Source organism: Marmota monax, unplaced genomic scaffold (genome assembly GCF_021218885.2).
Source record: "Marmota monax isolate L192 unplaced genomic scaffold, Marmota_monax_Labrador192_F-V1.1 WCK01_AAM20220418_F8-fsc00028, whole genome shotgun sequence".
Lineage (NCBI taxonomy): Eukaryota > Metazoa > Chordata > Mammalia > Rodentia > Sciuridae > Marmota > Marmota monax.
The window spans coordinates 10,609,825-10,681,913 of NW_026694779.1; positions in this window are offsets into that span (position 1 = coordinate 10,609,825).

The following is a 72,089-nucleotide window of genomic DNA, read 5'->3' on the forward strand; positions in this document are numbered from 1 at the left end:
ATTGCTCACACCCTGAGAATAAGTGTTTCACCCGGGAAGTTTCTGTGTTACAACATCCTATCTGGACTGGAAAACTTTCTGCCTGAATGAATATGTTGCTGTGTCCTTTTTTCCCCCCTTTTCTCCTAAATTCCATTGGATTTCCCAGTTTCCATCTGGGATCCCCAGTTTTGAACTCACGATTACACTTTCAGTTGCATCTGAGGCTTCTGCCTACTTCCTGTGACATCTGCTCCAATTAGGCACCAGAATGAACTCTCTGGATACCTGCTGGGTTGCTACTCCCCTCTCACCCCTTTTTCCTAGTCTTTACTGCATGCACTAGCCACCAGATCTTTATCTTAAGCAAGCTCCATCTATGCACCGTATTCCCAAACCCTGGGAGAACTCTGCTCTGGAAGCCATCTGTGGAAGGACGGACAGCATTCCATGGCCCTAATGCACTCAACAGATGGAACAGAACGGGTGATTCAGAGCTGTGGTTCTGCACCCTGGTTTAGAATTGTAAATGGGACTAGGAAAAAAAATAAATTAAATAAGAAATTCATCAGTATCTCTGTCATGGGCATTTTTTATTCCGAACGTGGAACTTTGGTGGAGAAGGATTTCTTTAGAGTTAAACGTGTAACCGATTCCAAGTGCAGAGAGGTGCATTCCCTGTGTTTAAAGGGAATGGAATGACAGCCTTCTGACAGTCTCTGCAACTTCTGTTCCACCGTCTCTTTCTCCTTTCTGTTTTCCTTCCTGGATTGCTCATGGATAATGTTTATAGAAATCATTAAAAAAAATAGCAGTGAGGGACAGAACCAGGAAAGGGAAGGAGAGATGCTCACCTAAAGTCTGGTGTCGACTATAAAAGGTAAGCTCCCGAGCGGCAATACCCTCTATGAATAATACCCAGGAAAGAAATTTTAAATCTACCACTGGAAATAAAAGAGCCACACTAGACAGAAGTAATTTATGAGTGAGACACCCAGGGATACATACCATAACTTATTTTTATATCATGATCTTTGTTCAGACCCCTGCAAACTGCTCTTCAGAGAGAGTGCATCAATTATGAGCCAGAAAGAAAAGGGAGAGTCTAACACGGGAATATATATCTTTCCTACTTACTATATATGCTTATGCATACACGCTGATAATAGATACTTTGTTGGTTCGAATCATTACAAGCTGTGAACCATGAAGGGAAATGAGCAATAAATAAAGCTCCCTGCTTCTTCTAATAAAATGTCTCCATGTCACGGTTCAGGGAATGTCTGGAATCCACCATGAGCTCAAAGAGGCTCTACCCGGTTCTTCAAAGGGAAATACTGGGTGACTTCTCTAAATGAACTTTTGGAGCACTTTGAATAGTGCCTCCCATATCCGTGATCAGAGTAGTTGGAGAGTAATCATCTATGCCAAGGGTAGATATTTTGGATAAATAATTATATCAAGCCTCCGGCTCTTCCTAGATATCAGTCCTTTGAGTGTATATTAATCAAGACAGTGAACAGGTATTGAGTATTTTCTATCGTGAGTCACCTGAGTGTTTTAGACTTACTGACATGTTCACCACTAACAACAGCTCAATTGTACCAACTTGAGAAATTAGAAAACGGAGCAGACAGGGGTCAAGTGCCTTAACCAAAGCAGCGCCTTTCACAAGCAGTGGAACTGAGATTTTGATCAATCAATCGGAGCCCCAGTCTCCCTTTCTCTTATCTACTATATTACCCTGAACTTGATGTTCCCATAAAGGCAATTATTCTATTAGGAATATTTAGGCAAGATTGTCATTTCAGTTCTTTCCAATTCAGAGTCTCCACAGGAGAAGGAGCAGCAGGCATGGCTTATATATAATTTCCTTTACATTGTGGAAGCTTTGATGATCTCATGAGACAGCAGAAGATGACACCCAACAGAGGGTCATGACGTTGGAAAAGACATGAGGTTGACTGCAATAGCCAACACTCACGAAAAAGAGAATTCGATTTAATAACCAAAAAGGTAGGGTATCCCATGAGGAGTCAGTTACCCTGACCAAATGGATCTTGAGGTTGATTGGCAAAGCAGATTTAAACCCCAAATCGCATGCATGTTGAAATTACATTGTGATAAATGCCATTCGGAGAACGTCAACTAAGGTCTAGAACACATATTTGGGCACTTATCCTAGTCTGTGAAAGGAGGGCACGGGGTAAAAGATGGGCAGAAATTCCTCCTCCATCCAGGGCAAGAACATCCCAGGCAGAAGCAAAGAGCACACATAACCTTGAAGGCAGAGGCAAATTCACTTAGTTACCAGTCATCTCCAAAGTGGTGCACCCATTGCACATGGAAAGAAAATGTTAGAACTTCTATTTTCATTCACCTCCTTCCACCTTTTAAATGTTTATTTTTGTGTATTTTTATAAGACACATCTCATATTAGTTCATTTGGATTTGCACATGTTATAAAGCATTTATTAGGATTGTGCGCTCCAAAATGTTAACTGCTAGGTATTCAGGGTAAAGAAATGTTTGAAGACCAGGGGTTGAACGAATGGCAGAAGGAACAGTGAACATACACCTCGTCAGTAATGGCCAAGGGAAATAGGAAACTACCCCAGATGAGCCACGAGAGGTAACAGGCAACCAACCGTTCACCCAAGGCTGGATAGGTCAAGTATTTAGGGCTGAACAGAAAAGCAAGCAACCAAAGGGATTTGATTCCAGAAACGCACTTTTGCTCATCTGAGAACAACCTGTGATGGCGATCAATTCAAACTATTTAAATTGAAATGGAGTAATTATATACCATGCACATAGGAATGTGTCAAAATGAATGCTGCTCTCAGTGTAACCATAATGCACTAATAAAAAAAAAAGATTTTTAAAGCTATTAAGAAACAGCAAAGCTTCCAAGTAGCTTCTAAATCTGCCTTTGTAATATTAACTTATATGCATTTCTCTTTTCCTTCCAACTTGAAACCCATGCAAACCCTGAGCACCCCCTACCTGCTCCATTTGACAAACTGTTATATACCCCATGGAAGAGGCAGCAGAGTGCCTGGTCCCAGGAAGTGCTCACTGTTGCTAGCTGGTCCATAGGAAGTGTTCAGTGCCCTTGGCACATGAACGAGATGCTGATTTTAAGTTTAGCATGCTCCAAAGAGAATTTCTATCTTTCCCTAAACCATGCTGGTCGCCCTCAATAAACAGTACCCATCCATCAGGGCTCCAAGCTGGAATATAGGGTTCTCATAAAATGTTTGTCCCTTATGCCTTGTCAGATCTCATATCTTATAGATATATATATGGGGGGGGGGGGGCCTGAGCCCATGTGATTCGTGCCTTTCCAACGTCCTCATTGTAACTCTGTGTTTAGTTGGCCAAATTTACCAAAATTGCTTTCCCTTTATTAGCTTAAATATGTTGCATACTTAGTATGTACCAAATGCTAAACTTAGTGCTTTAAATGCATTAGCACCTTTAGGCCTCAACGGAATCCAATGAACAAGGCACTATTATGACTCTTAGGTCATTTATTAACTTTTTAAAATTAAAATCCATAGAGTTGAAGTGACCTATCCGACTTTGCCCAGCAACAAAGAGACAGGGCAGCTGCTCTCACTAGTTACTCTTCTCCGGAATTTACAGTCTTACCTTTCAAGCTGTTCTGGATTTCACCCCTGGACCCACAGTGTATTGCAACTCTGTTACGTTCCCCATGGTTGATTTATTGATTAGCTTGTTTTCTAATTTACTGATGCACCTATTCATTTACTCTCTACCCGTTCACTTAGGTGTACATTTATGGGTTGGGTGGTTATTCACTTTTACCCGTTTTACATGTTGCAGGACTGAGGTGGGATCTAGGCACTTAGGATGCATACAGCAAGAGGCAGGCATTAAGCCCAAACCACTCCCGTAATCACATAATTCCATAGCGGCAATAAATTATATGCCAGAATATGATCCTTTCAATAGAATGCCGAGGATGTCTCTTCATCTCCTTTCACTGAAAAAATGATTTCCTTTCCCTCTTCCCTACTGAAAAAAAAAACTCTTATGCCATTTAAAAAAACTCAGATGTATCACTTCCTGTCATTTCCCCGTGAGAATTCCTTTGTGTTCACATAGATGACGATTTATGAATCCCTCTAAGTAGTAATTACTGCACATTACAATTCCCCAGGTACCTGGCTAGGCATCCTTTGATTTACTCAGGTTTTTTAATGGGATTTCACATATGTTTGTGGTGAATGAAAACAAAAAAATGCCTAGTATACTGTAGGTTGCTAATAAATGCTCATGATACATGTATCGGTTTCACCCATTAATATATGTCTAAGCTCAAATGATCACTACTATCTTCATTTTACTAAACAAATTTTAAAAACATCATCTACTCTGCACAGAACATTACCCTCTGCAGGTGACCAATGCAGTACTCACTTTCGATGGCTTAACTCCATTGTATTATCTACTCTTTTCTCCGTCTGTCTTTTCTTCGGTGATAGGAGTATAAATGTAATAGCTTGAAAGTACCACAGTTACCACATAAACCAGAAGTTTGCCAACAATCCCTGATTCCTTAGTTTTATTCCCTCCCCTCTTAAACCCGTCACAAAATCTCAACAGCTTCTTCAAAACTGTATCTCACGTTATTGCTCTTGATGTCAAACAGCATCCTAAACAATCTGTTCAAAAGAAGGACGGCAGATCCTCAGAGATAAAAACAGGGCCGAGATACAGGATTCAGAACGTAGCCATCACCTCCCCTACCCTCATTTTTCTACTGAAGCCTCTTGTTACCTTCTTAGAATTCAGGACCATTGGAATATATGTCATTACGCCATTTTTGTTCCTTTTTAAAATCTTTGTTTACGTATGTTAGTTCAGGATCCTGAGTCAGAGATATAAATGCAAGTAGCTGATTTGGGATGCAAAGAATACCAGTAAAAAGCTAAATTAAAAAAAAAAAGAAGCTAAGTTTAAGATGATCCCTGAGCAGGCTATTGTGATAGACACCTGAGGTTCATTCCTAAAAGAAAAAGAAATCAGAGCGATCGTTTAGCAATGCCCAACTGGGGATAGGGAGCTGAAAAGTTTAGGTACCAAATGTTGTCTCCCTTACTGAAGGTTGATCTCCAGTGGTACATGGATCATTTGCTCTAGCAGATCGAAACAGCCAGAACAATTTCTGAAGCAAATCATTGCATGACTTAAGTCAGTGTGCTCAAGAAGAATGAGCACAGAGAGAATATGGGTAAGACATAAGTGGCCCTGGCCGCTCCATCTCTCTAGGGTCTAAGGTTCACGAAGAGAGAAGCAGAAGTCTGGTTTGAGATAGTTCAACCAGGCACATGGCACAGAGAAGGTACTCCACAGATTCCAATGACGGAGTGGATAATGGGGTTAATGGGTAGAGTGAGATTTTTGGAACAGAGACTGTAATGACATTAAAGAAGTGAGTTTGAATTGTTGGGTTATCTAGATCCTCCAGACTCCTAAGAGTTCCCAGAGAACAATCAGAAAATTGAAAATTGTAATGCAATGACGAAAGCTAACCCTAGCGATGACATTTGATGTGAGAGACCTGTATTTGTCTCCTAGGGTTGCCTTAGCTGACTGGGTGGCTTCAAATAATGGAAATTTCTTGTCTCACGCCACTGGACGCTAGGAAGTCTGAAACTGGGTTGTGGGCAGAGGCATTGGTCTCTCTGAAACCTATGAGGGAATCTTTCCTTGACTCTTCCGGGCTTCTTGTGGCTTTCTGGCCATCTTTGGTGTGCCTGGCTAGCTAACTCCAGTCTCAGGCTCTGTCCTCCCAGGGAACCATCTCTACCTTGGATGCTTTTATAGGGTCACCTATCATGTTGGATTAAGGGCTCACCTTCCTCCACTCTGTCATCCTAACTAATAACACCTGCAAGGACCTATTTCCAAATAAGGTCACCTCTGAGATACTGGAGGCTGTAACTTTAACATATCCTGGTGTGTTGTGGTTGTTGTTGTGTGAGGGGGGCAGATATAATTCAACCCATAGCATACATCCTTGTAGTCAAAATCTAGGGAAGAGTTGATTACAGAGTGCAGAATAATCATTGTGCTTAATTCTCAAATCAGCGTTCAATCAATCAAAAATGTATATGTTCCAGGAATAAAAAATACGGCATTCAGAGTTTTTTAGTGCTGACATATAACACAGGGAGATGTTGGGCACCGATCTGCTTGCTAGGAGGCAATTTGGTCTGTGCAGTGAGTTCTCATTCCAGAGGGACGATGCAGAGAGCATGTGGAAAGCAGGGCAAGATTCAAGGGTAACTCTGGCATCCCCCTATGATCTCATTAAGGAGATAACTCCAGGGCTTTTCCAGAAAAAAAAAAAAAATTCTAAATTCGCACATCTGAGCACCAGTCATGAAGTTTTCTGGAATCAAACATTGGAGCAATCGTTTTTTAAAAATCCATTTCTTCTGCTCGCAATAATATACAAATAATCGCTCAACACTCAGAACCTTGATCCCTGATGACTGTGAACCTTAGTATAGGAACAAATAGAAATATTTACTTTGGATCGACTAGGTACACTGGTTGATTTGTACCCTCACAACATTTCCATGAAATGCGAGAGGAAAAGACTATTTTGTACTTAGTTGTTAAGAATAATTGTGTCACTTTGTAGAAGAGCAAATTGTTTGATCACAGATCTCAGCATCTCTTAGAAATCAGCGTGACACTTCAGATAAGAGATTCTCCATGTAAAACAGACACACTTCTACTTAAAATGCCAAAATCCATTCTTGTTCCATAATGATGGTTGTAATGATGCTAATTTCCCATTTAACCCACAACTTTCAGGCAAATCACTCTTGTCTTTCCTTTTCTAAATTATTAACAGCAAGAAGCCCTATTAATGTGCAATCCATTGGCAGAATGTGATAATGAGCAAAACCAACTACAACTGAGAGCCAGGGTGTACTTATACCAAGTCTTATGTTGATCAGAAGGCTGCTAGGTTTTATTGGTTCCAAAGATTTATTAATCAACATTTTATAAATCCAAGCAGCAAAACTAGTTCCTAATCAGAAAAACTGGTTTCTAGGCTTAAAGATAAACCCTGCAATGTCTGACATAGTTTCATCTATTTTAATAGTTCAAAAATATTACTTCCATGAGTAATGAGTATTATTTTTTAAATCACATGCACTTTAACAAGTTTTAGATGTAAAATCTACTTGCATGCCTCTGAGATTTAAAGGTATAAAAGCCACAAATTTTTTTTTGGAAATGAAATCATCCTAAGAATGTTGCTTGACTATCACATTTAAAAAGAAACATTTTTCTCTATTATCCAAGAATTATAGACTGATGATCAACAGACAGATAGACAAACGACTCCTGTCTGATATTTACTGTTCTCTTATATCCCTTTCCCTATTCTTAATATAAATAAAATTTCCTCCAACCCTTAAATGAATGTATATCTTACAGAAATGTATAGTAGAAAAAGTGGAAAATCTCATTGCAACTTTGATCCCATACATATCCCTGGTAGTAGTTTGGTATATATATTCCTGGATTAGGTCCACACATGTGACTCTGTGTAATTTACTGAGCATTTTCTAGGACTATTCTTGTATATATTTTCCCAGATTTAAATAATAGTATACAGTCTGAAATCCTGTTTTTCTATATAACATCAATCCTGGCTCTCTTTCCATTTAGAGCCTGACAGGGACTTTGCAACTTTATCCTACAACTGAAAATATCACACGATATTCAGATTATTATTCTGAGAGTGTTATAATGCTTTACTATAGCTGAGCTTTCCACACTGTAGCAAGTGGACATGAAGGTTTTGTTTGCAATTGCATATTTGTTTCAAAATGGGAGTTGTTTTGTATCATTTTCAACGTTTCCTAAATTAGATAGGATTTGCAGAGAGGGCTGTGAAGGAGAGGTGACAGTCTTGGCTTTATTATCTCAATGTAGGTGTGTATTATTTCACTCATGAATGAAAGAACTCGTTCCCTATTAAAGAAGTTTGAAAAAAAAAAAGAAAATGTGTGAAATAAAATATCATCTATGTAAAACACTATATCACATCGACTGCAGTCAATAGTAACTGCTTTTATATTTGTATTTCCTTACGTACAGCAAAAGAAGTAATATTTCTACCAGATCTATGTAGAGTTGAAAGTTCCTGAGATCCCCCATCCCTGCCAGTTTTCAGATGTTTAGAAGCATTCTATTACACATCCAGGAGGAACCCAGAAGTGTTGTCTAATTAGTGCCTTGTGTTTGAAGAGGCATGGCCATGTATGTTTACTGCATGCAGCTGCTTTAAAGCCCTTTGGAGAAGCAGATTTTGTATCTTCCTGCTATGGTTTGCATATGTGTTAGAGTCTGTAAACAAGTCTGGATGGCGCCTGGCAAAATGCCAGAGGGAGTGGTTTGTGAAGTAACACCAGGGAGCCATTAAGTGTGGAGATTTCTTATTGGTTGACTGATGTATCTAGTTTATGCTAATTAAGATAAGCTGTGTGTGGAATGTATAAATACCTCTGTTGTCCTACAATAAACGGCTCCCACTCCTGCTGTATCAATCTACACAAGTCGTTCATCACCCTCCGGTTATTTTGCTGCAGCCGGACTGCGGCACATATGGAATGTCCCCCTAAGTCTCCTGCTGAAAGTGTGGTCCCCAATACAGTAGGAAATCAAAGTGGGGGCTTTTAGGCAATGATTGAATAATGAGGTCTCTGACTTCATCTGTGGATTAATTCATTGATTAATAGCCTAATGGACCACTGGAAGGTAAGACCTAATTGGATATATAGGTCACTGGGGGCATGCCCAAGAAGGATCTATATTGTCCCTAGCCTCTTTCCCTCTCTCTCCATCTCTGCTTCCTGGTGGCCATGAGTGGAGTGGCTTGCTTCTGCCACACCCTTCCACCATGACGTTTGGCCTCACCCCAGGTCCAAAGCAATGGTGCTGGTTGGCCACATCCTAAGTCTTTTGGAACCCATGAGCTAAAATAAGTCTTTCCTCCTCCAAGTTGTTCTTGTCACGTATTTTAGTCACAGCCCTGAAAAGCTGACCAAAACACTTCCATATCTCACCCTAGGATCTAAGAGACCAGTAAATCACCCAGCCTTCCTCCATCAAACTCAGATCCCTGGCCACTTGTAAAGTCATTCTGAAGGACCTAGAAAACCTCAGTCCGACTCTTTCAAAAACGAGCCTTCAGAATCAAACTGTTTCTATTTTCATCTTAATGCCATTTTCTTCTGCTCCTAGGACAATCTCTACTAAGAAAGGGGATTTCTTTGTACAAATTCAATCTAAATTCCTTCTGCCCCTCTGAGGTAGCGGAGAATCTTGCTTTGTTTCCTAGACATTCACATAATTGTCACCGTGACACTCTTGAAACTTGTTTTATCCCTGTACAAATTAAACAGAAACTAAATAAAGCTCCGCGAAGTACAACATTCCTTCAGAAATGTAAACACTTCCTGTGGGAATATTAAGAGATTTCCACCTTTTTTTTTTTTGCCCATGCAACATTACTTGAGATTACAATAAAAAATAAATGAGAAATGGGATTTCCTCTCCACTATCAGCCTTCCAAAGAAAGAAAGAAAAAGAGGGAGAGACCAAATCCAACTCAAATTCCTGTCCACGCTGTAAGCTTTCTTCACCTAGTCAAGGGTGAGGGAGACTCTACAAGAATGTTGTATTCCCAGGAAAGGACAATAGTCATACCTCTTGTCATGCAGAAGAAATTCTGAAGTACCCACAATACTGACCAGGTGGGCAGTACTCTTGGGAAGTTTCCCATGATCCCTAGGATGCTGCTCTAATTTGAATACAACCCCAAAGTTCATGGGCTGGAAACTTAATCCCCAAGCCCACAGTGTTGGGAGGTAGGGCCTAAGAACAGGTGTTTTTTTGAATGGTTGACGGTCGCCTCAGGAGTTGGTTAATGACCAAAGGATGGGGTTGCATTAGAAGAAAATGTCCTGCTCCTTCTTGTTCTTGTCTTCTCTGCCCTCCCACAGTCTTCCCCCGAGCCACAGTGCTGCGGGGTGGGACCTGTTACCAGGTGGTAAGGTCAGGAGCACTCTGCCCCACCCATAGATTCATGTGGCCACCATGGGACCGGGTTAGTTATCACAAGAGCAGGTGGCTGTAAAACTGAGGCTGGTCTCTTCCTCTTCACTTCCTCTCCCCCCTCTGCATTCTGCATTGGGTGGCTGGGGGCGTGAAAGCCCTTCAGACATGACAAAGCCATGCCAGAATCAGGAGCCACATCCTCCAGAATTAGGAGCCAAATCAATTTCTATTCATTCATTATAAACTACCCAGTTCTTGGGCATTTTGTTATAGCAACAACAACAACAACAACAACAACAACAACAAAAAACAGACTAAGACAGATGTTATGCCACAGAACAGGATGTGGCAGGGATTTGGTTAATGGTCACAAGAGTGGGTTGTTGTAAAAGTGAGGTGAGTCTCTTGCTTCAGGTTAGAGTAGAATGTGTCAAAAAGGTTGAATTTAATTATGAATAGAATAATGTTATGGGGCCCTGATGGGGTTGTCTCATAGTAAGTTTGGTTGCCTGGTCACATCAGAAATAAGAGAAAAATGACATAAAAAGGAAAAATGAATTTTTAGTTTAGGAATGCTATAATTTACAAGATCAAAAGCCAGGAAATAAACTTTTGTAGATTCAGTCTGGATGTCACAGAAATGTTACAATTCAGGGTTTTCAAACCTTGCTGGCACCTGGCCCCATTTGGGGGCCATTTCCCTAAGTGTCCAGTCTCAACAGGAGGGAGTTCAGCTGCAGAAAAACAATATATCTGGAAGTTGGGGAGACTGGATTTAATTTAATTTCAGATCATCTGTTAGAATGAGAAGAGTCACATGTACTACCTTTCTGATGCAAAGATTGCTTTCTCCATGACATTGATGCAGTCTTCTTTCATCCATTCTGTACCATCAAGGAAGGAAAATGTGGTTAGCCACCATGGAAATAGCTGAGTGGCCCTGCCTTCAAAGCCCTGCCATTAGGGAGTGACATATGTTGGTACAGTGGGCTGCTCCGCTAATGACTCCTATATGTAAAGCATATTTCTTTTATACTACAGGAAATACGTTCCATCGATCTCCTTTATCATTGATGTAGCATTGATCCTTGTAGCATTTTTATCTGAGGGATGAAACATTTCTCTGGGGGGAAAAAATGGTGGAGATTTGAAGAGGGGACCATAAAGCATACCACCGGACCTAAACGGTGTGATCTGTGCACCATCGATGTGGGTGATAACCAGAAATCCATGCTATTAGAAGCTGTTATTACTCACCACTTAAGAGCTTTTGTGTCAGTGTTGCTTTGTAGAAAAGCCTTCCTGCTAACCACAGATCTTAGGGAGGGCACTTGTTTCTACAAACTCCATCTCAGCTAACCTCAATCATCCAGTTTGGATGGCATCATCATCCATAATGACAGGAAGCCTCAAAATGCAGAGATGTGAAAAAATCTACCCATGATGGCTGTTTCACCAGCTGGGGGGTTGCTACTTCAAGATTGATTTTTTTCATTTTTGAACCTCATTATTTCATGAACGAACCGTGCCCAATAATAAAAAAGATGATGGTCATTTTGTAGTGCAAGGAACCACAAAGAAAGAGGAAACGTGGGTTCAAATACTGGATTGATCATTGGTTCAAGCATTCCTAGCCTTTGAGTAAATAATCTCAATTTTTCAGTTGAAAAAAAGTTGCAGTTCTGAAATTCCATGATTTCACGAGAGAATCAACTTCATGATTTCTATTATTAATAAGGGCTGTCGTGGGCTGAGCCCCTGAATGTTGTCTCTATTTCCTGAAGAAGCTCTAAGCCATTATCAAACTCTCTCCTCAGTAGAGTCAAGCACTCTCTCTGAGTGCAAGTCAAGTCACAAACACACCAAAGCAAACAAGACAAGTACTTCTCCAAAAAAAAAAAAAATCTTAGTTGTTTTTTTTTTTTTTTTAGCCACCTGCTAAAGACTCCCTTTCAATAACAGAAACTGTTATTTTTTTTTTTTTAAAACTACTTACAGGAGACATGTTTCCCAATGCAGACCAGTCAATAAAATTGCCACATAAACAAAATGGAAATAATTAGTTTAAAGGCCTGGTAATTATAGTAATTGCTCCCTCTTTTGTCCCACCAGGAGCAGGAGGAGGTACATTTTCCAAACAGGTACAAGGGACTCGGCCACATATCACTTGTTCTGATAAAAATAAATTGCCTCTCATCTTATTTATCATTCTGAACTTAAAGGCTGATTGATGACTGAATTCTCTTTTTCATCCAAATTGTCTTCAATAATGGCAGTAGATATGTGAGTCATGTTATAAATACACCCACATTAATATCATTTTGCCTGTCTTGATGAATACGATCATTATTTATTTTCAAATTTCTTACTTCAAACTGCATATTCAAACTACAATAGAGTTTAAAACTAAAGATATTATTTCAGCATAAAAGGCCAGACACTAGAATAATTTATAGCTCAGAATGCTGTAATGATCATGACTAACAGATCACATTTTAAATTTTAAAAAGTTTACGTCCTGACCCTCATTTTTAATGTTAATCATCTGATCCATCAATTTAAGAGAAATTTGAAGGGACCACGGATTGACTTTTTTGTAAAATGAGTTCATGAAGGACAGCAGCAAATAATGGTTGTGATGGTTTTCCATGTTTAAAACGAGAAAACATGACTAAGAAAATAAATTTAAAGAAAACGTTCTGTCAGAAGTCTCCCTGAGGGTTTTATGCATAAATAATAAGGACTATGTGATATGAATGAGAGAAAAGAAAACATCAGTCAAAGAGATTCTAGAATGTTGTTGATAAGAATGTCCAGGTCTCTGTGAAAAGAAACAATCAGGAAATAAACTACTGACCGCTCGACCACTTAGAAAAAGGATATGTATTGGCATCAACAGTACCCTCTAGAGATTCATTAAAATTTCCTAGTTCCAAAGGTGACTGAAAAACAGAAAAATGAAACTGAGACACTAATGAATGTCCATGATATCAAAAACCAACATGTAGCCAGGCACAGTGGCACATGCTTATAGTCACAGTAGCTCTGGAGGCTAAGGGAGGAGGATCACGAGTTTAAAGTCAGATTTAGCAACTTAGGGAAGCCCTAAGCAACTCATTGAGACCCTGCCTGTAAATAAAATATGAAATAGGGCTGGGGATGTGGCTCAGTAGTCGAGTGTCCTTGAGTTCAATCCCTGGTACAAAAAAAAAACAAAAACAAAAACCCAAGATGTATAGGTAGAATGTTCTCACTCCTTTGGAGGGAAAAGTGTATATTCACATACATGTTTTTTGTTTTTTTTTTTGTGTGTGTGTGTATTATATTACATAAGTTTCATATGTATGTTTCATGAATATAAAGATATATATGTAAAGGCATCCATAAATGAATATAATTTATGTATTTATTTATATTCAAAGTATAGCCACCACTATTATGGTTTGCATGGGGAATGTCCCCCAATGTCTCTTGAGTTCAGTGAGGGAACTTGTGGTTAGTGACTGGATCATGAGGGTTCTGTCCTGATCAGTGGATGAACCTGTTGATGGCTGAATGGATTCCTGGGAGCTGGGACCTACTTGGAGGAAGTCCACCACAGAAGGCATTCCCTGTGGGTAGGTTTCTCTCTAACCTCTTCCTGTGTGTCTCTCTTTCTGCTCCCTGGATGCCATCAGCTGAGCAGATTCTGCCACGCCCACCTGCCATGATGTTCTGCCTTATCTCAAGTCCATCAGAGCTATGGACTCCACCAACCACGGACTTCTGAGACTGTGAGCCAAAGTAAACCTTTTCTCTTCTTAAGCAGTTCTCATCCAATCATCAGGTCACAGCCATGAAAAACCGGCTAACACAACTACTGTTTTCCTGGTTAGACAACCACATTCACATACACACGATTTTCCACCTACAAACCACAAACACGGTCATGCTCTAAAACATCTGACAGGGTTGGATGATGAATTTGGTGCTTAAAAGAGGTCCAAAAAATTAACTTGAATATGTAACTTCTGGAGCCGTGAACCTCATCGAGCTTCTCATTTATTCTCTTGCTATTCCTGTTACGAAATGTAAAAGGAAAAGCCTCCAGAATCCCATTTTCATGAATAGTAAATAAGAATCAGTGCAAAAAAAAAAAAAAAAGATCGTGTAGCTTATTAAATTTGCGGTGTCTTTTATGAACCTATCTGTTCATTGTCTGTCTCAGATAGCTTTGCATTTCCTGGAAAGGATGATAAATAGAGCAATAGGTTCCTTTTAAATGTTTAAGTTGGAGACCAATAAATAGCTTCTCTGTTTCCTCCTGGAAATTACAAAAGTCATCATCATGCAGATATAAAATTGTCTCCATTTATTCCTCCGGATGGGTTCTGCTACATCAGCTACAGGAAGCTGAAGAAATGACAGCAAAATCGTGATTAAAATATATATACTTCTTTCCAGTCCAGCTCCAGACCGTAGAAGATAACTTTAAAATCTAGCGCGTTGGGAAGTTCTATACATATCACCAAGGATTTACATGTATTTCGGGGAAAAAGTGAAGCCATGATCATGATTTGACAGGTACAGTTCCGTGAGGGTTCCCTCAGGAGCAAAAGAAGGAAATCTGACAAGAATTCAAAGCCACTGAAGAAAACTTACTAAATCTCCACGGCGGGAGAGCAAATGAGGTTTTTAAAGCAGGGTTTCCACATACCAGGGGCTGCAGCTGGTGAATCCTAAACCAACACAGAAACCAACTGGAGATAATCAATACCTGGGTTTAGTGAGACACAGGATGCAAAACAGCCTGGGCCAAGAGGAGACAGTGCCACAAACCAGATGACCATAACACCACGTGCGACCCTGGGATAGGCATTTAATTTTTCCGCACCTTGATTTCCTTTTCTGCAGAATGGGAAGGAAAAGAGTACGTACCTCTGAGATGTTTTCTTAGCTTATCTCCTTATATGGAGATAAAAATTTATTCCATTTCTCAATTTCATTGCCCTGGCCACCGACTTCTTCTTTGATCTCGACATCTCTCCAAAGTGAATCGTGATCCAGCCCCCTGGCTTCCTCTTCTATTTATAACCTCTGCCTTCTCCGCTCTAACTATCCATCGCTTTGAGTCGTCTTTTGCAAGAATCAAGGCTCTTGGTATTTTAATCTCTGAATGTAAAAAATCAGAAGTTCGATGACCACCCGTCCATATAGGCCAATGCAGAAACAGAGCCACTGGCCAACAGAACTTGCTCATTAATAGCAGCCATGTTCACACCTAAGCCGGAAAACCTGTAGGGTACTCTCTGTGGACAGGAATCCAGAGTTGCCTGCCATCCTTGTCTTATGAGGGCACATTTGCAGTCCTTGTTTGAGCAGGAGAGATCTTTAACCTGTGTTTTAGCCGGCTTTTGCACGGTCGTGCCCAAAATACCCAACCAGAACAATTTAAGGAGGGGAGAGGTTGGACCGATTAGGTTGCAGCTCGAGTCCAATCTTTTCACCCCTGAATATTCTTGCACTAACAGAAGCTGCAGGGAGACACACCTCACATCCACACCATAACGACATGCTGATCCTAGTCTCTTTTTTACTTTACGATATAATACAGCCTGGGAAGTTCAAGTACTTGACGCATCGTGACCTTTCTGCCTTTATCCTCGTTGGGTTATTTCGACTCCTAATAAGCGCTACTCCTAATAACCTGCACTCAAACCTCCATTCAACACCAACCACTGTACTTTTCTTGGGCTGCCCATCATCCGGGTAGAAGAACGAAATAAAAGAAAACACGGCGAGCAAAGATCAATGGACAACTTAGTTTGTGCCATGCAAACCTTTCAACAGAGCTCTGCTGGTGGTTATCCCAGATTGCAAACGTGGAGATATCTTTTCACGCAAGAAGAACTGTGTGACTTCCTGAAAAACGTGATTTGCTGGTGTAAAAAAAAAAAAACAAAAAAACAAACAAACAAACAAACATAAAAACATTTTGCATTCAGTCTCCTTGAGAAAAGAAATGAGGTGCTTCAAACGGTGACCAGTGACATCTAAATTTATTTTAAAAAAAATATTCCCTGGATCAATCAAGTCCATTTTAGCGGATTGATTTTCAGAATGTGACTCTATGAACTGAGTTTTAATCGTCTCAATACTTATTTATTTTAGCCTTTATAAACGCCTTATGAAGTACTAAACTTGGGTTTGTTTATTCGTGAGTTTAGTGCCCTAATCATCATCTTCTTGCTTGTTTTGAAAGGTTTTTTTCTTCCAGCTACGTTTTAGTTGAAGCAGACAGCTATCAGAGTGTGTGGCTTAGACACCACACAGCACCTTATTTTGCAAGAAGGACCAGTAATATGCATATATATATAGTGATAGTGGACATCTTCATAAAGAACGTAAGGCAGGAACAGCCTTTCCAGCTTACTCATCTGCTAGAAGATCATAGATTTGCTCTTTTAGGTTAAAAAAAAAATCAGGTCTAAAAATTCCCTCACTGAAAAGTTCTATATTCTTGGTAGAAATATAATATCATTGTTGAACATTAGGCCTTGCTCTAAATTCATTTTATATACTACACAGTCACTGTTTGAGTTAGCTTTTTTTACATGGCTGACCAGAACAATCGTAGAGAAGGAAAGATTTCTGTGGGGGCTCAGTTTCAAAGATCTTAGTCCATAGACAGCAGGCTCCATTCCTTGGGGGATGGAGGTGAGGTAAGACATCATGGCGGAAGAGTGTGGTGGAGGGAAGCAGTTCACATGGTGATCAGGGAGCAGAGAGAGACTCCACTTGCCAGATACAAAATACGTACCCCATAGCTGTGCCCAAAATGCCCACCTCCTGCAGCCACACCCTAGCAGCCTTCAGTGACCACTCAGTTAATCCCTATCAGGGGATTAATTCACCGATTGGGTTAAGACTCTCACATCCCAATCATGTCTCCTCTGAACCTTCTTGCATTGTCTCACACGTGAGCTTTTGGGGGACACCTCACCTCCAAACCACAACAGTCCCTAGTGATATCCTAGCAAGAAAAATTAATAGGACCTAGAAAAACATTTCAGGACACAAAGCGAGGGTTGGGACCAAGATGGTAGACACAGGGAAGGTGTCATAGGGGAGGTGACTTTTTGCCTGAGTCTCAGAATATAGAGTTGCTAGCTGGGAGCTCATGGGAGGTGAATGAAGGTGCTGTCATATTTGTGATGACCTCTCAGTGTCTATCCACTGAACCTGTGAGAAGAATTGGGCTCCATCTCCCAGCCCTTTCCTCTTTGTTGGATTCTGGGTCACTTCTCTTCTTGTATCGGGCTTGCCACTGTGTGATCCGTTATCTGTTTCCTCCTGAATGTGGGACTACAGTCTAGATCTGAAACCCTGAACCCCATTCTACTAAATCAAAATGCACATAGAATTTCACCTCCATGTGGATGTTCTAACAGGCTCTCCAAGATGGATTTTCCCCACATGAACCAATGTCAACATTATTTTTGGGGGGTGCAGGATACTGGGGATTGAACTCAGGGACACTCAACCACTGAGCCACATCTCCAGACCTATTTTGGATTTTATTTGAAGACAGGGTCACGCTGAGTTACTCAACACCTTTGCCATTGTGAGGCTGACTTTGAACTTGGGATCCTCCTGCGTCAGCCTCCTGTCCCCCAAAACCAAACGCTGAATGTTCTCCTGAGCAGCCAGGATTACAGGCATGTGCCACCATGTCTGCCCCAATGTCAAGATTTAAGGCAGATAGTTCCATAACTTTGGTATTGTGAATTGAGCTGCTATAGACATTGATGTGGTTGCATCACTACAGTATGCTGAGTTTAAGTCCTTTGAGTATAGACCAAGGAGTGGGATAGCTGGGTCAAATGGTGGTTCCATTCCAAGTGTTCTGAGGAATCTCCATACCGCTTTCCAGATGGGTTGAACCAATTTGCAGTCCCACCAGCAAGTGTGAGTGTACCTTTTCCCCCACATCCTCACCAGTGTTCATTGTTTACTTATATTCTTGATAATTGCCATTTTGATTGGAAAGCGGTGGAACCACCCTAAGTGCCCTTGAAGAGATGAGTGGATAAAGAAAATGTGGTATATAAACACACAGAATATTATGGAGCCTTAAAGAAGAATGAAATTATGGTATTTGCTGGTAAATGGATGGAACTGGAAACTATCATGCTAAGTGAAAGAAGCCAGTCCCCCAAAACCAAAGGCCAAATGTTCTCTCTGATATGTGGAGGCTCACGCACAATGGTGGGGGGAATAGAAGTTCATTGGATTAGACAAAGAAGAAAGAAGAGAAGAACATGATGGGAATCAGAAAGACAATAAAATGAATCCGACATAACTTTTCTATGTTCATGATCAGTGAGTACAACTACATCATGTGCAAGCACAAGAATGGGATCCTCATTAGAAAAAGTTATGCTCCACATATGTTTAATATGTCTAAATACACTCTACTGTCATGTACATCTAAAAAGAACAAATAAAAACAATCTAAGGAGGAAAAATGCCCATTATGGCCCTCTATCCCTGTCGATTCCATTCAATAAACTCAATCAACCACTGATTAAAAATACTCCAAAAAAAAAGAGTGTCTGTATGGAATATGTTAATTTTTTCTTGTTATTATTATTCCTTAGACAATACAGTACCACAGCTAGTTACATAGCATTCACATTGTATTATGTACTGTTGATCGTGTAGAGATGTTTTACAGGATACCGGAGGACGTACCTAGGTAACAGACAAATGCTGTACTGTTTTCTATAAGGGATTCAAGTCTACACAGATATCAGTATCTGAAGGCATTCCTGGGACCAATCCCTACAGATGGTAGGAGAGAGATGTACTCTTAATCTTAAGCAAAGGTCAGTTCTGACTTCCACTTGCTTAAGGGAAAATAAGAAAAATTAATTGGACTTAGGAAAACATTTCAAAACATTCAGAGATATTTTTGATCTCCCAATTTCTCTCTCACCTTTACCATCTTGATCCGGGCACTAGTCTCCCCTCCCCTGGACCATTGCAATCACCTCCTAATCACTGGCCAAGCCTCTCTGGACTCCCCTGCACTCCACTTTACACAGGTGGAGAGATAAGATCATGTCACTATTCTATATAACACTGTGCAGTAAGTCTGGTTAAAAAACCAAAACTCTACATCCAGCAATCTAGGACCTATGTGACGTAGTCTTGGCTACCTCTCCAATCTTACTTCCTCCACTCTTCTCCTTAAATCCTTGGAAACCAAGGTCTCCTTGGCTTCAGTCCCCTTTGTCCAAATATCCCCTGACTTGGTTCCTCTCTGTTCCGGTGCACTCCACACCAGACAACACAACGCCTGCCCCTTTGTTCTTCATTCTCCTTACACTGCTTCATGCTCCCCTGGAGGACTGCATCTGTCTAAGATGCCCCTATGGTTATTTGCACAGCGACTGCAGTCCTATAATCTAGAAGCTCCTTTTCATCTTATAAGATCTGCAGGACACAGGTTCCTTGGTTCTCTGCCTCAAACAAGCTCTGGATCTTCGCCACGGTAATACCAGTTGCTTCAACACTATGTGCCAGGTACATCTTACCTTGGTGGGCATGGAGATATTCACGTGAGGCTATGGGAGCAAAGCTATGAAGTTGGAAAAGACAAGGAAGGTCATAAGGAGCACGTGGAGTCTGAGAAATGCAAAAGAACCCACACAGAATGGAGGTATGTTGGAAACACTGGTATGGCAAGAGGAGAATGTCCTAGAATTTAAAGGGCACATGTCTTTTCCGAGTATCAGCTTTTGCTCTTCTTATAAACAAATCTCACAGGTCCGTGATCATTGGCAAAGCAGACACTGCCTAATTTTCTTTTCGGTAAATTTCTATTCAGCAAAATGATCCCTTTATACTCCCGTGGAAGATGATGAATGGGAATACTTCCTAAACATGATTTTCATCCTAAGGAACTTAACTGAAGATTTACAATTGGCTTGCAATAAAATTAATAGAAGAGATTTATTGCAAAGCCCCTTTTCTGTATTACATTAGCCTGGTTATGACGGCTTTAAGGTCTTTGAGCAATTTACTCTAAGTACCTCTTATTTTCTTACGGCTCATTTATTTCTACTATATCTTGCTTATGTTAGGAATAATTTGGTTTTCTTCCTGGGTACCTGCTGATCCTTTCACAATTAAAGTACTTTCTTTCCTCTGTTACATTTTGGCCCAGGCTCCCTTCTCTTGGGTAGTTATTTCTGACATTCTTCCGAAATGCCCATAACGAAATTATGACCCTCATCCACACAATGGGTCAATTAATGTCAGGGAATTCTGTTGATTTGTTTTTCTTTGTCTCTATCCTCAAATTATCAATTCTCATTCGAGAGATCCGAATGAATGTCACTTTGAAAAGTGGCAGCGAGACCACAGGATCTCACTTTGGTTTTTTGTCATTTTTGACATACCTGAACACTTTGGGTGACATGCCAGCTATTAAGAACAAGACACCCCCTGCATGGCAGGCTGGAGTGAATGGCTAAAGTAAGAAGAGATCATTGAGACCATCCTTCTCCTTTGAGGAATGAGAGAATACATTAAGGTGTGATGTCCCCTCGCCTGGCTGTGTATTAGCAGAATTCTGGAAGAGAAATGGTAACTTGAAGCAGGATTGCAAAAATGACCTCTTTAGGAAACGAAGTGGCTCATAGTATTTCATATCACAATTAGAAAACCAATTTCATCAGAAATATGAAGCAAGACCCTGCCTCAAAATAAAAAAAAATAAAAAAATAAAAAGGGCTGGGATGTGGCTCAGTGGTTAAGTACCCCTGGGTCCAATCCTTGGTACCAGAAAAATAAATAGAAATAATGCAACAAATACACAATTTGCATGTAAAGTTAGAATGCTTGTCAATTTCTATGTTCATAATCCTTGTTTAAGGGGAGAAAAGCAGAGATACCTGTGCTATATCAACCTAGGCAGATAAAGAGGAAGTCGGATGCTGGACAGTTAAGAAATCACTTATGTAACTATGTCCCAAGTCAGATTTTTTCAGCCTGAGGGCCCACTCTGTCTCTGTCAATGTCTTCTGTACCATGTGAGGGTCAGTCTACAATGAATGACCCTCCACAGGTAAAATCTCATTAATTATATTTATACAGTTGAGCATTTTATAAAAGAAAGTAAGTTCACTTTTGCAAATTTGCATCTACTTAATTGTTTTTAGAGGTAATGAAACTGTTGAGTAGAAGTCAATCGAAATGTTGATTCATACATTCATTTGTGAATTGATCTTACATTCACTTGGTTTTTCTTCTTAAGTCTTAAGTTTTTAGGACCTATACGTCTGAACTTTATTTTCAAATTTACTGAGAAGTTTGCATTTCAAAATCAGAAAACACCAGGACATAAAATATGATAAATTTAGATTATATGCAAGTTTGGTTGCACTTTTATTTGAAGGTCAGATGGCATATGAAATGGTCTGCAATTTGTCAGATCATATGATGACATGATTGGGGAGTATGAACAAGCTCAATTCACAATAGCCAATCTATGGAACCAGCCTAGACTCCCCTCAACAGATTAATGGATAAAGGAAATGTGGTATATTTACACAATGGAATATCATTCAGCCTTAAAGAAGGATAAATTATGGTATTTGCAGGTAAATGGATGGAGCTGGAGACGTTCATGCTAAGTGAAATAAGCCAATCCCCCCAAAACTAAAGCTAAATGTTTTCTCTGATATGTGGATGCTAATTCACAATAAGGGGGAGAGGGCTAGGAAAAAATTAGAGATACTTTGGATTAGGCAGAGGGGAGTTAAGAGAGGGGAGGAAGGATAGTAGAATGAACTGGACATTGTTACCCTCTGTGCATATATGATTACATGACCGGTGGGATTCTACATCACGTACAACCAGAAGAATGAATAGTTATACTTGATTTATGTATGATGTGTCAAAATGCATCCTACTGTCATGCATAACTAATTAGAATTTAAAAACTTACAAAATTTGCATTTAATAAAAAATTTAAAAAGTACACAATTTGGGAAAATATGTGCATTTGTAATTACTTTCAAAACGAGTTTCTTAAAACTAGAGCAGAATAATATGTGTAGCACAATTACATAACTTGGTATCTACATAAGACCATGTCAGCGTGAATCTCATAAAAGCAGCTCAAACAATATAAGTAATTAAAAACAACACTATTTTCTTTCTTTTATTTTTTTCTTCCTTTTTTTTTTTTTGGTACCAGGGATTAAACCCAGAGGGGCTTCCCATATCCCTAGCCCTTTTTCTTTTTACTTTTGAGACAGGGTCTTACTAAGTTGCTTAGGTCCCACTAAGTTGCTGAGGCTGGCTTTGAACTTCTGTTTCTTCTGCTTCAGCCTCCTAAGCCTTGGGGATTACAGAAATGGGCCACTGTGCCCGCTAATACTACTGTCAGTCTGTATCTTCTCCAGCCCCAACTCTTTCTTTTATATACTATCTTAGTTTCAAAAAAAAAAATCCAGTTCTTTCCTTTCCTCCCATATTTTCAGTATATTTTTCCAGATTTTGCGTTTCCAAAGATCAGATTATGTGCAAAGTTTAAACTCATGTATGTGGACATGGTGAGGGGATTCGTGTTGGTCTTCATAGGACGGGGGAAACAGAGACTTAACGTCAGTAAGTCTTGCTACCCCTGTTTTATAAGATAGACTTGTAGATACCTTATTATATAAAAGGAAAGTTGATAATAGACATCAATTGACACAATGGTGTACACTATAATGCCACTTATAAACTTAATAATTTGTTCTACTGTAGCAAATTCTTTAAAGGATCCAAATTAAAAAAAAAAAAAGATTTCACTTGACTGAATACATTACTGAAAAATAAAACAGATCCCTATCAAGTTGGGGTGTGGGATAAAGCACGGGGCCACTGAGTTCATGGTAGGATGATGTTTGAGTCCTTTCCATGAACAAATTCAGCAGACAGGTACTGAGATGCTGAATCAAAGATAAGTCACCTTAAATTAGGAAGGATGTCATAGGAAGAGGACAAGACAGGAGGTCAAGAATGTAGCAGCTGCTTTTGGAAACATGTCCATAGTTCTATCAGATGCAATGGAATTTAGACTCATTATGGTTGGTTTTCAGGGTACAGGAACTAGAGCCAATTCAGTGAAGGAATCAAGAACATGATTTAAGGAAAGGAGGTGTTTTCTAATTATCAGATATTAAATAAGGCTGGATAAGCTCTGGGGATTGCTAAGTACTTGCTTAGATAGAATGGTGAGAGGAGAAAAAGAGATACAAATTTGGAAAAGGGAATCTCCTCCACATTTAGGAGGTCTAAAGGGGCCAAACATTCTTGAGAATGTTAGATTCTGATCTAAACAGAATAGCCTTTTCTATTTTGAATAGAATTGTTCTTCTAGCATTTTTGCAATTTCCAAAGACTCCAAGAGTTTTAAGATTTGACCTCTATAAGACAAGCATATCCTGTGTATACTGTAAGCTTCATGTGTAACATATATAACTGAAACTATAACCAGAGCAACAAAAATTACAATTTTACTATATATCAAGCACATAATGTATACATATATTAGTCACTAAGTATTTTGTATGACTTTTCCTTCATTTAACCCAACAATCTTTGGGTGGATTGGATGGGATTTGTGAATTTTTTTCGCAGGGTGAAGTGGGTATCAGGGATTGAACTCAGGGACACTCGACCACTGAGCCACATTCCCAGCCCTATTTTGTATTTTATTTAGAGACAGGGTCTCACTGAGTTGCTTAGCATCTCACTTTTGCTGAGGCTGGCTTTGAACTCAAGATCCTCCAGCCTCAGCCTCCTGAGCCGCTGGGATTACAGGTATGCACCTGGAGGGATTTGTCATAGCAGAGCCGGAAACTCAATTGAGATTCATCCAAAGCTAATCACAACCCCTAACTATTGCACTATTTGTACCATTGCTATACTTCCCACGTAATGTTCTTCCAAGTGAAACAGCTAAATGGGGCGTGGAAGCCAGTAATATATAGACAAGAGCTTGTTATCCTGCTCAGATATCCCCAGGTACAGAGATGCAATTCATAAAATTTTCAAAGTGCACTCAGGAACAATGTGGAGACCCGTCTTTACATGAGTTTCACAAGTGAACCAGACGGGCATTTTTGTGATACAACAGTCCATTTCTAAGATATTACCTTCTCAGCTTAATGCTATCAATGCTCACATGAAAAGTCAGGAATAATTCATTACAATTCTCCAATGAGGTGAACTATTCCATTATCATTCATAAATATAGAAAGGTTTCTACATCTTCCAGACAGAACTAGTTGTTACTGAGCTTAGCGGGGAATGAAACTGATCATGCAATACAAATGTCTTTGTGAAACTAGATAGAATAAGAGTCAAAGGGAGCTTGTTACAGTTTCATAATTTCTCTGTTCTTAAAGTTCTTATTGAACACTTGAAAATATGGCCTATGGGCACTGACTGTATAAGAAATAGGCTTCTTTTTTTTTTTCTTTTGAATCAAAATCTAACCAGAAGACTAAAAATAAAAATGATAATAGCTTTTAGATTAAACTTAACTAAAACCCATGCTGGTATTTCATTGACAGTAATTCTTCCTAGGTCCAGAAAATAGTCAGTCATCTCATATATCAAGGACATAGTTGAAAGTGTAAAACAAAGAGGACCAAAAAAAAAAATTCTTTTTTTTTTTTTTAGTGATACACATAAAATCTGAAGCACTCTATGTCAAGAAAACCTATCAGGTTCTTGCAGACTTTGTTAAAGAGTGCATATTTGATATATTCATTCTTAGGAAATTTGTAAGTCAGAAAATGATTGCCACAGGCGGTGAAACCAATAGTTTAAAATAAAGACAGAAGAACAGAAATGTAAAACATTGGGCCACAATTACTTAAAAAAAAAAAAAAAAAACGCATTTCAGGATAATTTCTTTTAGGATCAAAGGATGTACCTGAGCAGATACGGGTTTCCTTCATCTCCCTGGTTGCCGACGGTGTGCAAGAGAGTCAGAAATTGAGCCCATCCGTCCTGAGGCTAAATAAGAAATTTGTTGATTGGCATCTGTGAGGTCCCTTATTGATATGGAGAGATTTTTCCTGTGCACCTGCCACATACATAAATAAGCGTGCCCTGGTAAACATAGAAGGCAGAGTCAGCAGGATGCTTGGAACAAAGGCATCATGAAAAATCAGGCTGTAGGAAGAATAGAAGATAGATAGATAGATAGATAGAGGCCACCAAATGTCTAGGCATAGACCATCAAAAAATCTTGGTGCTATGATGGATGATTTTGGCAACTGGACCAAGTAGATGAACAAGATATCAACATGTCAAGAAATTGGGAAAAAAAAAAAGAAGAAGAGCAAAACTCGTGCAATTTCAGGCAGATATGACTAGATTATTCAAGAGACCAAGTTCCCAGACTGCATGAAAAAACCGAGTGGCTTCCTTTTGTCGTCTCATAATGGAAACATTGCGTTCTGCCTACACCAAGGCAGAGTGGCTTTTAGGATCGTGTGGGGACTCATCTGAAAGCGTTTTAGAAATTGCAAACTGTTACAGAAATATTAGCTTTTATTATCATCATCATTGAGACATGCCACACAGATGGGGAGGGTTCACGGCAGGATAAACACTCTCTGCAAAGTTGAGCAAAGATGGTGGTCTACATACAAAGCCGCAGAGTGACGTCCTTTATGTCTTTACCAACCCTGAATACCCAACCCACTTGTATTAGAAATGAAATCTCTTAGAAAGTCGGGGAAATAAACTTGAACGGTTTCTTCCCAGACTGAGATGTGATGTCTCTCTAATGAGTACCAGATGTCACAAAAGTGGGCTTTTTTTTTTTTCCTTTTAAAATCCAACCTGAGAAAATATGTTTCCGGTAAATAGAAGGGGAAGATGAATTTTCCTGAGGAATAAATGTGTCCAAAAGGGCTATTCCCCCACACCTTTTTTTTTGGCATGTGAGAGGTTCTGTGGAACAGAACGAAACACTCTAAATCTGAACTTTCCTAGATGGGGCTTGTGCATGGAGGCCCCACAAACAGAAGGAGGTGGCAGGAGTTTTCTCTTCAACTGCAATTGATTTTTATTAGGAACCACAAGCACGGACGAGAGTGTCTGTGTGTCTTGATGAACAGAACCGTGCAGGTGCGTGAGGATAGGTTCATAAAAACCTAGGGCTCTAACGTGCTCGAATTCTCCCGAATTCTCTCCAATATTCTCTGTTTCTTATCATTATGACTAAATAACGATGGCAAAACTAATGATGCTCTTACCCTGTAATTGGGAGCGGAGGCTGTTTTGCAATGATGGAGCATGCTCTGAACACAGTTAATGGGCCAACCAGGCAGCCCCACTGGGCCGTGGGCCCACAGAGCAGGAAGAGGGGGTCTTTGCAAGGTAGGATGCTGTTCATAAAAAGCAGTCAGCATGAGGAATCGGCTGTCACCTACTATTGTCTACTGCTCGGTCAGCCTAGGGGACTTTCGGATCTAGAATCATGATTTTTATTTAAGGTGTATATTCCAGAATCCAGCATCGAGCCTGGGACACAGTGGAATCTCACTTGTTACCAAAGTGCTCGAATCTCTTGTCAGAAAAAAAAAAAAGTTAAGTAACATCTTCACTTAAGAAGATACCTTAGCGAGTACTGTGGAGTGAATGGAAACTGAAATTCTCATACATTTTTTTTCCTTGCAATACCAATACGTTTTCCCCCCAAGACCAGTCAAGCTAAAATGGAAAGTAGGAATCTGGTGGCTCAGAAAATTTTTAAAAAGACTAGGAGACATGTAGAAAGAGAATGTGACCAGAGTTGCTGATCCCTGACCTCATCCCAGAATTGGGACAAACTGGCAGAGGATACATTTTCCCAAGTAGTAATTCTTCCCTTTTTTGGTCCCCCCACCTAAATGAATCATTATTCTATAATTCTTTTTTTTTTCTTAACCAGGTGAGAAGGGATTTGGCGCTGCTGTTAACAAAACCAAGCTTCCAATTGGACAATAACACCAACGATGGTCGTCACTGATTATTCTACACCAAGAAGGTGGCTAAACACGTGAGACGGGCCATTTCATTCAATCCCCAGGATCATTCCACCAGGAGTGTTTGATCAGCTTCCCCCACCCTTTGCAGTGTGCAAACAGGAGACTTAGAGAGGTGAAGCCGTGTGTCCAGGGTTACACTGTCGCTAAGTGATAAGGCAGGGATTTAAAAGAAGCCGGATTGGATTCAATTCCCGGGTCTTAACCACTGGACCATTTGGCAGCACATCATCCAAGGGCATTCGGGGCAGGGCCGCTCCGTGGAGCCTCCCATATGTTCTTTCTGCAAAGTTGAGCTCACACTTTGAGCTCCATTTTGCAGACGGTGGTTTAGAGATGTGAATAACCTGCCTGGGTTTTGACAAGGATATTAAATGACAGAGTCAGGCCAGGTCCTGTCTTTTCCCTTGCAGAAGCCAATGTTCCGGACGCGGGCTGCATTCCAAAGCTCCCAGGCGATCCTCGGGGCTGAGCCCTGGGGATGGAAGGTTAGAGGGAGGCTGATGGCTTTGGGCACATGGGAGTCTTCTTCCCTCAGCAAGGAAGTCCCCCCTCCTGTCTACCTCGCATCTTTCCTGCTAACAAGAGAGGAGGGTGCTCGCTGGGCCCCAGGCCACCTGTCTCATTTCTTTCCATTTCTTCCATTAAATCCTTTTCCTGCTTCCCTTCCACATGTATGTAAGTCTATATATTCAATTTTCGGGGTCACTTTAAGGTGGTTCTGTGATCACCATGGCTTTTCATTTTGCAGAATGCAAAGGGACATTCTGCTCTCAGTTCTACCCACCAGAAATGGTTGGGGAGGCATCGCTCTTGTGGTTTGGGGTTTGAGATGCTAAAGGAAAGTGGCTGTGAGTACGGTGACATTCACCGGATGGCTACTGTCACTCTGATCACCAGGGAAGTTGAGCTGTACACATGCCATTGGAGCAGAGAGTCACAGCCTAGCTTCTGGCGACCTCTGGGGAGCCCGCGGCAGCCCGGGGACAGCTCTATCAACCTCTGGACATCTGGTGTTTGGTTGGTTTCACTTGGAGTTGCAAAATTAAAATACTATGTCACTTGTTCCTCTAGAAAAGTTCTGATCTGCTACATAGCACTCATCAGCAAACGACTCTTGGCCAAACACTCCTCTATCCAGGGAGGAAAGTCAAATGCATTTCCCCCATCCCCTGGATTTTTCTGTGATTTAAAGATATTTCGGTGGCTTTTGTAGATCTGCATTGACAGTTTCTGGAAACAAACAAAACAGTGACAGTTCAATCCAGTGCAGCTGGGTGTGGATATTTGTAGCTAGGTTTATGGATGCCACCCTTGGGAACTTAATATATGGTGCTCCCTAAACTGCAGATCTCTACAGATGGAGACTTGGCTTGGGGGGTCCCAGGAATTATCACAAATTCTGCAGAGATAAAGGACTGTCCCTGGTCCGTGTTGACAAGAGTCATTCAAGACTAAGGCAAGCAGAAGAAAATGAACATGACCAGAGAGATTCAAGAAACTGCAGGGATTCTTCATCTTGTACCCCTTCTAATCACCACTTTCTTTTCTTTTTTATCATTTTTTGGTCTAATGTGGGTTAGAAAATTTCTATCTCCTTTACTTTCTAGCTTTGACGAAAAAGATCCTGTTATGGTTCGAAGGTGAGGTGTCCCCCCAAAAGCTCACATGTGAGACAATGCAAGAAGGTTCAGAGGAGAAATGATTGGGTTATGTGAGCCTGAACCCAATCAGCGGATTAATCTCCTGATGGGATTAACTGAGTGGTGGCTTGATGCAGGTGGAGTGTGGCTGGAGGAGGTGGGAATTGGAGGCGTGGCTTTAGGGTACATATTTTGTATCTGGAAGATGGAGTCTCTCTCTGTTGCCTGATCACTATGTGAACTGCTTCCCTCCACCACCCTCTTGTGCCATAAAAATATTCTGCCTCTCCTTGAGCCCTGGGAAATGGAGCCTGCTGTCTATGGACTGAGACCTCTGAAACTGCGAGCCCCCAAATAAACTTTTCCTCCTTTACGATTGTTCTGGAAAGACCTTTCAGTCACAGCAGAAAAGAAAAAAAAAAAAAAAAAAACTGACTAAAACAGGTTCCTACGACAAGCAAGCTTTTACAATATTTTTTTTCCCTTCTAAATAGGGTTTTCCCCTTAATTCTTTTCAATTAACTGCATCAGAGGATCTTTGGCTGTGGGTTAGTATTTGGAGTATCATGGAGACTGAATTCCATCCATTCATGTGTCCATCAAACCACTTATTGATTACCTGCTCTATGCTCAGCCATTGCTAGGGATCGAACCATGATTTGCAAACAAACATTAGGGATGGTCAATGACTACCAGCTGGGCAACCTAGATTTTTGTGAATGTTTATGCTTCTGTGTCCCAGAAGCAATCAATCCTTTGTTTACATTCCAAGAGCCCCACTGGATCTAATTTTGATAAGATATCTCATTCAAAGTGGTGTTGGTGTTGCCATTCATTCTAAAGACCTGCTTCTCAATGGAAAGAGTACTTTGAGTCTATCACCTCATTAGGGCCGGTTTTGCTAAAAGAAAAAAAAAAAAACAGTCTAAGAATTGCTAAGTTGAAGAGACCACCGCCCTTCAGAAGTGCTCACTATGGGGCAGATCTTACTGTCTGTGTCATCATGATTTTTATTCTACCTCTATCAAAAGTGAATATGCATGGAGGTTAATCATCTTTTTCACGTGGTAATGTACAGCCATAATCCTATGTGGGCATCAAAACCAATGTGTAAACTAGGGAGATAGGATTGTCACCGTGTCACGTGTGATAGCCCTGGGTTGGCAGGAGGAGAAAACGCAAGACTTTGGAAATGAACTTGACCCTTCTCTCAGGACTGCTCTGTCCTGCTCAGCACCATGGGAACCTCTGGCTCGGCTTTTATGCCTACCATTGTAGGTTCACTGTTTCTGCTCCCATCCAAGAAGAATTCTCTGCTGGGACCCAAGATACTGACCCTCTTCCTCACCCCAGCAGAATGTGCCTCTCCCCACCGTCCTCTTTCCTTCTTTACTGAAACACACATGTGCGTAGGAAGAGTTTGCTGATCCTGCAATGTAAGGAACCTCTCTTGGCCACTTTCCCTATTCTAGTTAATATTATGGTGAGGCTAGAATTAGGGAGGCACTCAGTATAGATAGGTAAATGGAGTCCCGTCAGAGCAAGGAGGCCAATTTGAGTGGGTCCAGGAAGTTGGAGGCTGCCCCCTGGAGGGAGTGAAATGCCTTCAGAGCCCTTCCTCCATCCTTGTATTTGCTTCTACATGGAGTAAAGCTCTATGCAAAAGTTCATAGCCTCTGCACTCAAGGAAAGGTTCACCCAGACCAACCCTGCTTCCAACCCCAAATTTCTTTTTCTTTTCAATACAGGGATGGAGCTCAGGGGCGCTCCGCAACTGAGCCACCTCCCCAGCCCTATGTTGTATTTTATGTAGAGACAGGGTCTCACTGAGTTGCTTAGTGCCTGGCTTTTGCTGAGGCTGGCTCTGAACTCGAGATCCTCCTGCCTTAGCCTCCTGAGCTGCTGGGATGACAGGCGTGGGCCACCACCCTGGGCACAGAATGCCTTTTGTAATACAAAAGCAAAGTCAGCTTCACCCCTCTTACTGATCCAATAGCAGCAGGCAGCACTGTAGATGTCTCTCTTGTTGCCCACACTTTCTTCCCCTGGATTCCTGGGTTCCTCTCGCCAACTCCTCCTCCTCCTCCTCTACCTACCTTTTATGGTATCTCTTTCCCTTTCTCCCACGTCTTCGTGACGGACTGTTCCAAGAATCACTTTTTGGACTTCTTCTTCTATCCACTTTACAATCTTATCCATCCTGAGGGCATTAAACATTACCGACAGGTTAACGAGTCACAGATTTCTCTCTATAACCTGTGTCTTGCTGCTGAGTTTCATATTCCTTTCTTCCTCTGCCTACTTAAGACCTATTTTAGCCAACGGGCCAAATCTGAGCCTCCAGTCTGCACCCCAGACCTTCTCCAACTGGATCATGCCAACAGCAATATCATCCTTGGAGGGACTCCCAAATTTTAGAGCCCTTCTTTGTTTTGGTACTGAAGATTGAACCTGAACCACTCAGCCACATCCCCAGCCCTTTCTAGTTTTTATATTGAGACAGGGTCTCACTGGGCTGCGGAAGGTCTTGCTAAATTACTGAGGCTGGCTGTTACGGTTTGGAGGTGAGGTGTCCCCCCAAAGCTCACGTGTGAGACAATGCAAGAAGGTTCAGAGGAGGAATGATTGGGTTGTGAGGGTCTTAACCCACTCAGTGAATTAACCCCCTGATTGGGATTAACTGAGTGGTAATTGAAGGTGGCTGGAGATGGGAATTGGGACATGGCTTTTGGGTATATATTTGTAGCTGGCAAGTGGAGACCCCCCTCTCTGTCCCCTGATCACCATGTGAGATGCTCCCCTCTGCCACACTCTTCCGCCATGATGTTCAGCCTCACCTCGAGCCCCCAGGAATGGAACCTGCTGTCTGTGGACTGAGACCTCTGAAATCCTGAGCCCCCAAACAAACTTTTCCTCCTCTCAAGTTGTTCTGGCCGGGTCCTTTTCGTCACAGCAGTGTTTCAAGAAAGTCACGCTTCCCAGCCCAAAGTCGAGGGGCGGTGATGATAAATGATAAACCTCTGTTAAGTTCAGGGAATTAAAAAGTACCTGGTCAAAGTGTTCGCACATAGGAAGGGATGAAGAACCGAACCCATCTCACACCTTTTCTGTCCTAGTTTCCATGCCCACCATCTCCAATGTTGAAAAGGTACCAGCAAGGGACTCCGTCCTTCAATGTCCCCATGCACCAAATTTTTAAAACATATTGGACCAGAAGCAAAGATGCACAGCAGTGTGGGGCAAGAGGCAGTGCCAAGGCTGTGTGGAGATGTGTCCCAGTTTCCTGGAGGCTTCCCACAATGGAATCTCCTTTGTTACTTTATCCACAGTCCATCTTTGTTCATTGATCCTGCTCCAGAGCCGGGGGGCTGGGGGGGGGTACCTACCCACTAGTGAGCAGCATAACTTAGCACCCTCCCAAGTCCACAAAAACAACTCCAAGACAAAGTGGAAGGCTGATTCACATAATCGTGCCCCTCTAAATTAAGTGTGTGATAAAACTACGTTCGCCACAGCCTGGTAGCCTGAAGTTTGTCTTCAGCATGCAGAGGATTCACTATTGGATTAATCAGGGGCTCAATGATAGAGATAAAAGATTATGTTTCCTTTTAACGTGTCTACTGCAATTCCTAAATTTTCCAAAAAATAAAAAAAGGGAAAAAGAATAACAAGTATAAACAATGTAAAGCTTATGACGAATAAAATGACATTTTTCACTCAAACAAACAGCTCTTGGTGAAATCGCAAAAAGTGAGAAGAAAAAAAAAACAGCAGGATTTTCATGGGCATTTGATTTAGGACCCAAGTAACTGCTGTTGTAATAAGGAAATATGGCCAGGAACTGAAATCCTTTTGTGAAATAATCGTGTCGTTTGGTTTCGACTTGTTAAGATATAAAAATGTACGCAGGTTTCTCTGGTATTCTTCGCAAGTTTAAAATATGAATCTGCGAAACACTTAAGAGATAAGATGTGGAGAATTTCATTAGGAGTACAATGTACACTTCCAATGACACTTCATGTGTTTGAAAGTGGATTGAGGCTTGGGTGTTAGAGAAGCGAATTCATAAATTATCTATGAATGTGGTAAAGCACATGAATTCTCAGCCTTCGGTTATTTTTAAAAACTTCAATTCTATAGCCTTACATTCAACTATGAAACAAAATACAAGAGCGTTCTAAAATACATCTCTGTGTAAAGTAGACTTTTCAGACATGAAACTTTGTACCTGGGAGCTTTTGTGGAGATAGAAAACTCTCAATCCACATTGTCTTTGGGATCACTTTATATTTATATATATATATATATATATATATATATATATATATATATATATATATTTTTTTTTTTTTTTTTTTCCTGAAAAGTTTTATCTGTGTTAGAACAAAGATGTCATTTTGGTTTTTTAAAACCAGTGGGGCGTAACCACTGACCCACATCCTCAACTCTTTTTATATTTTATTTAGAGACAGGGTCTTGCCAAGTTGCTTTAGGACCTTGCTAAGTTGCTGCGGCTGGCCTCCAACTTGTGATCCTCCTGCCTCAGCCTCCCAAGCTGCTGGGATTACAGGCATGCACCACCAGGCCCTTCTCAGAGATGCCAATGTTTCTGCTTAATTGCATGATATTAGTGATTGACACAGAGATGTGAAAATAATAAGGAAAAGTTGCTATCGTTATCATTTAGCACATTAATTAGCTCAATTGGAATTTGATCCAAGTTCAGAACAGACGACCTTCCAAGCCAGAAACAGCCGTAGAGATGACCTTCACCAGTTTTCTTATTGTACAATGCAACATCTGCACTCATGGAACAAGGGTGAGTTACACAACACCAAGCCAGACCCCCCCAGTCCACAGGGCCACGTCCCTCCCCCTTGGCTTTTATTTGATGGACACAATTTAAATGTTGGTGAATACTTTGTTTTTATATAATGTATCTCTTTTGAAATCACACATGAGAATGAGAGAGGCTTTAAGGGTAGAGATCATCACTGTCAAAACCTAAAGGTAAAATTTTACTACATCTTTTATGAAGATCAGGGACAGTAAGGGATACCCATATCTCAGATCCAGGCAGTGGAATCCAAGATAAATCATCTGCTTACCAGACTTGGTTCAAGTGCCAATGACAATTTCCACTGTCTACTATTCTGGGCCCTTGGACCTGTACCTGGTGAAGGATGGTTAACCATGCCATGCGGTTTCATTATTATTACGGATTATTACTGCCTATGATAAATTTTTAGCATCTTATCTATTCCCCTTGCATACTATAAACGGATTATCATAACATCTTGGATTCAGAGACTTTCAATTCTCTTTTTAGCTTGCGGCCCCACACCATGCCACCCGTGTTGATGGTTCTCCGGTTCCCATCTCCTTCAAACCTCCGACGCGAAAAGATGACACTTCTTCCACATTAAGACAAACAAGTGCCTTCATTCTATCACTTCAGGGAATTTGTGAGTCAAGTGCTATAATTTTTTTTGCATTTTGCTGTTTATAATATTAATAGCTAGGCAATAAACAGTGTACGATTGAACTGTCAGAAATGATTTGTTACCAGATGTTAGCATAATCGGCCAGCTGTCACATTTTAATAATTTTTTATTTGCTGGAAATCTTGACACTTAACTTTCAGAGTGAATCCAGACATAGAGCGTAACTTCTTTGATGTCACAGAGCTAAGGCAAAGCTCAGTTGCAGCTCGACGGTGTCAGCGCTGGGAACTGAGCATACAGTTTGCACATGGCATTTGGAATCTATCTTCGTTGGTGACAGATTGGAAAGTATGTGCTTTGCTTTATGTTTTCTATTCACTGTGCTTTGCACCCACCTGGACAAAGTACAGCTCTACAGTAGTTACAAACTAGATGCCATGATTGAATTTTTCTTTTTCTTCTTTTTTTTTTAACATGGCTCTAGAGTATATTTTGACCTATGATACTTACAAGAATAAGTATAACTTGTTCCAAGAGGATCACATTATTGTGGTTGTCCGTGGTGTGGGGTTACCTGGGTCATGTATTTATAGGAGGATAGGAACGATATGTATCATTTACTCTACTCTCTTTCTTATTGCCATCCCCCATATCTTCCCTTTATTCCCCTTTGTCTAGACAAAGGAACTCCTAATCTTCTCCTCCCTTGGTATGGGTTAGCATCCACTTATCAGAGAGAACATTCAGCCTTTGGGTTTTGGGGATTGGCTTATTTCCCTTAGCATGATAGTCTCCAGTTTTATCTATCTCCTGGCAAAAGCCATAGTTTCATTCTTTTTTTATGGCTGAGTAATATTTCATTGCATATATGTACCACATTTTCTTCCTCTGTTCATCTGTTGTAGGACACTTCCATTGGTTCTACAGCTTGGCCATGGTACATTGAACTGCTATAAATTTTAAGGGGGTTGTGTCACTGCAGATGCTGTAACCTGTTTGCATTGGTTGTTGTTAATCTCTGACTCCCCCCAAAACAGTGAGGTACAGGAAACCTTCAGAGTCGCTATAAGTAACACAGTGTAGAAACTCTACTGCCTCCAAGCCATACTGTCAAATGGGTAGACACACAAATGACATGAAAAACCAAAGGAAAAAAAATCACCTTCAACAAACCAATGTAATTCAATGACAGAATCCATCGACACCAAAGTGGAAGAAATGGCAGAGAAGAAGTTTAGAATGTTCACAGTTAAATCGATCTGTGTGGTGAAAGATGACATAAGGGATAACACACAAGAAGAAAAATGTCTCTGCAACAAAGAGTTATTCTAAAAAAAAAGAGAGAAAGAAAAAAACAAGCAGATGAAGGACTCAATAAAGCCAATTAAAAATTCATTGGAAGGTATCACCAACAAACTGGACCACTTGGAAGACAGCGTTTCAGGCAATGAAGACACAATATATATTTTAGAAAATAAAGTTGACCAAGGAGAAAAGATAAGGGACCATGAACAGAACTTCCAAGAAGTATGGGATACTATGAAAAGACCAAACTTAAGATTTATTGGAATAGATGAAGGCTCAGAGATACCAACCAGAGGAATGCACAATCTTTTCAATGAAATGATATTTGAAAATCCCCCAAAACTTAAGAATGAAATGAAAAAAACAAATAGAGGAGGCTTATAGGACCCCAAATATACAAAATTACAACAGTCCCACACCAAGGCACATTATTATGAAAATGCCCAACATTTGGAATAAAGATAGAATTTTAACAGCTGCCAAAGAAAAAAGAGATTTCTTTTAGAGGGAAACCAATATGGATCTCCACTGATTTCTCAACCCAGACCCTCAAAGATAGGAGGTTGTGGAATAGCATATACCAAGCTCTGCAAAAAAAAAAAATAGATGCTAACCAAGAATACGATAGCCTGCAAAATTAAGCTTCACAATTGAAGATCAAATGAAAACCTTTTAGGTTAAACAAAAATTAAAAGAATTCACAACTAAAAGGCATACACTACAAAACATTCTCAGCAAAATATTTTATGAAGAAGAAATGAAATACAAATATGAAAACCAGCAAAGGGAGAAGCTACACTACAGGAAAAGTCAGTCAAAGGACAAACAAATTCAAATTAAAAGCGAGAAATAAATCAAAATGATAGGGAAAAAAATCATTTCTCAATAATGACATTGAATGTCAATGGCCGAAACTCATCCATCAAAAGACACAGATTGGCAGATTGGATTAAAAACCAAGACAGAACAATATACTGTCTCCAAGAGACTCACCTCATAGACAGAGACATCCACAGACTGAAGATGAAGAATGGGAAAAAACATATCACTCACATAGATCTTGTAAACGAGCAGGGGTCTCTATCCTCATATCAGATAAGTGGACTTCAAGCCAAAGTTAATTAGAAGCGACTAAGAAGGCCATATCATACTGATTAAATTTATTTGTATAAAGTGCAGTTTTTCTTATTTGAAGATATTTGATCTTGTTTCCATTCCCTGAGACAAGAGGATTGCAAATTCAAGGCCAACCTGTGCTACTTGTCTCAAAATCAAATACACACACACACACACACACACACACACACACTACACACACAATAAAAAAGGCTGGGGATGTAACTCAGTGAATGCCCTTGGGTTCAATCCCCAGTAACTCGACCCCCCAAAAAAGACACAAAATTAGACAAAAAATATTTTTTTTTCAAAATAAACAAGTATTGAAGTGCCTAGTTTGAAATACTGACATTTTATCTATTATGTACGAAGTCTAATTAAAATCGATTTATCATACCAATATTTTTCCCAGTTTCAGTTTCTCCAGGTACCATCCTTGAGAATAGGGGAGTGGTCACCTCAGTCTGGATGATTTACTGAATTTACTCAAGGGACTTGATGGAAAAACCAAGTTGCTCAAAGCACTGATTCCATTTCTAATACTTTGCAATACATTTAACGATCTTTAGCTAGTTTATAATTATTACGCCAAAGAGGGAGAACAAAATTTCTCTACAACTAGCAATTTATCAAATCTGAGATGTTTTATTTTTCCCCCTTTTTGTGATTGAGAAATTTTTAAAAAATCAACAAATAAGTTCTGGTAAATTCACAGTAACAAAATCTCTGGTTCAGAATTAATAAATGTTGAAATGTATTATCTCTAGGATTGCATAAACAAGCAAGGGTTTCCATTCTCATCTCAGATAAAGTAGACTTTAAACCAAAGTTAATCAGAAGAGATAAAGAAGGACATTTCATACTTCTCAAGGGAAGTAAATATAAGCAAGACATAACAATTGTAAATATTTATGCCCCAAACAATGGAGCATCTAGGTACATCAAACAAGCCCTTCTCAATTTCAAGAGTCAAATAGACCACAGTACAATAATACGGGGTGACTTTAACACACCTGTCTCACTACTGGACAGATCTTCCAAACAAAAACTCAGTAAGGAAACTATAGAATTAATGATACAATCAATAATTTAGACCTAACAGATATATATATATATAGAATATTTCATCCATCCACAAGCAAATATACTTTCTTCTCAGCAGCACATGGCTCCTTTTCTAAAATAGACCATATCTTATGTCACAAAGCAACTCTTAGTAAATACAAAAAAAAAAAAAACAAAAAACCAGAGATAATATTCTGCATTCTATCAGACCATAATGGAATAAAATTAGAAATCAATGGTAAAATAAAAAATAGAAGCTACCATAACAAATAGAGACTAATACACAATTGAATGATGAATGGATAGAAGAAGAAATCAAGGATGAAATAAAAACACTCTTCGAGGTAAATGAGAACACTGATACAACATATCAAAATCTCTGGGACACTATGAAGGCAGTACTAAGAGGAAAGTTTATTGCATTGAATGCATTCATTAAAAAAATAAAAAGTCAACAAATAAGTGGCCTAACACTGCATCTCAAAGCCCTAGAAAAAGAAGAACAAATCAACACCAAAAGCAGTAGAAGACAGGAAATAATTAACATCAGATCTGAAATCAATAAAATTGAAACAAAAGAAACAATTGAAAAAATTGGCAAAACAAAAAGTTGTTTTTTTGAAAAAATAAATAAAATAAAATTAAAAAAAAACAACCCTGGTCATGCTAGTGAAGAGAAAAATAAAAAACTCAAATTACTAAAAATACAAGATGAAGAAGGAAATACCACAACAGATACATCTGAAATATAGAAGAGAATTAGAAACTATTTTAAAAATTTATACTCTAATAAAATAGAAACTCTCAAAGACATTGACAAATTTCTAGAGACATGACCTATCCAAACTGAATGAGGAGGAGGTCATACATGATTTAAACAGATCAGTTTCTAGTAATAAAATAGAAAATTTTATCAAAAACCTACCAACCAAGAAAAGCCCAGGACCAGATGGATTCTCAGCCAAGTTTGTATAAGACTTTCAAAGAAGAATTAACACCAATACTTCTCAAAGTATTCCATGAAATAGAAAAGGAGGGAACCCTTCCAAACCCATTCTATGAGGCTAATAACCTGGTACCAAAATCAGACAAAGACACATCAAGGAAAGAAAACTTCAGACCAACATCCCTGATGAACATAAATGCAAAAATTCTCAATAAAATTCTGGCAAAATATCATATAAAAACATATTAAAAAGATTGTGCACCACGATTAAGTAGGGTTCATCCCAGGGATACAGGGTTGGTTCAACATATAGAAATCAATAAACGTAATTCATCATATTAATAGACTAAAAAAAAGGAATCATATGATCATATCAGTAGATATGCAGAAAAAACATTTGACAAAATACAAGGCACCTTCATGTTCAAAACACTAGAAAAATTAGGGATAGTAGGAACATACGTCAATATTTTCAAAGCAATGTATGCTAAACCGAAGGCCAGTATCATTCTAAATGGATAAAAATTGAAATCATTCCCACTAAAAAATGAAACAAGACAAGAATGTCCTCTTTCACCACTTCTATTCAACATCATCCTTGAAACTCTAGCCAGAGCAATTAGACAGAAGAAAGAAATTAAAGGGATAGAAATAGGTAAGGAAGAACTCAAACTATCACTATTTGCTCATGACATGATTCTATACCTAGAAGACCCAAAAAATTCCACCAGAAAACTTCTAGAACTAATAATTAATTCAACAAAGTAGCAGGAAACAAAATCAACCCCCATAAATCAAATGCATGAAACCAATGTAGGATATTCATCAGCAATGAATCCACTGAAACAGAAATTACAAAACTACCTCATTCACAATAGCCTCAAAAAACAAAAACAAAAACAAAAAAACCCTGGGGATCAATCTAACAAAAGAGGTGCAAGACCTCTACAATGAAAACTATAGAACACTAAAGAAAGAAATTAAAGAAAACCTCAGGAGATGGAAAGATCTCCCATGCTCCTGAATAGGCAGAATTAATATTGTCAAAATGGCCACACTATCAAAAGCATTATGCAGATTGAATGCAATTCCTATTAAAATCCCAATGACATTCTTCATAGAAATAGAAAAACCAATCATGAAATTTATTTGGAAAAATGAGAGACCCAGAATAGCTAAAGCAATCCTTAGCAAGAGAAGTGAAGCAGGAGGCATCACAATACCAGACCTTAAACTATACTACAGAGCTACAGTAACAAACAGCATGGGATTGGCACCAAAGTAGACTTTTAGACTGGTGGTACAGAATAGAGGACACAGAGACAAGCCCACATAAATACGGTTATCTCATATTAGACAAGGGTGCCAAAAACATTCGCTGGAGAAAAGATAGCCTATTCAACAAATGGTGCTGGCAAAACTGCAAATCCATATGTAGCAAAATGAAATAAAACCTCTATCTCTCACCCTGCAAAAAAGTCAACTCAAAGCGGATCAAAAACTTAGGCACTAGAACAGAGACCCTGCACCTGCTGATCGCCCCAGCTTCCTAACCCCAATAAAGTCAATAAACCAAAATTGGAACAATTTATAAGGCAGGCCGGAATGAAAATGTAGAGAAAAAGGTAAAACTTGGGAGTTGATAGAGTGCTTGCCTCGCAGGTAGGAGGTCCTGGGTTTGATCCTCAGCACCACATAAAAATAAATAAATAAGATTATTGTGTCCATCTACAACTTAAAAAAAAAAATTAAAGAAAAAAAAAAGGTAAATCTGGTTTCTCAATGTCCCAACACATTTGAAGATATTTCAAAGGCTGGGACTTGCTTCCTCTTTGTGTCTATAGGATAAACAGGGGAATTGGAAATAAGAGAACAAAGCCAATTTCTCCATGCCGTGCTCAGGCCGTGCTCAGACTAACCAAGTGTAAATGTTTTTTGGAAACCAATGTAGGATATGTTGAATTTTTTTCTTTTTTCTTCTTTTTCTATGGTGCTGGAGATTGAACCCAGGGCTTTGCACATATTAGGCAAGCACTGTACCACTGAGCTATGCTCTCATGCCTATATTGATTTTTTTTCATGCCTAAAATGTATTATTGAATAAAAAGGATCATTTGCAAACTAATATGGCACTAATTTTATTGGAAAATTAAACATGCATATACTAAAAATCTGGAGAAGTCTACATGAAACCATTTAAGGTTTCTGTCTTTTGGGTAAATAATATGAGATGTTTATGCCCATATTTAACAATGTGTAGGTAAATATTTGGAGTCACTCAGGAACTGTATCTATGGGGTAATTAGTTCATGTGAAGTTTCTTTACCTAGAAAGCACAGTAAAGAGCCTTTAAATAAAGATGATTCAAGACTCTGGTGGAAATAATGTGAACTATTTTTTTTTTTAAGAAAGTACTGTATTTACATATTTCCTACACACAAATGGTTGTGAAATAACAGAAATAAAAGAGAACCACTTTAAAAAATTGGTCGAGTTCTACCACATTTATTTGAAAACAACTTTTGCTTCCTAAGATTAAATGGCCCTATGAATTCCACAATTTAGCAATTTTGCTTCAATGAGATGAGCTTGCATATTTGCATGTCATTTTAATTCATGTCAGAAATGCTCATGATAATGAAAGTTAAAAAAAAATCCAGCGGTAAAATAGCATCAAGAACATCAAACACATTTATTGCTTGCCATAAAAATATGACATAATATAAAATGCAGTGAATATATTAAAAAGGCATCTTATTTATTATAACAATTAAAGTAGCAAAACTTAATAACTAATAAACCCTGAGAGAACTTTGTACTCCAATAAATTTTGTGATAAAAGATAATTTCGACAAGAATGTCTCCCATGAAATACCTACAACAGGGCAGCTCTTTGTTGCATTTAGTAAAATGCTGAAAAATGTATTTCCTTGCATCTGAGCAGCTTAAATATGCATCCTGCAATCTTCTTGAGGAATTTTCACCAAGTCCTAATTAAATGTTTCTAATTAAAATTGTGTAGATAGGAAAGAAATTAATGGCTTTGTTTGAACTATTTGTTTATTGTATCATCAAGTGTGCGGGGGTATAATTGCTGTGCCAAGAAGAAATCATCAAAATTATTTTTCACCCTGTTGATTTCCTGTTATATCAATTCATTCAGAACCTTCATTTTTTTTTCCAGCTATAAAAGAGAGAAAAAAATGAAGCAGCTGAATATAAGACCTTGACTTGGGGGGGATTTTTCTCCCCCAAACTATTAGCTGGAAACAACATGTATTGCAAGAAAAATAATAATAATAATAATAATAATAAAGGTTAAGCTTCAATTAAGCATTCTAAATATATTTAGTGAGACATTGAAAAACTCATAATGCTACCACCCACGCAATTCATCAAAAGATTGGAAGAAAGGAAATTATAACAGAAGCCAAAAGGGTGCTCAGATGGTTTGCTCTACCAAGTAGCTTTTCAGGGTGCATGTGGATGGCCCTTCTATTACATACTTTTTTTTCCCTAAGGGGAACAAAATAGGTATTTAAAAATAAACAAATAAATCTATTACAGAAAGGCTGCCAACATTGCAGAAAGCCTTCAAGAGTAGGACAGAATTTAAAGTCACATTCTTACATACTTATTTTCTCCTCCCAAGATTCAGATATTCGTTTTAGAACCTCAAAGGGTTGTGCCACCAGCTCATGGGCTTGGGACGTCCAAGTCCTTCCTTACAATGAGCATAGCAGTGGTTTACTTGGGGAGTCATCTCTGCCTTCAACATCAGAACAAAAACTCAGCACTCAAGTACAGGCTGAGCAGGACAATTTTTCCATGGAGGAAGCAGAGATCATCCCAGAGTCCTGCAGAGAACCATTTTTTTTTCTTTCTTCTGTTTTTGTATTTCTGAGAAGTCCTCACAACATAGTGAGTTGTGTTGGCATTTCGTTTTTTTTTTTTTTTTTTCAACTGAACTCTTCTTTGTCATCTAAAACAGGTGCTGGAAGCTGAGAGCTGCCACTCAACCGTCCCTTGCCAAGGCTTTGTTATTGTGAGGGTCCCTGAAACAGAGGCTGAACCACCACATTCTCGCCCCTGTCCTGCCCATCTGGGTCTGTCCCTCACTCCGAACTGCAATGGCTTAGTCATTTTGTTAAGAATTTCCCAATGATTTAGTGGGAAAAAAAATGGATCCAAAGAATCATTTTGCACCATGTGTTCATTTATTTGCACTGTCATTCCGAGGAAGGAAGGGGCTATGATTACCATTTGGGGGGCCTACAAACTGAGTTTGGAGAGAACGGGTACCTTGTCTAAAAGCATGTAAGGACCAGGAGGGAACACAAAGAATCTAATGCTGCTCAAAATTATTTTCATACACGTACCTTCTCCTCCATATTCTATTGCCCTAATTAAGAGGTGTGTGTGTGTGTGTGTGTGTGTGTGTGTGTGAGACAGAGAGAGAGAGAGAGAGAGAGAGAGAGAGAGAGGAGAGGAGGGAGAAATCATTTTTTTAAACTTCTTCCTGGTATTTGAAGCAATTTCCCCTTCTTAATATCTGTAAAGATTTCTTCTGCATTTTCTAACTACATCTGGATGTCTTGGTAATTTCTGGAATTAAACTTTTTTAAAAAATACATATGTATATGTGTATTTTTAGTTGTAGTTGGACATGATACCTTTATTTTATTTATTTTTATGTGGTGCTGAGGATCAAACCTAGGGCCTCACACATCCTAGGCAAGTGCTCTACCACTGAGCCACAACCCCAGCCCCTGGAATTAAACTTTTGAATAATGTGTTTATACTTGTAATCTGTGAGTCATCAGCTTTCAAAGATTTCTATCTCTCACAAGATCCCTTCTGTCATAGCTAGCATTGCTCTTGCTCATTGCAGGCAAGGAATCCTTCTTTTGTTCCTTCCTTGAAGTGCTGTTAAGATCCTCTCTTTATCACTGAGGTCCAGAAATACGATTCTGACATAGCTTGATGTCACATTTTTATGTCTCTTTGGCTTGGATTTGCTTGGAGTTTTTCAGTTATGTTTATTCATAGAGTTCACCAAATTTTGAAAACTTTGGCCATGGATTCTTCTGTTCTTCTTCTTCTTTTTTTTTAAATCTTATTTTTTTGTTCTTTTCTCCTTCTTCTCCTTCAGGGACTCTAGTTGGCCCATATCACTTAGAATTATCCCGCGGCTCAATGATGTTCTGTTTATTTATGTTTCAGTTTTTATAAATTTCTGTTCCCTTTTTAAAACAGTGCTTATTTCTACACCTCCATCCAATTACTCACCTCTGATTTGGCCTCCTTCAATCCCCAGCTCCATTTTTCTCAACCCAGGGTGCCCTGTGGGCTCAGCATGAGTTCCCTGCCCTGACCACATAGAAATCTGCTGCTACCATTGAGGGGTTCTCTTTCCTGGTTTCTGCTTTCAGAGCTGCTGATCTGCTCTGCATGCCATTCAGGGTTGGAACAGCTGTGGGGGATGTTTTCCCCAGGTTTCTGGTGGACTGTGGTAGAAAGGTAACCAAGCTTCCGCTGGAAGAGGGAGTACTCTTTTCAACTCACTTTTAAAATGAATGCAGATTTCCAAGAAATCTCCATACTGCTTTCCAAATTGGCTGCACCAATTTGCAGTCCCACCAGCAGTGTACAAGTGTACCCTTTTCCCCACACCCTCGCCAGCACTTGTTGTTGCTTGACTTCATAATGGCTGCCAATCTTACTGGAGTGAGATGGTATCTTAGGGTGGTTTTGATTTGCATTTCTCTGACTGCTAGAGATGTTGAGCATTTTTTCATGTACTTGTTGATTGACTGTATATCCTCCCCTGAGAAGTGTCTGTTCAGGTCTTTGGCCCATTTGTTGATTGGGTTGTTTGTTCTCTTATTGTCTAATTTTTGGAGTTCTTTGTATACTCTGGATATTAGGGCTCTATCTGAAGTGTGAGGAGTAAAGATTTGTTCCCAGGGTGTAGGCTCCCTATTTACCTCTCTTATTGTTTCTTTTGCTGAGAAAAAACTTTTTAGTTTGAGTAAGTCCCATTTGTTGATTCTAGTTATTAACTTTTGTGCTGTGGGTGTCCTATTGAGGAATTTGGAGCCCTACCCCACCGAATGTAGATCGTAGCCAACTTTTTCTTCTATCAGACGGCGTGTCTCTGATTTGATATCAAGCTCCTTGATCCATTTTGAATTCACTTTTGTGCATGGCGAGAGAAAGGGATTCAGTTTCATTTTGTTGCATATGGATTTCCAGTTTTCCCAGAACCATTTGTTGAAGATGCTATCCTTCCTCCATTGCATGCTTTTAGCCCCTTTATCAAATATAAGATAGTTGTAGTTTTGTGGATTGGTTTCTGTGTCCTCTATTCTGTACCATTGGTCCACCTGCCTGTTTTGGTACCAGTACCATGCTGTTTTTGTTACTATTGCTCTGTAGTATAGTTTGAAGTCTGGTATCGCTATACCGCCTGATTCACACTTCCTGCTTAGCATTGTTTTTGCTATTCTGGGTCTTTTATTTTTCCATATGAATTTCATGATTGCTTTCTCTATTTCTACCAGAAATGCCTTTGGGATTTTGATTGGCATTGCATTAAACCTATAGAGAACTTTTAGTAATATCACCATTTTGATGATGTTAGTTCTGCCTATCCATGAACAGGGTATATTTTGACCCAGCTATTCCCCTTCTTGGTCTATTCCCTAAAGACCTAAAAAGAGCATGCTACAGGGACACTGCTACATGGATGTTCATAGCAGCACAATTCACAATAGCGAGACTGTGGAACCAACCTAGATGCCCTTCAATAGATGAATGGATAAAAAAAATGTGGCATTTATACACAATGGAGTATTACTCTGCATTAAAAAATGACAAAATCATAGAATTTGCAGGGAAATGGATGGCATTAGAGCAGATTATGCTAAGTGAAGCTAGCCAATCCCTAAAGAACAAATGCCAAATGTCTTCTTTGATATAAGGAGAGTAACTAAGAACAGAGTAGGGACGAAGAACATGAGAAGAAGATTAACATTTAACAGGGATGAGAGGTGGGAGGGAAAGGGAGAGAGAAGGGAAATTGCTTTGAAATGGAAGGAGACCCTCAGGGTTATACAGTGGAGGGGGTAGAGAGAGAGGAGGGGAGGGGAGGGGAGAGGTGGGGAGGGGGGAGGGTGGAGGATGGGAAAGGCAGCGGAGCACAACAGACACTAGTATGGCAATATGTAAATCAATGGATGTGTAACTGATGTGATTCTGCAATCTGTGTATGGGGTGAAGGTGGGAGTTCATAACCCACTTGAATCAAAGTGTGGAATATGATATGTCAAGAAATTTGTAATGTTTTGAACAACCAACAATAAAAAATTTTAAAAAAAATAAAATGAATGCAGAAAGAGCTTAGCAGGAAAACAATGGGAATACAGACGCCATCCCTGCTTTGATTCATACAAAAGTGAAGGGACTGTCGGGTTACCAGACCACCTGTGTTTGAGAACCATGAGCACTTCCTGGGAAAAGGAGTGTAATGTGACCATAATAAAAGATCAAGGAGATGACCTAACAATCAAAGCATTTGTGCACCTAAGCCACAGAGCTCAGGGTACATGAAACTGAAGCTGAAAAACTGGATAAAGAAGTCGACCAACCCATAATCTTAGTAGAAAATGTGAGTGCCTTCCTATTAAAAAACTACAAAAGAGACAGAAACGAGGAGTCTACGTGATACTAGCCAAGTGGACTGAACTATGTTACATGACTAGAAAAATCCACCGAACAGCAGTAAAATGTACATTATTTTCAATTATATATAGAACATTAACCAAAATAAATTGTATTATCTGTATAGAATAATTCTCAATGCATTTGATCTAATTCAAATTATAGATAACATGCCTCATGACAATGCGTGGATTAAATTAGAAACCATTAAAGACATTTGTAAAATATCCAGTGTATGAAAATTAAAGAACTCATTTCTCATACCTTATGGATCAAAGAAACCAAAAGGGAAATTAAGATTTTTTTTTATTCAAATGAAAATCAAAAGGCAGCAAATTAAAACTTGTAGATGGTAATCTCATATACCTAAATTGAATTTTAGAGCTCTGTATACCTAAAGAAAAAGAAATTGCAAAGAATGGCCCAAATTTTGACCTTCAGGTGCTAGAAAAAGAAGTAAAAGGATAGAGAAAACAATAAGAGCTTCAATAGATAAAACAGAAAACAAAAATATAAATAATGATTAAAATAAAGACTGATTTTTTTTTTTAAATGGCCAGTAAAATTGATTAATTTCTACCTGGCAGTATAGTTAATGAAGGAACACCATTTAAGGAGACTCAAAAAAATACAGGGAAATTTTTACAAAACTTATAAAGAACATGTTCAATGATAACCTCAAAAGAGTCCATGAATGTCTATGGATTAGAAGAATCAATATTATTTGAAAGTCAATATTTCAACCACTTTGTATTGATTTAATTGAATCTCATTCAAAGCCTTAATGGGATTATTTTTAATTGGCAAGTGATTCTGAAATATATGGTAATGGAAAGACCAAATAACACTGAAAATAAAACAAAGTTGATGGCTGTACACTAATGGATTTTGAGACTTATTAAAAATTATAACAATCAAGGCAATGTAGTGTTTGTATAAAGATAAATGGATCAATGGAAGACAGTGGAGATATTAGGAATACAGCCATAAATACAGAGTCAAACAACTTGGATAAATGTGCTAAAGCAAATCAGTGTATAAATCATAACCATTTCACCAAATGAGGCTGGAACAACTGAACCGCCATATGCAATCAATCAATTGTATACAAAACGAAAAACATAATGAGTACAAAATTAATGCTATAGAAATTTTTTCATAGAAACTTACTTCAAATGCACCATGTTCCTAAATATGCCATCTGGTACCATATAAGAACTAGAAGAGAACCTAAGAAATCATCAGAGTGTATCAGGTTTGGCAGACAATCATTATATATGCCACCAATAAGAAGATACATAAAATAAAAACAGAAATATATTTGATTTCCTTAAAATGACAAACTTGATTTTCAAAATGTACTGTTATTAAAAAATTTTCTTATGAAAAAAAAAATGCTTGCCAAACATACATCTGGCAAGAGACTCAGGTGTATACCCTAAACTTAACACTAATAAAATGAAATAAAATAACCCAATCAATAAATGGGCAAAGGAACTAAACAGAAACTTCCCAAGAAAGATACACCAAAGTCCAACAAATAAATAAAAAAAGATTTAACCAATCTAGCAATCATTGCAATGCAAAACAAAACCACACCACGGTTTTATCTCACTCCATTTAGAATGGCAATGATCGAGAGTACCAACAGCAAATGCTGATTAGGTTGTGGGGAGAAAGGTCCACTTGTACATTACTGGTAGGTCTGCAGACTAGGGCCACCACTCCAGAAAGCAGTGTGGAGATTCCTCAAAAAACTAGAGATGGAGCCACCATATGATCCAGCTATCCCACTCTTAGGATAGATCCCTAAATTCTAAAATCCGTATACTACAGTGACGCAGCCACATCAATGTTTCTAACAGCTCAATTCACAATAGCTAAATTATGGAGTCAACCCAAATGCTCATCAATAGGTGAATGGATTAAGAAATTGTGGTATAGATAGGCACTGGAGTTCCACTCAGCAGTTAAAAAGAATAAAATGATGGCATTTGTCAGTTAATGGATGGAAATGGGGAATATCGTGCTAAGTGAAATTAGACAAACTCAAAAACTTGAAGGTCGAATGTTTTCTCTCATATGTGGAAACTAGAGTAAAATGAAGTAAAAACTAGAGTAAAATGAAGGAAAAAATGGAGGATCATGAATCAAAATTGATTTTCATGCATGTATAAGTTTGTTGGAATAACCCCAACTACTATGTATAACTATCAAGCTCTAATAGAAAAAAAAAAGAAAGAAAGCCTTTGTAAGTCAATAATAAAAAAAATGCAAAAAATTCTTTATCTTTAAAATAGTTGAAGAGAAACTTCACAAAAGAAAATATACAGGTGGCAAATAGGTATATAAATGTTCTTGACATCATTGTTCTTTAGGGAAAACTAAACCCACATGGAGGTACTGCACATTTCTACCTACATGGCCCTTGGAAAGGACTAAGCACAGCGAGTGTGGATTAAGATGGGCGAGAGCAACCACAAGATCCTTGGTTTGGAGTTACCAGTTACCTTGGGTCAACCAGTGGCCACGTTTGATGGTCCCCAGGAAAATGTGGTTGGACCCAGGAGCCAAATGGTCCATGGAGCACTAGTCTCCAGGCAAAGGTGGGTGGACCCAGAGCCCAAAAGTTCCAGGTTGCCATGGTTCCCAGGCTAAGGTACTTAAGGATGAGTGCCGGATGGGTTTCATATGCCCGATGGATTTTATTCCAATGACTTCTACTGAGGGCACACAGGTAGAAACCCCCCGTTGAGCTCATAAAATTTTAAAAAAGAAAGAAAGAAAAAAGAACCATCTGCAGTTTCCACAAGGGACCCCAAAAGATAAAACATGGGAAATGATGATAGCAATAAAGAACTCAGTAGAAAATGGATAGTTCTGGCTCTGCCGTTGAACCTTGGATAAGAAGTCCCAGAGTAAAAATGTCACCCATCTGTTAAAATGGGGGTCACATTTTTCTCAACCCGCCAGGAGACTGTGAGGATTAAGACAAGAGACATGAAAGCACATTGTGCATCCTGCAGCCTCCTACCCGGATGTTTGCTATGGATATGGCCATGTAGCCAGGACGGAAGAGTAAGCTGTTTGCCATCGCATCGCTGTGACAAAGAGGCTTTGGCTCCGAATGGATTTGGATGGAAACATCGTTTAAGTCAACCGGTACAGTGGCAGAAAAACAACAGCTGGCAGTCTATATTAGTTCCTTTCACTGTTTGGTTCAGCCCTGGGTTTCTATCACAGATAATATACCCCCTAATTATCAAACAGCATGTGGCTTGGAAGGGCTCAGTGGTTTGTGAAATAAAAAACCTTTCCAAAGTCTCACCATGGTCATCAGCCCAAATGGATCCGGAGAGGCTTGTCAAGTGGCCATACATGCTTTAACAACTTTTTAATTTGCGTTTTTTTCCTTGAAAGGACTGGATTCTTGTGTTTTCCTTGAGAAAATAAGACTCTGAAAGGAACAAAGAGAAGAAAAGCGTATAAAGAGACGTTGCCAAGATATCTGTCTGCCGGGATAAGCCAGGAGAGGTCAACATGGTGAGAAAACTTCAGACGGAACCCAGGGTGATGATTAAGGCCTAAAAGAAATCATGCATGGGAAAAAAAAATATGCATTTCTATATTACTGAAGACCCAGCTAAAGCTCTTGTTTTGTAGCATTCTGGGGGCTACAAAAGATATTTTAACCTTATCTATAATTGCTTTGATATTGGGAGATACAAGTTAAGAATTAATAACAGGGTTGAATTTAGTGCCCATGAGAATCCATTATTCACCTTTGCATTTTCCATTAGGGAAACTTACATTACTGACTACTAATCTTTATGAAAGAAAGGTGGAGTGGTTTTACCTATTAGGTTTTATTCATGCAAACACATTTCAAACAACTGCTAGGCCTAAGTCCGTGTGCATCTTTCTGCTCTAGATTCTGGGGATACAAGACATAGATTTTTTTTTTCCTTGTGGTACTGGGGATTGAACCCAGAGGTTCTCTATCACTGAGCTACATCCTCAGCGTCTTTCATTTATTTAATTGATTCAGCATCTTGCTGACTTGCCCAGTCTGGCCTTGAATTTGCAATCCTCCTGCCTCAGACTCCCAAATTGCTGGATTACAGACAAAGACTGTGAATCTTAATTTTTTTATTTGTTCTAATTAGTTAAAATGACAGCAGAATGCATTTCGATTCATTATACACAAATGCAGCACAACTTCTCATTTCTCTGGCTGTACGTGACGACGTAGAGTTGCACCATATGTGTAGTCATACAATGTACCTAGGGTAATAATATCTTTCTCATTCCACCATCTTTCCTGACCCCATGTACCACCCCCCTTCCTCTCCTTTGGGCAATCAAAGTTCCTGATTCTTCCCATACCCTGTCCCCCCATTATGGATCAGCATCTACTTATCAGAAAGAGCATTCAGCCTTTGGCTTACTTCACTTAGCATGATATTCTCCAACTCCATCCATTTACCAGCAAATGCCATGATTTTATTCTCTTTTAAGGCTGAGTAATATTTCATTGTGTGTATGTACCATACTTTCTTTATCCATTCACCTGTTGAAGGGTAGGTCACCTAGGTTGGTGCCACAGTTTAGGTATTACGAATTGAGCTGCTAAAAACATTGTGTATCAATAAATAAAAAATAAAGGTCCATTGACTACTTAAAAATTAAAAAAAAAAAACTTGATGTGACTGCATCATTATAGTGTGCTGATTTTAAAGTCCTTCGGGTATAGACCTAGGAGTGGGATAGCTGGGTCAAATGGTGGTTCCATTTTCAGTTTTCCAAGGAATCTCCATACTGCTTTCCATATTGGCTGCACTATTTTGCAGTCCCACCAGCAATGTATGAGTGTGCCTTTTCCCCCACATCCTCGCCAACACTTATTACTGCTTGTCTTCTTGATGATTGGCCCTTAAATGGTTTTCTAATAATAGTTGAGAGAACACATCATGATGAGCTTTGGAAAAACCAAAGATCTGACTCCAACATAGTTCTTACTATCACCTTGTTGGGAGCCCAGAGCTAATTAATGCAGAGCTGCATGGTGAACAGGGTATTCTGATTCATAACTACTACATGTTACGCTTAACTACTGAGCCACACTGCTTCCTGTGTGCATCTGAGGAATACTATGGACTGTCTTCATGTGTGAATAGGATCCACTGGGAAGCAATGGCCAGGTATAATGACATCATAAGTCATGGAGCCAATAATCAATACATGGCCACATACACATCGCTTTCTGGCAGAAAAACACTTGGTCGAAGAGGAACCCATGGAAACAGAGCATAGCTAAAAATCACCGGCTACTTATTTGAGAGCAGCTGTGCTTTAAGGATGCTTTGACCTCAAAGTCAGCCTTGTTCTGGGCCAACTGCGTGCCTTCAAAACACCACACGACTTCTACCTTCAGTTGAATCTTTGGCTATCCATAATGTGAACTATCAAGGTGGGTCATAACTAAATAACGTCAATGTGAGATTAAAAAGCGAATCATATACCAATACAATTAAAGCGCTGCAGACGTTCAGTATCCATTGACATGGATTTGGCGTGAGTGCCAGAACACCCATTTGAAAGTGGCTTTGGAATAGAGATTGATTTTTTCCTTGGTGACAGGAAGTCTAGAGGCAGTTGGAACAACCAAACGGAACCCCACTCTGGTACCTGAAAGGTCACCAATGGGCTTCACTGAGATGGTTTTGACCTTCCTATTATGGTGGAAAGTTGGCTACAGGAAATCAACAGATTGTTGTACCTCTGTTCCATAGGTAATGAGGGAAAGATGGAGAAGGACTTTTCTTTGTATAACTTAAGTTATCCTGGGGGGAAATTCCTTTTTTTTAGTAGATTTCTTCTCATCACCCACTCTTCAGGATAGCAACATAGCCATGTATTCTGGGGATACAGATTATAAGGCAAGCACATGTGTGAAACATTCAGCTTCGTATGATATGATATATGCCCACCATTAATAAAGGAAAGGTAGGAAGGAAAGTTAACATAGCTCAGAGTCAGGAAGGGGGTCATCTTGGTGCACTGAATTAAGGAAACAAAGAGATGGAAAGGTTTCGGGGCAGGTGCTGGGGGTAGTATGCACCAAGGGGACATGCATCCACTTGACCCGAGTGTAGAATGTGAAGAAGAACACTGGAATCAGGTTATTTTCTTCTTCTTTAGCTACCAGCTATTGAATATTTTTTATACATATCAAGTAACCCACAGCCAGATCACAGAGGACCCTAAATATAAGGTTAAGGAGTTAAAAACGGTTATACTTGCAAATGTCTCAAGTTCTGGGAATCTTAAATATTAGTGCATGAAGGTTAGTTGACTCTTGCCAAGAGGTTTGCAGCAATTAGCGACAGAATCACGGGGAAAGCTTAAGTAGAAAAAAAAGTCAGAAGCCTAGGACCTGTTTGCAACCACTATTTTCTTGAAGAGGCTAAAATTCCTCAGGCTTTCTCAGTGTGTTGACATGTTGGACAGGTCCCAGCCATAGGGCACTGACTTTGCAAGTGTGCTTTACAGTGGCTTCTGGTTGTACTGCACTTTCCTGGGGAACAGCTGGCTCCGCAGCGTTCCAAGGGGACCACCCTATACCTGTGGCTACAACCCGTCACTTTGCACTATCCGTGAACTTTGTCTCAGGCAAGACCCAGAGAAAGGGATGCATTTCTACAGATCCACCCACAGTACCAGGAAACTCCCAGGATCTCGACTACACAGAGGACAGAGAAGAGTTTTCATGGTAAAAGCTTCATGAGATCAAAGAAGTCATTTCTTGTTCACCAGCTCACTCTCTCTAAGACCTGGACTCCAAATAGGACACAGAGAAGTGTCCATAAATGATAAATATCTTAGCCAACGGTCAATGTACTAGTTATCGGCATCCAACTCTTCTGTTTTCAAGGATGGAAAAGACAGACACGGATCTCTAAATGCACCTGTGCGTAGGCATGTGGACTTACCTGCTTCTGATGCAAATTCCTCGTGAACTCTAACCCACATCTTGAGCCAACAAAAAGTGAGCCCTAGGTGATTTTATTTATTTATATATTTTTTTTGTGGTTGAAAGATCTCAGCAGCACTGTGAAGTCGTTTCAGAGGATGTATTAGTTTCCCAGGGCTTCAGGAACAAAGTACCATAGACTGGTGTCTTACAGATCATAAAGTATGATTTCACAGATCTGGAGATTACATATCCAAAACCAAGGTGCAGGAAAGATACATAATACTGAAGGCTGTGAGAGGGATCTGCTCGCTGGATTTCCCCTGGGCCCACAGACGGCCATCTTCTTCTTCCATCCTTATATCATCTTTCTTTGATATGTTTCTGTGCCCCAGTTTTCCTTTCTTATAAAGGCACGGCTCATGCTGGATTGGGACTCATGATTACATTTTAATTTGTTCACCCCTTTAAAGACTGTATCTTCAAATATGATTCCATTCTGAATAGATAAAGAAACTGTGGTATATATATATATATATATACCATGGACTATTACTCACCATTAAAAAAGAATTAATTATGGCATTTGCAGGTAAATGGATGGAGCTGGAGAATATCATGCTAAGTGAAGTAAGCCAGTCTCAAAAAACCAAAGGCTGAATGTTCTCTCTGTTAAGTGGATGCTGATCCATAATGGGGGGAGGGGCATGGGAAGAATGGAGGAACTTTGATGAGGCAAAGGGGAGGGGAGGGTGGGGAGGCAGAGGGGGGGCAGGAAAGATGGTGGAATGAGATGGACATCGTTACCCTAGGTACATGTGTGACTGCACATAGAGTGCGACGCTACATCGTGTACAACCAGAGAAATGAAACGTTGTGCTGCAATTGTGGACAATGAATCAAAATGCATTCTGCTGTCATATAGACCTAATTAAAATAAAGTTTTAAAAGAAAGAAGAGAAAAAAACATGCCAGGGAGGGGGATCTCAGTACCCAGAGCTGCTACAGTTTTGCTGCTGTTTTTTTTCTGCCTCCCTTGACCATGGTTCTAAAATGTCCAGCTTCCAACAAGACATACATGAAGAAACAGCAAAATATGACCCATTCACTGGAATAAAACTGAAGGCAATAAAAACTGCTTGTGAGGAAAAAAAAATAAAATATGATTCCATTCCGAGGAACGTAGCATTTCAACATATGGTTTTGGGAGGGACATGATTCGGTCTGTAGCAGAGGCTATTACTCAAACCTACTAAGTCAAGTTGTCTACACAGAGTGCATAGTTTGATGAAAAAAATAGTAATAAGTGCTGTCTATAGGCATGTATGCAATGTGGAGCCCACATGATGTTATTCCACCTAAATTCTGTCTTTAAGCAGTTAATATATGTGAAGAGGAAAGCAGCAAGACTTAGTTGGTAGCATAAGAAAATTGAAGGAATTTTTAGAACACCACAGAGAGGCAGAGCTCTGGGATACAGCACTTGGCTAACATGTGCAAAGGCCCTGTGTTCCATTCCCAGCACTGCGGGGGGTGGGGGGAGAAAAAAAAGTGCAGCAAAATGCATGTATAATTGAAAAATATATAATATTAATGTTGCTGCCAGAGTTCCCAAGACAATGTCCTTGTTGGGTGTTGAGAACATACAACACTTTCAAGTAGGTTAGACAAGCTTTGGCTACGTGGGCGTAAAATCTGTGGAAACAGAAGTGATCCTGATACCCTTCCTTCACCTCTGCTACACGGACCTGCTTCCGTTCTCCACCCAGTAGGTCATCAATTCCTATGTGGCCTTAGCTCCTGTCCACCGAGAGGAACACTCTTAGTTTCTAACTCCTCACATCTCTCCCTCTCTTCATTTTCTTCATCTTCAAATTCAAACTTCTTCTTTAAATGTGAATCCATAAGGCCCCTCTCCCATGACCTGATGTCCTGTATCTGACCACCAGGCACATCTCCATGGGGATAACCAAGTCCCTGATAATGCAATATGACACCGTACTTTAAAAAAAAAAAATAAAAATAAATAAATAAATAAATATATATATATATATATATATATATACCTTTATTTATTTCTTATTTTAATTGTCTTTTTTAAAAATCATGTTTATTTGTAACTGCAAGATCTAGCATCCTGTTTATAGAATGAGAGGAAAAAAATACTCAAAAATCATTCCCAAAAAAGTAATTTCTAAATAGTCTTCCATGGAAAACCAGGAATGCAATAGTTTATTCAATTGGAAGTCTGATGACATTTTTTTGTTTGTTTGTTTGGATGTCATGTATTAGGCCTAGAATTGTCTAATATATTGATGGGAAGAACTCGGCCATTTCAGCTGCTGGGAGCAGATGCTCTCTCAGAAACACCGGGGCTATGATCTTCCATCTAGGCAGATGCATAGCAAGGAATATGTGTTCTGAGGGAAAATGATAAAGCCATTTGTCACGTTCAGTGTCTGCCCTTTGAAGAAGATGGGGAAAAATTAAAAATTTTTCCGTGAGACTATCTGGAAGGAGACCCGTAGCATGATACACTTAGCAAAGACTCAAGGAGAGACATGGTCTGCTATGACATGTGGCGTGCACCCAGCTCCTTTGCAAAGATAATAACCAACATTCTGTACTCTGAATGATCAATCAGCTGAAATATGCTCGGGTTTTGTCAAGTTGGTTGCAAAGCATGGGACGCTAAGTAGGCTGTAGCTTTAAGAAACTTCATCTCTTTATAAAATGGACTGACAGCCATATCCATTCTATACCTGCTATTCACGTGTGTAAGCAACATGATAAGCCAGTTAAATAGGCTGCCTGGTTTTGACACATCGCGAGAGGCTATCAGCAGTCTGTTCACAAGGCCCGGATAAAGTTGTCAATGGTAGCGTAAACAAAATACAGCCTACAGAAATGAAATGGCTTTTCCAATATGCAAGTGGCTAGATTTGCAAACTGTATGATTTCTCCGTATTAGCACCTGGGGTTTGTTGGTGTAACAGGTCAATACATGGTAATTTCACTGTGTGTCTTTATTCTGACTTTTTGGTGGCTCTACTACAACGATGCAGTGCTCTCCTCCTTGTATGTAGAAGGTAGCCCAATTCATTTTTTTTTCCAAATTAGGGGGATGAGGACCCGAATGTTTTCAAGGTAAGACGGCCAAGAAAGGAGGATATTTGCAATTCAACATATTCAATAGCCTTCGCACAAATAATAACAACAAAATCATGTAACTATGTCTCCAGTGCAGATTGTTAACACAAAGTCACTCATGCTGAGATACATACTGATACAGAAAAAATTGAGTGACCAACGCACCAGTTAGTGATTCAATCTACAGCTCCCAGCATTCTGCTAACATCATATTATGCTATTTAATTTGAGCAGGAAAAACAAAAAAAAAACCATCTTTCCTTGAAATGTTTCACATTCTAGAAACCAAAGAGTAAATATCTGCTGAAAGCCAATTTAATTGGAAATGATTTCCTGAGACACCAGGAAAACTACCATTTTTTTTTTTAGAACTCTTAAGTATATTCATTTTCCCAATGCAACACAGATAATGATGTTTTTCTTGATTTCAATTTGTGGAGTCAGGCACTGTGAATGATTACGGCATTATTCCGAAATATTTTATTCTCTCGTATGGCTGGTTTGTGTGTTGTCAAGCTACAATGTTCTAATGCTAGTTCGATTCTTAGAAGACCAAACTTAGAACACGCCAGGAACTTGATCAGCCACTGAGGCAGTTATGTGAATGAGTTATCTCTGCTTAACACCCGGTCGGTTGAGCCATATCTACTGACAGGTCTATTCAGATTATGGAGGAATTATCATGCATAAACTCAAGAGCATCTGTGGATGGGTCACATGATTCAAGGAAACAGCCTTCAGAATAAGTTGACAGAGAGGGTCAACGGAAGCCCAGAGAAAGGTGATACCTGAGCCTGCCTGATTTCTGGAAAAATCTGCTGTCACTAAGGACAGGAAGACTCTAACTCTAGCAGTAACACGAGACACTTTCTCCCATTAAGAGAAAGTTCTAGTAAGCGGCACTAACACGGTTGAGCAGAATATGACAACTGAGAAGAGATTCTCATTCACATTATTTCTGACAATGAAAGATGGTAAGGAAAAGGAGAATTTTTTATGAATAATTCTCATTTGGTGCATCAAGAAATTAAGAGTTAGAGTAAGTAACCTATTTGACTTCACACAGTCAATAAGTGCATTGCTGAGGCTCAAACCGAGGTGTTTGGATGCAAAACACAGTGCAATTTCTATTAAGATGCATGGCTTCTCTAAAAGTGTCGGCTTATACCACACTAAAATCCACCACTCCCGTCCCCAACCCATTGATCCCAGCATTATCTTTTGGACCACCAAGCATCGGATATAACACAGCACCTATTTTCAATATGGACTTTACTGCCTTAGAATATGTCTTTTTGGAAATAATTTCCCTGCACCATGCAGATATCTATTGATATGTCTGTGATAGAGGCAGGAATCAAAGGAGGACAGAAAATCTTGAGAGTCATTCCAAAGGAGCTGCTGCTAATTACAGGTCAATCAGAAATTGAGAACGTGTCCTCATGCATATGCACAAGTTGAATGTAAGTCAACATTAAAAAAATTAATGGATTTGGTTACACTCGAAAGGTGCCATTGAACGGAGGAGAGTTTTCTATTTTGGTAACAGAGGGTAATTCCGTGGAGTTGCACATTATCTTTGTGAAATTCATAACTTGGTGGTTAGACTTTGGAAAGGATTTGTGAGGCAAAGAGGAGACCATGTGTGAAGAAGTTGATGGATAGCAGGTAGCCATCTACACTAAAGGGAAAATGAGGTCATGATGCTCGTGGATGACCCCCCTACCTCAGTGACCTAGCCATCATTTTTCCCCAGAGGGTACTCCAGGTAAATCCCATCCCCGTGTATTTAGTTTGTGAACAAGCACCTTCCATGAGGTCCTGATTGGAATAAGATATAGTCCATGCTTGTAAGACGATGGATTCTACCGCCATGTATAACTAAACAGAACTAATACAACGTAGGCCACACACCAACTCAGAACCCCGCATGGGACGTGTCAACTGAGGGAGAATCAATTCCCACTGGGCTGTCACAGATCTAAGGCCGTGTGTCACAGGAACTTGGATCTCTCCAGTTAATACAGAGGCCCTGATGTCAGACAGACAGACAGGTGGTCCTGAAAGGAGGGGAACTGCAAAGTGCATTCTAGGCTTTGTTGGAAAGTTCTGATGCAATATCCGTCACCATTTCTTAGGCTTAGTTCCCCAGGATTTAGATATTCTGTGCTATGTTTTTAAGTGCATTATTTAAAAAATTTTCAATTCACAATAGCTACACTGTGGAACCAACCTAGATGCCCTTCAGTGGATGAATGGATTTTAAAAAATGTGGCATATATACACAATGGAGTATTACTCAGCAATAAAAGAGAATAAAATCATGGCATTTGCAGGTAAATGGATGGTGTTGGAGATGATGATGCTAAGTGAAGTTAGTCAATCCCCCAAAAAACAAATGGCTGAATGTCTTCTCTGATATAAGGAGACTGAGTCATAGTGGGGTAGGGAGGGGGAGCATGGGAGAAATAGATGAACTCTAGATAGGGCAGAGGGGTGGGAGGGGAAGGGAGGAGGCAAAGGGTTAGCAAGGATGGTGAAATATGATAGACAACATTATCCAAAGTACATGTATGAAGACATGAATTGGGTGTCAACATACTTTATATATAAACAGAGCTATGAAAAATTCTGGTATATATGTGTAATAAGAATTGTAATGCAAAAAAGTACATGTATAAAGGTAATAAAATAAAATAAAGTTGAATAGGATTTTATTATATTAAAAAAAATCCCATATCAGCCAAGTGAGGTGGCACATGCCCGTAATCCCAGTGGCTCAGAAGGCTGAGGCAGGAGGATTGCAGGTTCAAAGCCAGCCTCAGCAACTTAGTGCAGCCCTAAGCCTCTTAGTGAGACCTTGTCTCAAAATAAAAAATAAAAAGTTCTGGGGATATGGCTCAGCGGTTAAGCACCCCTGGGCTCAATTCCAGTACCAAAAAAAAAAAAAATCAGCAAATTTTCTATTTTGAAATTTAAACTCCTTTTCTTAAGTTTTGAAGTTGAGAACAATTAAACATGTTCCATTATTTGTTTTCTCTTGCTCACGTCGCTTTGAAATTTCGAGTGCATAAAAAGACCAGAAAAAAAACACGAACGCACCCTGGTCTGGCTTTCATTACTGCCTCCAAATAGCATGTGTACCATCAACTTTTCCCCTCTTTCTGGATTCCTTCCCAGTCTCTCTCCCTTACTGTTATAATATTGATGACTAGAACACTCTTCTAATATATTCATTATCAGAGAAGCTCAAAAAGAATTCTGCAAACAGCCCCTTAATTGTGTGAGCATTTAAGGTTAATTTGGTCCTCATTACTCTCTTTTAAATCAGGGTTCATTTCATACTAAAATTATTCATGCCCTGATCTTATAAGATCACCCATCCGTCCCTTCAAAGAAAGAATATTTCTTATTTTTAAAGTGGTTCTTAAATGCAAGATCTATCCAGAGATCACGGCTGTAGAGCAAATTCTATTTAACACCTATTGGCCATCTGTCATTTTGTGAATGGTAGTCAATAATGATTTGTCAAACAATTAACGGAGTTAATAAATAGCCACAGAGTAACCTAATCTGCTTGCCACCAGTAGTCACTAGTCGGGAATTAATGTACTGAAACTATTCAGCATCACACCTGATACCCAACCAGATGGGGTGCAAACGTAACGGATGATGATTAATGGTAAAGATGAAGCAATTCACTAATAATACTGCAGGTGCTGGAAATATCTTCCTTTCTCTATCTTTAACTCCACAAACACGTTCTCATAGAGCAGAGACGCCTTTGGGCAGAACTGTACGCACACTTTGGAGTTTTTGCAAGAATGCAAATGCTAATATATATTTTAAAAAAGAACTGAAGTCTGAATTCTTTGTTTCTATCAATTCCCCCACTTGAGCCCTCCCAGGATAGGAAAAATCACAATCTGTCTTATTACCAAAATTAAAATGTGCACACTTATCCAGGTCACCAGGGGGACTCATTGAGGACTCGTGTTTATAAAACTACAACTGTTTACAGAAACAATGTAGAGAATGAATTCTGAGAGTTGGGAAAAGAATTAACTGAAAGCATTACTTCAGCCAGCTGTTTCCTCTATATCAGAGAAATCAGAGCTGAAAAAAATATTTTCCAGATAACCTAATCTGAATATTCTCGAATAAAATAATTTGTATAATAGGGATTTCAGCAGGAATGTGTGACTCAAATCCAAGTTCTACCTGCTCTGCACTGACCTTAGGCAGATTTTTCTATGTTCTCTACCTCCTGCAATACAAAAATTGAACCAGCATATATCTATACCTCTATCTATCTATACTATATCTATAGCTTATAGATAACTGTGTATCGATGATTGCCCAATTCATGGAAAGTACTCAGTCTGTGTTTTTATTATAAACACAGCTTGCAACATTTGCAATGGAGAGAACTGTACTTCTGCACACGACAGATTACTCATTACCCAAAATTCCAGGTCGTCCAGTATGTGTATCTCAGAAGGTGTTCAGTGTTTTTCCTAGGTAATTAATACACTTTGGCCTCTGTTTTTTTTTTTTTTTTGAGGGGTGATTCCAAACCACCAGTAGCATTAGCCTCACCTGAACACTAGTTCGAGGTGTAAATTCTCAGGCCCTAAAGCAAGCTGCTGAATCAGACAGAGTTCAACCAGAGAAGCAGAGTTTTACGTGCTTATGGCTACATCTTTACATATGGTACATGTGTTTGCAGAGAGGTGGATTCATCACAAGTTGTCTTACACAATTGGGGGGTAGCTAAGCGAGTTCCAACTTTGTAAGAGGTTCACAAGTTCCTAGAATTCCATAGACACAGACCGAAGCTGTTTTTCCACTTTTTTTTTCTTTCTTTTTCTTTTTTTTTTTTCCTGCTATGCTAGGGATCAAATTCAGGGCTTCACGCATGCTAGCCAAGCATTCTCTCTCCAGCCCCCTTCCTGGAAGTGCTAAGTGCTCTTTGAAGCCCTTTCAACTGATGAGGTCAGGCCCACTCAAGATGATTCCCTGATTTATTTTTATTTATTTTACTTTGTAAAGAACAAAAGTTGACTTTTCACAGTTCCGGGGGATGGAAAGTCCAACTGCGTGTCTGTTGAGAGCCTTCTTGCTCCATCCTCTGATGGCAGAAGAGCTCAAAAATGGTACTTAACTCTACTTGAGAAACTAAGGGCAGTCGTAATTCAGACTTAATCACTTCCAAAAAAAAAAGGCTTCACCACAAACAGATTTCAGGATGAGCTCTGGAGCAAAATCACATTCATGCCAAAATTTCCACTCTTTGCCCCGACCCTAAATTCATTTCCTTCTGACCTAGTAGATGCATTCACTCCAATAGCCCCAAACTCCCAACTCATTCAAGCATCAGCTTTAAAGTCCAAGGTTGGAAAGCCAATATTTGATGCATCTGAGTCAAACTGCTTTGCAGCCAGATGCCCAGGAACTGAACAAGTTAGGTGCTTCCCAAACACCATAGCAGGACAGGAGAGAAACTGTTCCATATAAGCAGGATGAAGAGGGGAAGAGGTGAATGGCAGCAGGTGCACCCACAACCCCACAGGATAAACACACATCTTGCAACTTCAGGGTAATCCGGGACTAACTGTGTCACGTTCTGGAGCAGACACTGGGTCCCCAAGTCCCTGGGCAGCCCGGCCCCTTGCTTTGCTGAGCACAGCCTGAGCAGCAGCTCTGAGGGACCGGTGTCAGGTGACCATGGCTCTTGAGCTTAGGGTTCATGCTACTGGCTCTAGAGGAGTGGGGTTTTGAGGGTGGCTTTGCACACAGGGCTTCACTAGGCATTGCTCTAGGAGAAGCCTTCTGCAGTGGCCCTGACATATTTTCTTCGTTTAAGCTCGACCAATCAGGACTTTAAACTACATCTTCAAAATTCTTTCAAGGCAGTTCCTAGATTAGCCCTTGGTTGAGTGACTGAGCCCATGGAGAACACCCTCAAGTCTAACCAACTTGGCATCTATGAACCAACACATCAACTAACTCAGAAACTCCACTGGGTGTGGTGGCTCACGTCTGTAATTCCAGGGGCTCGGGAGGCTGAGGCAGGAGGATTACAAGTTCAAAGCCAGCCTCAGCAAAAGTGAGGCATTAAGCAACTCAGTGAGACCCTGTCTCTAAATAAAATACAAAATAGGGCTGGGGAGGTGGCTCCGTGGTTCAGTGCCCCTGGTTACACCCCCAGTAACAACAACAAAAATAAATAGAACCTCTCAGTGTGGGTCCTGCCAATTGGTGTCTTCACACCCCCACCCTGTGATTCTGGGACACCTTAAGATTTGAAAAGCATTGCTTTACAACAACGTTAACGTGCTCAACTCTTCTTATATAGGATACCCATTCAATTACTTTTAAACGCTTTAGTGTGTGTTCTTAAAATAGATACCTTGACATTCTGTAGATAAAACTTTTTTTTGAGCAGGTAAAAAAGAATGTGCTATTTTAATCATATGGCTTCAAAGGCATAGTTCGTCTCTTAAAATATGCTATTCTCCTGTATATTTCTCTGTCTGAATCGGTCTGTGCTCCTCACGTGTTAACGGTGGTATTTGACAACTGGTGGGGGGAAAAAAAAGTGCTTCTATGAGTTCTTGTAATAGGGCCCATTTATTGAATTAAATGTCTTACATGTTTGTATAATCTGTGTTTTTTCTAATCATGCATCACTGACTAGAAATCTCCAAAAAAAAAAAGATAGGTAGGCATGTGTACCCTCGTAGTCAGCCAAATTAAGTGTTCCTATCATGTGCAAGTATGAGACAGAGCTGTGTGTTTTAGGTAAGAATCTTAGACTTGACTAAAGAAGGGGTTGCCTATAAAGACCCATATCAAGGCTATGGCTGTTAGAGAGAGAGAGACAAGGGACTGGTATTTTCAAGCATAAAACTCATGTAACGGATGCCCCCTGCATTATTTCTGCACCCACCCAGCATGTCTGAGATGACACTTTTTCATGTTTACAGAACTACCTATAGGTAAAGATTCACTCTCTCATCTGGTTTATCCAGTAAGGTCTTTCCACTGCATTTCTAAAGGATAGGTTTTCTGGATAGAGTATTCTTGATGAACAGTTTAAATTTTTTTTTTCTCTCTCACTACTGTAAAAATTTTGTGCCACTCTCTCCCAGCCTCTAGGTTTTGCTGAGAAATCAGCTATTTGGGTAAACGAGGAGAACCCTATATTTGATTTTTTTCCCCCTTCCTCCTGGATCTTTGAAAATGTTGATCTTTCACCTTTAAGAGCTTGTTTGCAAGATGTCTTGGAGCCGACTTGGTGAACTCCATCTGCTGACATTGGAACTTCCTGTCTGAATATCTGCATCCTCCTATTCTTTCTTTGAATATGCTTCCTAATCCCTTTAGCATGCTCAAGCCCCACTTGAACTTAAATAAACTGAATATTTGTTATTTTAACACTGTCTCAAAGTTCTTCTGGATGACTTCATGCCTCTCCGTTCTTTCTTCTCCTTTAACTTTGTATTTTAGAATGGTCTTTCAACTAGCTCCTTCTTCTCTTTGACCTATCCTGATAGGAATGCCTAGGATCATGTTTCTCGTTTTGCTGAGCACGTTTTTTTAGCTTAGGATTTTGACTTTTTTTTTTAACGGCCTCCATCTCTTTGTTAAATTTTCTCTGTTGGAATATGGAAGCGTGTATCTCGTTTCTTGCAATCCACATGGTTCCTTTAGTCATCATTTTCAGCTCTGAGAGTTTTCCCACACTGATTACTATCTGATAAGTTTCTGGAACCTATTTTGAAGGCCAGGTGAGGTCATGTTTTCTGATATTTTTTTTGATGCCGGATGGTATGCAATATCTTCTGGTTCTTGAAGTGCGAGGTATTTATTTCAATATTCTTAATCTGGGCTTTTAAGCATCTTTCAGAAATTCTAATTTGGCCCCTGTTTCTTCTGAGTCAGTAGTAACTTCTGTTATTTCTGCACTAGTTAGAACCCAGGTCCAAGTTTTCTGGAAGTCTGCTAATGGTATAATGCTATTTTATCAGTACTAGAGGACAATCCAAGCCCAGTTTGCCTCAGGTATGCTGATATGTTGTTCAGAAATAATCAGCTAAGTAACTATAGAGAATAATGTATCCCCACAGGCCTCTTTGGAGGCTTGGGTAGACCCAAATGCCTTCAGTCCTAGGCCCTTGTGCCATACCAATGGCCACCGATGACATCAAGCTCTGTCATATCCTGAGTACATGTCCCACCAAGATCAGCACAACACTGAGGTTGAAACAAGGTCCACCTTGCTATGGTTGCCTATTCCTGATGGGGATTTGAGGACTAAGACCATTGCAACACCCACAGGTCTAATCAACTGTGGCCATGTGTCTTCCCCAGGCACTGGAGCTATTCCAGATGATGTTTGAAGGAAAACCTGGAGATGCAGGCTGCTAGGATCTACCAGTGTTAAATTTCTCCAGTCTAGCACGAAGATTTTTCTCCACATTTTTTTGTTGGTGCATTATTGGTACATACAGATGAGATTAATTGTTACACATTCATAAATGCAAATAATCTAACAATATAGCTGCATCAATCATCTTTTGCTTACTACCCTATCTTACTCTCCATCAATGGGGTCTTATACCACCTCAATGTTTCCCAAGATTGGGACAGTATTGGGTGAGGGCATCTCCTTGGCTACCTGGTCTGACACTAAACTGGTTCACACCCAAGTCTTGCAGCTGCAGAGACCTGAAGAGGATCAGAGGTTCACAAAGGCCCACACTGCAGCTAATGGTGATGCCGATTGAAGCACAAATTCAAATAACTGTGCAAGGTTTCTACCTGATGCTGGGGTTGCTCTGCAGAATCCATCTAGCTCCATCCATTAGCTCTGGCCTGCACATGAGGCCCTCAGTCTCTACCAGATGCTGAGTCTCACTATAGTGGCCCGGTCCTGTATTCCATCACAAAGCCCTCTGCTAGCCTCTATGTCTTGCTTCCCAGTTGGTGGAGTCTTATTCTTCCCTCTGATGTTCAAGGTGGGAAGAGGGGTGCTGCCTCCTCTTAGCAATTGGCCCAATGCACTTTCTCTGGCTCAGTCTTGAGTTTGAGCCTGCTAGTAGGGATTGTGGGGATCTCCTTAGCTGTGGGTTACACCATGCCAGGCCAGGCACAGGGTCTCAAGTCTAAGGTCTGTACTTAATTCTCTCTCTCTCTCCCCCAAGTGAGGCTCTCTGTCTCTCCAAGCCAGTCTTCTTATAATTAGAGAAGGGACACAGCCTTTTTAAAAATATTATCTCATTTTATTGTACTTGAAAAAGGCAGTATGGGGTCTCTTGTGATGACCTTAGCTCTTGCAGGGGCAGTTTGGTGTGTGAATAGTGAGATGTTCAACTTGGTGTCTGGGACCCACAGGGAGACAATCCTTTACCCAACCACCATCTTCCTCTGCCCCTGGTTTGGTTTTTCCCTGATCCATCAATTGAGCTAATATATTGCCTAATATCCCCCAAGTGAATTTGTGACTTATAAATACCAGTCAAGAAGTCCCATTATGTATTGGTATGTTTATAGAATAATTCTCATTTTTGTATGAATAAAATTATCTTTTTCCAATTACCTCTAATGGATTTTCTCATTTTTTACTCTCAATTTCCCCCCAATGCATTTCCTAAATGTAGAATACACCAGTTCCCCACATCCACTCAAGCTGAAAGTGTTAAAAAAAATTGCTTTTAAAGTAAGATGGATATGTTCTCTTCCAGGGAAGCAAACCTATTTAGATAACAGGCTTAATAGCTTGCTGAAATTGTACTAGTACATTCCTTTTCAATAAGGAGCAGCAAATACGATATGAGTTATGTAGGAAGAAAATTGATAACTGACAAATTAAGAAATGTTTCAAATAATCAGTGAACCAAAAATTATAAAGACAATTAACAGTAATGTTCTACTAGTACAATTTTTGAGATTTTTTTTAAAAAAGAGGCTTATAGTTCTACAAGAAAAAAAAAAAACCTGCCTTATTAGTAAAAAGATTACAAATTTTCAGGAGTTGATAAATCATAGAATGCAACGTGCTAATTTAGGAGTGATAAAGGAATGAGAGATATAAATTAGAAAAGTTTCTGACTTTTTTTTACAAAACAAAGTTTCTTGGCTGATAAAATATAAAAAATCGAAAGTGCCCATTGTTTAAAAATGGGTTATTTACAGAATAACAGATTATCTGCGGAAAAGTAGAGGGTAATTTATTCTGTCCATAAAATTGATCAGTAGTTGTCCAGAATTTATCCAAAGTGCCATCACTGGGTTTATTCACGTTACATGTCAACACATTTATTCCCAAGGCTAGAGAGAGAGAAAAAAAAAAAAACATGCATTCTCTTACCAGGATATAATTGAACCATCTGAATTTGTAACTGTGATCACAACCAGAAATGTCACATTTTAATATAAAACGGAAAAATCTGGAATGGCAAGCTGGTCAGTTAGGAACAGGGGTTGTAGTTCACACGTGGAGATGTTCTGAGGCATTCAGGATTGTGCCGGGTCATCTGGGGTCACTGGAAAATTTGGGAGATCTTGGAAGCAGTTGGAAAATGTCTTTTGAAAATTCTGATGTCAGAAACTGGTGGGAATAGATGGTTTTCTGTTCTCAGAAAAGATGGCCCCAGTCAACTTTATTAAAAAGAAAGATAAGACAAGGAACTCATTGATACAGACTCACCCTATGAACATTCTGTAGGGCTTAGACTGACCGATGACAGAACAAAGAGGCTTATGTGTGTGAAACACAAATACTTTTGTACCTCAACAGATAAAAATTGGTGACATGGAGTAAAATATATGTCGCATGACTATGCAAGCCCATGGACTAAGATAGCTACTGGTTCTGAGGTTATTTGGGGTATCTATTCCCAAAAGAGGCACAGGGGTTGAAAGCAATGATATCTTTATGCTCATGAAAGTGAAGATTGTATTTTTGAAAACCTGACATAAAAATTTAGCATAGTGAATGCTTTAAAACTTCTTACAGTAAATTAGAGAAGAAGGACGAGGAAGAAAATCAGGGAAGAACTAGATCAGAACAAAGTCCCATCACTAGCATCGAGTTCTTTCCAAAGCTCAGATTTGAAGATGTTCCAGATGGTAGAAGAGCAAATTCTGTAATGGTAAAAGAATAAAAGACTGATGCATGAAACAAAAAATCAAATGTCATTCTATGGATAGTGCAAAAGTATCTGAAATGGGAAAAAAATTAAAAAGTAAAAAAAGATCCAATGTTTTAAAATTATAGTTTAAGTCACAAATGCTGTAAAATTATTGTGCTCCTTACCTGTTGTGAAAGTTGTGCTTTCTTTAATTTATAAAATTATCACATGGTCATGATGCTATTGACCCAATTTTGAAATATATTTATAAGGGAAGTGCAGTTTATTACTTCAAAGTTGACAGTGAAACTTTGGTTTATATTCTCAGTATACCATAGACAACTAGATAATTATACTGAAACTGATCTCTCTCTTCCTGACCCTTTTCCACACTAAGTTTGTGGGATAGAACTTCATATCTTATAAGATCTTTCAAAAAATTTTTCCATGATATCTAGATGATGGCTTCTGAGTCTTTTAAAAAATATGAGTATCTCTCAAAATGAAGAATATGACCCACACAGAACCTAAGCACTTCCTGAGGTTTGTATCATAAGGACAGCCCTCAACATGATTCTTTCCTAGACACAAAGGAAGCAAGATGAACTCTGCTTCTTTCTAAGAAGTCTCAGACTTCACATATAAGACAAAATGACATCCCACACCACGGACTGACGTGAAAATGGCACTGAAAAGAACATTGCAGAAATATTTTGCGGTGCACTTCATGTATCTCTCAAGGTAAAAACGAGGGAAGGTTTACAATCGTGAATTTCAGAATTAGAACAATGGCTCTTTGCTGGGCAGATGGCACATGCCTGTAATCCCAGAGGCTCGGGAGGCTGAGGCAGGAGGACTGCAAGTTCAAAGCCAGCCTCAGCAAAAGTGACGCACTAAGCAACTCAGTGAGACCCTGTCTCTAAATAAAACACAAAATAGGGCTGGGGGATGTGGCTCAAGTGCCCCTGAGTTCAATCCCTGGTACCAAAAAACAAATCAAAACAACAACAACAACAACAACAAAAAAAGCACAGATTTTATATACACAGCAGAATCCACAGTTCCAATGGGCTTGGGATGTACAAATGAATGCATCAGATAGACATCATGGCTAATCACTCGATTACCACTATTTGGTAATATTTGCCATTATTAAAGACCTCAGCAACCTGTGACTTAAAAACAGAATTGCAATCAGCCACAATGACACCTCAAAACCATCCCAGTGGTCTCTCCTCCATTCAAACCAGGAATGAAATCAACTTGTGTGGGCTGGTATTTGCATGGGGAAGAATAATCCATTAAAAAAACCAAAAAACATAATGTCTTGAAATAGTAGTTTTCAAAGCAGTATTTCTTCATCTAGCAAAATAATATTTTAAACTAGATTTTTTTGTCATTGTTATGCCTATTTTTTAAAAAGTAAACAAGATCTAATTGAAAAACCAAAGACACTTCTTTAAATTCAATGAATTTAGCTCTCCATGGGAAAACATTCTTTAAAAGTTTCTTTTGGTTGCAAACTTTTAACTTCCCAGGTCCTGGTGTTAAGGACTTTAAAGGATGCTTGAGGATTCCTTCTCTCTCCCACATCTCACATTTATGAAGGCTTCTTGATGGGCCCACACAGCTTTCCTCCTTGATATATGACACACCATTAACTGCAGATTTATGAATACCAGACCGTGTGCGTCTTCATCTAGGCCTTAAAAATCTGCATCACCAACTGGCCCAATTCCAGAAAGTTCCTTCATACGGTATTCTATATTCAGATAGAACATGAGTATGTTGAGGAGCCCAGAGAGGATGTGAATGTCAGTCTCCAATGCGGGCAACAAGCATCCCTCTTTGAAATAAAGTGCGCTATAATCTGAATAATATCACCTCCTTGGCAGTACAGCCCCCATACATGATTAGTAAATTATAAATTTCCTTAAAAGTACCAGAAATCTTCCCTTTTATCTTTTTCATAAAGATAGGAGAAGAAGAGAAAGAAAATATAACTTGAAGTTATACTCTGCAATTACAACGTATAAATGTTTGCATTAAATATTTTTTTGTGTGTTTCTCCTATCGATCAGAAAATGATATATTCTGTGCTCAGGATGGGCTACTCTGTGAACCAGAAACAGATTTGTGACTCAAGTGTCATACCTGTTGCCTGAAGACTCTGATGTGGGCTGGCAGCGATTACCTGGTGTCACCAGGAGCACTAAGCTCTGTCACATGCTACTGATTCCTAAGGGAGATGGGCTTTTACAGCATCTATAACATCACCTGAAATAGAATCTCTGCAAATTGCCCAAATTCTTAACATCTGAAACCAAACGGTTTACATAATCAAAAAAAAAAAAAAAAAAAAAAAAAAAAAAAACTCAGAGTTTACACACGTGGATCTATTTATGTATGTGCATCTACTCTAGAAAACCTGGCTTGCTGGGTGCCATCTCCTGCCACAGTTGCAATTAGAAGTTACTATTGGAAAACACTGACTCATAAAAATGATTTAAATACCTAACTGAATTTTAAGTAGAAGGCAAGGAGAGAAAAAGATTTAAGCAAATGTTGCTGGTGTTGTCTCAGAAATACATAAACACTTTCAAATAGGAGTACCAAAGAGAGTCTTTGAAATGCAAATTCTCAAATGGAGGAGAGAGCTAGGGGTGGGATGGGTTTTAGTGGAAATCCACAGAGGACTCTAGGCACTGGCTGTTAAATAAAGCTAATCTGTTCTTTATGCAAGAATGGAATTGTCACCTTTCTGCATTAAAGGACCTAGAATTGGAAAGGTACCTTGAACTTGTGGCAAGTTTCAATTCTTGAGTGTGAGGGGCACATCTCGATCTTGCACTTGATGCTTTGAACCAAAGGGAACAGCCACCCCCGAGGTGTAAACACGTTGTTACAACCTCGTAGAAGACTCCATATTCTTTTCTTTTGGGAGGTAAAAGGTTAAGAAATAGATTCTGCAAAATACTGCAATCACATCAGGAAAAAAAAAGTCTTCCTTTAAAACACAGTTGAATATTCTAAGGACACCCTTGGTCATTTCATCTTCTTTCTATTTTTTAATATTAGAGTTTGGGGGTTTGAGTTTTTTTTTTAAACAAAATTTGTGTGATATGATGAAAATACATAGTTGGTTCAATTGAAGCTGAGAAGTTGCAGCAGGACTCATGAATACATGTCTAATTTCTTGATTGGATATAGTATCCTGATGAAAAGGCTCCCATGTGGCATTAGCTCCACCATTTCTCAGGGAGAAAAAGAAAGAAATCAAGATAAATAATCTCTGAATGGACCTAAAGAGGACAGAAGCAAATGATATCAGAGGACGGCTGAATTCAGGGGACGTGGAAGCATTGGAAGCCCATTATGTGCTCATTGCTAATGCACACAAGTGAGAGGCGCAGGGGAGTAGAGGACAAAGAGGGTCCCTCGATGAAGAAGGATGACTCAAGGTGGCCACTTCTGAATTGGTTTTCAAAGAACAAAACCAAACCATGTCATACATCTGCTGCTTCATAAATGAGAAGTGAACGGAGAGAATCCAGGATGCAAGGATCTTGGCAGAGCAAATGCCCATCAAACCAAGATAAATAACAATGTTCCAGGAGGGTTAGCGGGACCCTCAGGGTGAATGAAGACAGATGTCACGCAGCACCCATCTTTAGGTGAACTGGAGCAACAAACCAAGATCAATGTTACCAGACCAAGAAAGAAAGGCGAATGCTGAATATTTCTAGGTGCAATACAAAAGATGTATCTCGTGGCTACTTAAGGGGCTGCCTAGCCCTCACATACCCTCTCCTCCTTCCTCACAGAGTACTAATGAAGTGCTCTTGGCTCATCTATCACTAGCCAGTCCTTCCCAACCCGATTGGTAAACCTATCCATGCAGAATGAGACTGCATTTTGTTATCCTTAGGAAAACGGAGGAGGTATTCACTCAAATCATTATAGTAGGGTTTGTCTGTATCTCCTGGGTGATTAAAAAAAAATGCAGCCTTATTGCTGCAGTAGTTGGGACAGTCATCTTAATGCATAAAGACAGCAGCCTTAACATGAAGCCAAGGGCAACAGAGGCAGAACCAGAGGCAGAAAATCGCCATCGGCCGCTGAATTGAGCAACCCCAAAGCTTTCCCATTCTTACAATTTCTTATTAGGTAAGATGGGAATCTTCTTTATTCTTGAAGGCAGTTTGAGTTTCAATTTGTGGTTACAGTAGAGAAATTTTAGATTATAAAAATGAGTCTTCTTCCTAAATAAATATCTACAATGATACATTTTCATATGTGTTTATTTCGTCTTTAACTATAACCAACCTCCAATCTGAGAAATATAATGGGCTTCCAAAGCCTTTTAGTCAAGCACAAAGCCTTCATTAATAATTTTTATTTAATTCGG